The 65,088-nt window shown below is 47.2% G+C and overlaps 1 long non-coding RNA gene across 1 annotated transcript; it reads left to right on the top strand.

The window, feature by feature from the left end:
- The first annotated feature begins 25,253 nt into the window (after positions 1 to 25,253).
- Positions 25,254 to 57,267, top strand: LOC128324340 (uncharacterized). The gene is made up of 3 exons (XR_008306798.1): positions 25,254 to 25,376; positions 44,677 to 44,758; positions 56,296 to 57,267. It is a non-coding gene; the product is annotated as an uncharacterized LOC128324340 (long non-coding RNA).
- The last annotated feature ends 7,821 nt before the right edge of the window (positions 57,268 to 65,088 follow it).

The following is a 65,088-nucleotide window of genomic DNA, read 5'->3' on the forward strand; positions in this document are numbered from 1 at the left end:
CACAGCTACAATAAACCTACCATTCCAATTATTGCCTGGTCATTTCTGTGTCAAAGGGCAAACGGACAAAATCAGCAGGGGATCAAATACTTATTTCCCTCACTGTAAGCACCTTTAAAGCCATCCAAGCTAGCAGCCATCATCATATCCTGTGGCAGAGAATTCCATATATTAATTATGCACTGTGTGAAAAAGTACTTCCTTTTGTCGGCACTAAATTTCTTGGTTTTCTGTATGGGCTGAACCCTAGTGGTTCTAGTGTTGTGAGAGAGGGAGAAAAATGTCCACTCTTTCTTCTCGAGGCATAATTTTATACACTTTGGTCATGTCTCCCCATAGCCATCTCTTTTCCAAACTAAAAAGGCCCAGATGCTGTAGCCTTGCTTCATAAGGAAAGTGCTCCAGGCCCCTGATCATCTTGGTTTTCCTCTTCTGTACCTTTTTCCATTCCACAATGTCCTTCTTGTGACAGGATGACCACAACTGCACACGGTACTCAAAATGTGGCCACATCATAGTTTTGTATAAGGGCATTATAATATTAACATTTTTTATTTTCAGTCCCCTTCCTAATGATCCCTAGCATGCAAGTTGCCTTTTTCACAGCTGCCACACACCGAGTTGGCACTTTCAGTGAGCTATCCACCATGACCCCAAGATCTCTCTCCTGGTGGTCAGTCACTGAAATCTCAGACCACATCAGTGTATATGTGAAGTTGGGGTTTTCTGCCCTAATACGCATCACTTTACGTTTGCTTACACTGAACCGCATTTCCCATTTTGTCACCCACCAACTCAGTTTGAAGAGATCCTTTTGGAGCTCCTCACAATCTGTTGTGGATTTCACTACCTTGAATAGTTTAGTGTCATCTGCAAACATGGCCACTTTGCTGTTTATCTCAACTTCTAGATCATTTATGAAAAGGTTAAAGAGCACTGGTCCCAGTACCATTCCCTGGGGTACCTAAGGTACCATGCCTTACTTCCCTCCATAGTGAAAATTTTCCATTTATTCCTACCCTTTGTTTCCTGACTTTCAACCAGTTACTGATTCACACATGAACCTGTCCCCTTATCCCATGACTTCTAAGTTTACTCAAGAGCCTTTGGTGCAGAACTTTGTCAAAAGCTTTTGGAAGGCCAAGTATTCTATGTCAACCGGATCACCTTTGTCCACATGCCTGTTGACACTCTCAAAGAACTCCAAAAGGTTAGCGAGGCAAGAAGCCATGTTGTTTCCCTGCAATCTCCTTAAACTCATTAATAATCCCGTTCACACCCTCATCATCTAAGGGTCCACCCACCTCCTTGGCAGGTTTCCTGCTTCTAATATATTTAAATAAGTTTTTGTCCCCCACCCTTGACAATTCTAACTATATGCTCCTCAAACTCTCTTTTTTGCGTCTCTTATTGTCTGCTTGCATCTCCTTTGCCAGAGTTTATGTTCCTTTCTGTTCTTTTCATTTAGGCAAGACTTCCACTCTCTTAAGGATTTCTGCTTCCCTTTTATAGCTTCCCTGACTCTACTTGTTAGCCATGCTGGCATCCCCCTGAACTTGGTGGTACCTTTTCTCCTCCTTGGTACACATTCCAACCGAGCTTCTATTATTGTGGCTTTGAATAAGCTCCATGCTTTCTGGAGTGATTTGACCCTCCTGACTTCCCCTTTCAGCTTCCTTTAAAAAAGAAGAAGAAGAAAGAAATTTCCTCTTCTGAAGTCCAACTCATTTGTGTTGGACTTCCTTGGCAGTGCTCCACTCACATATAAGCTGAATTGGATCACTCTATGGTCACCATTCCCCATAGGTTCTACAACTCTGACATTTTGCACCAGGTCCTGGGCACCACTCAGGATTCCCTTTTACAAGCAGAGGAGGATTCCCTAAGGGCGGGGAGGTGGGAGAGATGGGAATTTACCTCCTGCGGTGGGGGGGACAGCAGCAGCAAGGGTTCCTCTAACTGCCTCCCTGCCAGCCTCCCCAATAGGAATTTAGGCTGGCAGCTCTGGCCTGGTTCTGGCCTCCATGCGGTAACCGCAGGGCACACAGTGGGCCTCCGGGCATGTACAGAGACCATTGGAATAGATATCCTGGTGCTTTTGCAGAAGAGAGCCCAGTGCTCTTAGAGCACTGGTTGCTCTTGTGTGAGAGCACCAGGATATTTATTCTAATGGTCTCTGCATGTATGTAGAGGTCCGCTGAACACTCTGCAGTTACCTCACAGAGGCTCAAACTGGGCCGCAGCCACTAGCCTGGGCTGTTATTGGGGAGGCTGGGGGGAGGGTAGAGGAGGCCCCTCCCCCCACTGTCCTACTGCTTTCCCAGCACCACTGGGAAGATAAGTTCCCTTCTCCCCTCTGCCCTTAGGGAATCCCCCTTTGCTTGGAAAGTGGAATCCATAGCAGATTGCCCTTTACAAGCATTGACCCAAACCAATCCATTAACCAGTTCGGCCTGGTATGGGCTCGGTATGGCTGGAACCGGACCAGGCCGGGTTGGTTTTATATCGGTTCAAATTCGAACCAAATTGGCCATATCGGTTCTGTTCACATCCCTAGTCCTGCTTCTTTGGGTCAGATTTTGAGTCACTGGTCCGGACTGGAATCGTGGCAATGTCTTAACATTGAGAAAACAAGTCTCTAGTTTTCTCCAAGTATAAAACCTTTTCTAAATCTAGTCAGTTGTCCCATCTACTTGCCTTTTCCTAATGCATTCTAGTACAAAATGTCTGCCTTTTAACTATTGAAATAAAAGAGTGCTAGCCCTTCTCATTTTAGCACACAATTCATCATAAAGCAAGGGTGTTGCTGTCTTTCGAGAACTCTGTATATTGGTTCAGCTTATATTCAGCCTACGCAAATAGAAATCTTACAATTTCCTCTCATTTAGGGATACTGTACTTAGATACAGCAATTACTGAGGAGATATTAGAAGTAATTTTCCTTCTAATCTTATGCCAAGTAGATAATAAAGAGGGCATTATTAGATTATTAGCAATATTCGTGGGCCTTGCTTTTGTCTTTAGCTATAGAAGTTAATCTTGAGAATTTTCCAGTTTCTTTTTGTCCCAAGAAGATCCACTATAACTTATGATATTTCCTGTTCTGTTAAAGATCAGTACAGTCTGAGCTGCTCTGTATTATACATAATTAGCTGAGATATTCCATCCCCTCCATCTTTAACCCTTTAAAAAATTGAATTATTATTATTATTATTATTATTATTACTATTATTATTGTTATTGTTATTATTAAAAACCTTTTCTAAAACATTTGCTCTTAAGCAGAAATTTCCTAGTTCCTCTCTTCTGTCCCCTACTAACTGAGCAAAGAGGCACCTTTTAAAATTGGTGATTCTCTATTTATCAGGGAGAAAGCAACTGGCCCTATCCACCCCTAGCATGGCATCCTTCCAGTGGCTGTTGCTGGTATATACCTTATGTATCTTTTTAAGGTTGTGAGCCCTTTGGGAGCAATTTTATTTATTTATTTCTATCTATGTAAACCGCTTTGGGAACTGAAAAGCAGTATATAAATATTCATTGTCGTATTCGTATTCTGGAGTTTGTCCATGTGGCTGATTGACTCTTCTTTGGACACCTTACCTATCCCTCACCAAATTAGGTTGTTTCTTATAGCTTTCTTCTCTATGGACAAAACACTGCAAGATGAAAATAGCTCCCTCGCCTCCATTGTTTTGCTGAACACTCATTGGCAGTAGGAAAAGAGGAGGCAGGCTCATCTAGCTTTCAGCCACTGGAGAGCTACGGATGGATTTCTGGGCATGAGTTCTTCTACTTTTTATTTTGTAGGAGATAGAAATATACAAAGCTTTTGATGCAGCAGAGATATCTGTCGTCACCTTGGATCCAGGAACTCCCAAATTTGCAGGGGTGGGGGGAGGCATGTCAGGGAATCAGACAGAATGGGAAGTCTCTATGGCCCAGACACCAAGTGACCCTGTACACCTCAGACTCCCCACGCCAGTAGAACTAGGGGATCCTTAGCCTGCACTACCACCAAACCCATGGACTCAGCCTTGCCTTCATCTTCTGATTCAGATGAGTTCCACGAGTTCCTGTCAGCCTTAATATAAGACCTCCAGTACCACCACAACCAGTGCCTAGAAAATTATGCAAGATCTATTTAAGTAACATAGCCTTCCTTGGGAGGGGCAGGGGCAATTTATTCTGCCTGAGCAGCAGCCATTGCAGCGGGGGGCGGGGGGAGCAGAAATTTACTCAAACAGCTGCTGGAGCAACATCCCTCTTGCACTGCTAGATGCAGCGCTTGCAGATTCCTACTTGGAACTAGCCAAGGTCCTGGCCCCTTTGCCCTTGAAGCTGTCTGAGATCTGTGTCCTTTCCAGATCCCTGCCTTGGCAGAGACCCCAGCTCAGCTTAGAACAGGATAGTTTTAAACTCCTTAGGCCCCAGTGAAATCCTCAGTCATGGGAGGTGGGCATGTTCATTTCAATGTACATGCAAAAGTACATCCCATTGAAATGCATGCAACGCACTTAGGCAACCTCTGCATTTGGATGTGCATGAAGATATAATCTCAATGAGTTCTGTGACATGTTAAATGCTAAGGCATTAGCTGGTCTGGTTCTGAGACATTTTGACACTTGATTTGGAAAGTCTAAATGTCCATTAATTTTCATAGGGTAATTTCTGAAACAAGCCCCACTGAAAGTCAGGGGGAAATCTGCCACAGGCCTCACTGAAATGTTCAGGAACTGTGCAGGACACTACCCAGAGCTCATTTCAAAGTTGCTTGTGCAAGAGCACTTCCCATTTCCTTGTGCCTGAGGGGTGAGATCTATCTCCCACTTTGCCAATCTCTGCTCGGCTGCCACATCACTCTGCCTCTTGGCTGGACTACTCAGGGCGTGAATTTTCACAGGCAAGGGTCTGCTTCACCAGATGTATCAAGGAGCTCTTCATAGGCAAGGTAAAAGGCATGCTTGACTTTGAAAACCCTGTGGGTGTGAATTTCCTTCCTTGCTCTCAGAAAGCTTAAACGATATATCTATATATATTTTCCACCTTCCCAAATGAAGTGAGAAATGCTATTTTCTCTTGCAAACTCAGCTAAAATAAATTTCCTAATCCTGTTTGAACAAGTGTGATTTCTATAATCTCAATGTTTGCCTTAACTGCATTGCAAAATGCCTGTACCCTCCCATTGGAGTGGGGGGGAGGTCATGGTTCAAATGCACTGAACAGCAATATAGAAGCATTATTTGCTTTTTTGATTAGGTTAACAGCTTTTCATTGAAACTGCTCACCAAATCTAAAACCAGTACATATGAATACAGTTCACAGACAGACACTCATTTGGGGTCTTTGAGAAACAGCCAGTGTCTGATTACCAAATGCATTTTGTTTTGTAATGGAAAAAATAATAAGAGGGATCCAAGACATCCAGGAAATGAAGTTTATCATTGTTAAAAAAATAAATAAAATTAAATAAGGGACTGCTGCAGAAAAGTTGCATTTGTGTATTAAATATTTAAAGGTTTTAATACAATAGATACATCCCTGGACAATTGTTGTGCAGCAGGGGCGTAGCAAAGTTGGAGGGGGCCCAGAGACAAGATTTTAAAATGGGCCCCTCCTGATATACACACACAAACACACTTCACAATATATTGTGCACTCACACTAACATCCCCATTATGAATACGGTGAATATCTAGTTCTATTGGATCTAGTTTTTTTACTCTCTGCTCCTGCCGATCTCCAAGAGACTCAACATAATTCATAAGGGGTGCAACATGGGCGGGTGGGGAGTCATGTGATGTGCCTCTGGGGGGCCCCTCGAGTCTGTGGGGCCCCAAGACGACTGCCTCCCCTTGCCTAAGGGTAGTTACGCCCCTGTAGTGCAGAGCACATTGTGTAGGCAACAAATTTGGACTGCAGGGGTGGCATATTCTGCCCTGTCCCTTGCTGCATCCTATATAATCCTACTTATCCTGAAGTTTTATATTTGCCTATTGCTGAGCTGAGTTTTATCTGTGGTGTGCTGTTTGTTGTTGTTTGTTGTTTTGTTTTGTTTTTTGGTAATTTGTTTTCTTTTGTATATTTCTGTAAAAAAAATAAGAATAAAACCCCACCATATTATCTTACTCAAATATATATGTTTTACATATACAGAGAGAGAGAGAGAGAGAGAGAGAGAGTGTGTGTGTGTGTGTGTGTGTGTGATACCAGGATTTAATACAGACTTCAGTGTTTCCTCCTCAGGAACAAGGATACAAATTTCATACCCATACAGAGTTTTTCAGTACAGTTTGCATCAAAAGAGTTACTTCAGTGAATTAGTTAATACTTTAACTATGAGTATCATCATGTTATATCACTGTGTGAGTTTTCAACACACACGCATATATATTTGCTTGTTTATGTATTTATGCCTCAACTTTTAAAAGAAGAGATTTGAAGAAAGCTTCCAAAATTACAAACATCAATTACAAACATTATCCCTGCTAACGTGGCAAAGAGACACCTTTTAACGTGGTGATTCTCTTTATTTAGCAGGAGGAGAGTAACTGGCCCTATCCACCCCCAGCACAGTACCGCCAGTTACTGTTGCTGGGGTTTATCTTGTGTTTCTTTTTAGATTGTGAGCCCTTTGGGGACAGGGATCTATCTTATTTATTTATTATTTCTCTGTGTAAACCGCCCTGATCCATTTTTGGAAGGGGGGTATAGAAACCGAATTATCATCATCACCATCACCATCACCATCACCATCATCATCATCATCACAATAATTATTAAAGTGCAAGAAACACAACATGGAATCAACATCAAATGTTAAGAGCTAACATAGATTAAAAATCAACATTAAAGATCTTTCAGAATAATGTAATCTTTACCCACCAGTTGAAGATGGAAGAAGAGGTGAGAGGTGAATTCAAAGTTCACAGCAATTAAGGTCACACACTGTTCTTTTTCTGAATGGGGGAGGGATTCATAGTCATTGCATTGAAACTGGCTAAAATCTTTTAAAAAATATTTTTAAAACCCATGAACCCTACTGTCTTGAGTGTCCCCGGGGGGGGGGTGTTGGGTTGGGGCACAATGTGCCTTGCCCCCAAACCCACTTTCCCACTTTGATGCCCAGGCACACACACACCCCCAAGGGGGCAGATGGGGCATCCTCAAATCCTCATTATTCCCGATGGGGGGAAAGCAAAACATTGAAAAATCTTCCAAAAAAAGATCAGTAAAAATTGTAGGAGTGTCAGATTGCTGTGGGGTTCAGGTGGTTGTTAGCACCCATGGGTGCCTACCACACCTATTCTGGTTTTGTGCCCCTAGGTGCTCTGCATAGGGAATAATGGGCCAGTTCATGTCCCCATTATTCCTTATGTAGAACCTTTTAGAACTGGCTCGAGTTGCCATGTGGTTCCATTGGTAGTTGTCACCCATGGGTGCCTACCACCCACCAGAGTTTTGTGCCCCTAGCAGGCCACAGTCCAACAGGCAGTGACACAACTAAAAAGACACCAAGCTGCAAACCAAAAAGCAACCACAGAGACAGACCTGCCAGGCAGTGCACAACTACCAAACCAAGGAAACCAAGCCAAAGACTGCTATGACAGCCACAAACAAACATCTCACAAGCCACACTACGGCGCAAGGCAGCAAAACCAACCTGACACACAAAATGCAAAGAAAGAAGGGGAGGCCAAAACACACCACATTGCATGAGAACTTAAAATAACGCACCTTGAGATGTTTTTCTGCTCTTCTCTTCGTGCATGTGGTGTGCCTACAAGGGAAACTTGCCTCAGAATGGCAGATCCTCCACATCTTTGCTGGAGGCCACACAGGACCCAGACATATGGTGGTACCAGACCACATAGTCATTGGTGCTGCATGTGTGTTTGGTGTGTGCATGTGCGTGCTAGAACTAAACTGGACTGGAGAGGGGAAAGAAGGGGGGCTATACATATTGTAAAAATACACCACACATACATATATACACAGCTAGTATATACACATTGTTCAAATACATTATATACAAGTATTACATACACACATCCAACTATACATTTATAATATATACACATATTATAGAAATACATTATTTACAAGTATATACACAAATCCATCTATACAGCTGTAGTATTTACACACCAACTATCTACATAAACCAAAGCTTCCAAAACACTATCTACACAAAAGAAAGAAACCTCTAGTCTACACACACACACACACACACACACCTCCACGCACATACTCACAGTACAGCAGCTAGTTGCATATTCAAGTATTTACACTTTTACACATTTGCAGATTTACATTTTTTTAAATCCACATTTTTACAATCCCCAACCATCGCTACCTCCCCCGCAAGACAAGTCACCTATGTACACATTCAAAAACCTACATATTTACATATGTACATATTTACAAATCTACACATTTATAATTATACACACTGGCACAACTGCCTAGTGTTTGTTTGTGCACTCACGAAATGCTGCTGGCCAGGTGGAACCAGGGGGATGTTCAGCATCACGGGTTATGCCAGTGGGTGGGTGTGTCCAATTGTCATGTCACAGCACTAGTGGCATGCTGCAACATGGCACAGCTGAAGAAAGATGGGGAGAGGGTTGGGATGAGTGGAAGCTGTTGCCGGGCAGGTGACCAACACCATGGGTCAACCATGAACTAATTACTTGCCCAGTTCAACTTCCAGCTTGGGGTAGCCCAGCAGTGGGAGGTAAACCTTGAGGAACACCAACTACTCCACCAAGCCAGGGTCCAACCAGGACAGAGCGGGTGTTACCACATCATGAGCACATGAAAACACCTGCTCGCTCTGGATGCTGGTTGTGGGGCAGGAGAGGAGGTGCACAGCAACCACCACCTGGTCTGGCCAGACTTGGCAGTGGGTTGCCCAGAACTGGTCTTCTCATCAGGCTCATCCACGGTCTTCTCATGTTCTTCTCCACAAGCTTCTCCATGTACTGGGCAATGCATTGTGTAGCACCCAAGGGCCTGTGAGGCTGAGCCTCCTGCAAATCAGGCAAGGCAACAAGGCACACCCGCTTAAACCACTGGGCTGATTTAGCAAGAGGAACTGCCTGTTGTGTTGGCACCACTGCCTGGGATGCTGCACTGCTAAACTAGGAAGAGGAAGGAGTGGGAGAGGAACGGTCACTTCCACCTAACTCTCTAACTCTATCAACCAGGAAGTCTCTCCACCTGGGCAAGTCATCCATACAAACGACATTGCCCTGGATGGTCAGGTCATTGAGACAATCCAGGACATACTCCTCTCTGTCACCCAACACACCATTCAGCCTGTCAACAACTCCGGTCCTCAGCTGTCCAGCCAGCATACACCCCTCTAGTGTGGTCAGAGAGGTCCAGAGTTCACCCATCACCTTTATAAGAGAATAGTCACAGACAGGGCCTGACTCAGAGGAGTGGCATCGGCACACAAGCTCTTTTTGGCAATCAGGAAGGGCTTGAGCGCCGACACCATCAAGGACATGAGCTTCCACTCCGAGTTGGGGAGGTCACATATGCCCAAGGCCTCGTTTCTCAACAGGTTGTTGAGGGCCACCTCCTGCTCCAACAGGCGCTGGAACAAGAGGAAGGTGGAGTGAGCAGTTAGAGCTAGGAAAGCAGTGTGCATTCCACACACTGTTGCAGAGATCAGTGAAATGCACACTGGTGAAATGCACACTGGTGCCAAGCAATGCTGCATGCAGTGAGGCTGACACAAGCTCCCTGCAGCTCACGTACAGGGAGGGAACCATGGTCCAGATGCACGTGGTTCTTGAGGGGATTCTGTAATCAGGTGTGAGCGTCTGGATAATCCAGTGGAAACCGGGGTTCTCAACCACCTGAAAAGGTTGGTTGTCAGTGGCCATCATCTCCCCCATGTGGCAGGTGGGGAGACATGGGTCCATGTGACTGAGGTGCTTCTTGCCCGATGACGGTGTCCACCGATTGACCGGCAACGTGCCGTGCTTCAGGGAAGCCTTCACACAGCCCCTGTCAGTGATTACACCCCAATGAATCAGAAGCCAGAATAGCTTGATTGGCAGCTATTCTGGGCAGTCCTGAAAGCCTACAGGAGCAAGCTACAGCAGCAAGGAGGACAGGCTGGAGCAAACTCCTTTTTCCTCCAAAGAAATTGAATTTCTCTTCTTCTCTCAACTGGGCAGGAGTGGGCTTCTGGGGACACAATCATAGCCACCACCATTGTTTATCATTGGGGGTGGAGCTATGCCCCTCTTTCCCTTACTTACTGGCTGCTGCCGCCGCCTGTATTCTTGCTTGTTCTAACTTTAATTGCAGCCTCAAGGGATCCTCATCAGGATGGGGGCTGCACCATTGCGGTTGTGTGAGTTAAACTCCTTCAGGCTGCTATTTTCTTCAGGAGGGAAGCTGATATAGGTGCCAAGGAGAGCAGCATGTTAGAGAAGGTAACATTTTGCTGCAGTTCCAGATAAGTATATGAGACTTTGTGTTTCCTTTCCAATTCTACCTGAGTGCATGCTTTTGCTGGCCAGGAATTACAGGGGTTGAAAAGAGACAGATGCAACTGGCAGGCAAGGCAGGAACTGGCTCTGGATCCCAGAAGGAGATCAATGAAGTCAGGCTCAAACCTTGTTTGGCATTCTCAAAACCACTGAAGGGTTTCCAGGAAAACACAGCTATTCACAGAACATAATCTGCATTGTCAGTTTGCCTACACTTTCAGGTTAATATGTTGAAATCTCCCTGGACTTATTAGGATAGTTAATTCCAGATTCCTGCTAGCTGGAACTTTAACCCCCAAACCCACTTCTATGATGTCTATGGCACAACTGGGGTTAATCTCAGAATACCAGTTAAAAAGGCCTAAGGCCTATCAGGTGCACCTTCTCTGTAAGGCATATTTGATTAATCTTTTTCAAAGAAAATTTCTGAGATGAAAAATATATAGAACATTTGAAGTTTAGCACGTAAAATTCTCTGCAACAGCCTTCTCCAGGGGAGTCATATCATTATGTATTTTCTTCTTTTTATAATCTCCTTCACCTAGGGAAACATATCTACACACGGTATTTTTAAAATGTATTTTATTTGTTTAATTGTAACTATAAAAGTGGGTATACCCACAGGAGATCTCTGAAAGCTTCACCTTTCAAACAATATGACATCATGTTTGAAACATGCCAGACTTCCCATAATAAAAGGCTCGTGAATGGAACGCATGAGGCCAGATTAAAATGACAGCTTTTTCATATTACTTTGTAATATGATGACCAGGATGCTTTGCAGGTTGTTGAAATAGTGATAGCATGATAGTAACAGAGTTAGCCAAAAACAGTTCATAGCATATGGCTAAAGAAGAATATAGTTTCATTTCTTCTTTCCATAGAAAAATGCTTTGCTGTTATGCTTGAAAGGGAAGTTTGCCATGGGGATGAACAAATTGGGGATGGGTTCATAGCTCAGTAGCAGAAAATCTGCTTTATATGCAGAAGGTCCCAGGTTCAATCCCTGGCATTTCCAGGTAGGACTGGGAAAGACTCTTGCTTGAAACCCTTTAAAGAGTACCATCAAGAGTACCATCAAGTTGATTTCGACTCCTGGTGACTACAGAGCCCTGTGGTTTTCTTTAGTAGAATAGAGGAGGGGTTTACCATTGCCATCTCCCATGCAGTATGAGATGATGACTTTCAGCATCTTCCTATATCGCTGCTGCCCGATATAGTGGTTTCCCATAGTCTGGGAAACATACCAGCGGGGATTCAAACCAGCAACCTTCTGCTTATTAGTCAAGCATTTCTCCGCTGCGCCACTTAAGGTGACCTTTCAGAAGGCTACTATATGTCCTCATTTCCCCTGGATATGCCCTCATTTACATGAAAAAGAGGAATGTCCTTCAGGAAAGGTAATCTGTCTGGCATTTGCCTGGCCCCATGTGCAAACTGCCTGGCAAACCTGGCCCCTTCAAGCCAGCAGCCAGGTCCACCAGTCTGAGAAAGAAAGCTGGCTGGTAGACCTGACTGTCTTTGAGCCAGTGGCCAGGACTACCCCAGTATGGTAGGACAGGTCTACCTGCTGCGTGCCAGAGGCCCTGGGTAGATCTGACCTCCAGTGCCAGGTCTGTTGGGCAGGTGGTGGACTGGGGTACTTCCCTGCTCAAAACAATCAGTGGACTGTGTGATGTCTCACCTTGAGGTTTTGAGACATTTTCAGTCACTGCCACCACAATCAAGCAAATTGAGGTAAATATCGATTCTCACCCTGAGCTCTCAGACATCTCTGTGTGCCACTGTGCACTTTGACACCACAATCCTTCTGAGCTCATGTGAGAACTGACAGAGAATGATGCTACTCTGGATAAACAACTAAGGATTTGTTATTGTTTGTAGATATATACAACTAGCTGGACCAGGCGCAGAGCATCTTTCTCTCTAGTTCGCTGCCGCTTTCTCCTCCCACCCCCACCGCTTTTTTGCCCATCCACCCTGCTGCCTTCTTCTTCCCCAGTCCACCCCTGCCCCCTTCTTCTTCCCCTGCCTGCCCGCCGGCTGTCTTCTTCCCCGTCTGCCCCTGCCCCCTTCTTCTTCCCCTGCCTGCCCGCCGGCTGTCTTCTTCCCCGTCTGCCCCTGCCTCCTTCTTCTTCCCTTGCCTGCCCACCAACCATGTTCTCTCCCACTGTTGTCGCTGTTGCTTTCTGCCCACCCGCCTGCCTGCCCACCACTTTCTTTGGCCAGCCACCCACCCACCACCCTTTGCCACCATTTTTTGCCCTCCAGCCAGCCAGCTGCAACCACCATTTTCTCCCCTGTCCCCGTCGCTATCCAGGAAGCTGCTCGCAAACTCTTGCAGAGCTGCTACATATGGGATTAGTGACGAGTACGCCAGAGAGAGAGAGAGAGAGAGAGAGAGAGAGAGAGAGATTCTCTCCTTATACAAAGCTACCAGAAAACCTGTTTTTCCATCCAGTAACTGTGACAATCAAGTGCCTTTGGCTGAATGGGGATTTGAATTTGGGTCTCCCCAGTCCTAGAGATGTGCAAACCCTGGTGGTGCAGTGGTAAAAAAAACTGCTGCCCTGTAACCAGAAGGTTACAAGTTCGATCCTGACCAGGGGCTCCAGGTTGACTCAGCCTTCCATCCTTCCGAGGTTTGTAAAATGAGTACCCAGAAATGTTGGGGGCAATATGCTAAATCATTGTAAACCGCTTAGAGAGCTCTGGCTATAGAGCGGTATATAAATGTAAGTGCTATTGCTATTGCTATTGCTAAACCGGCTCACCCTTGAGCCCACCCGACATCAAACTGGCCCAGATTGAGGGCTCACCCTCGAGCTGGACTGGGCCCAGTTCGGCTCAAAGTCAACCTGAACCCATTGGGCTGGTCCGGGGACAGTTTGGGATTTCTGTTTTGTTTTTTTGTTTTTTTAAGGAAAAAATATATGGACTTACTGCCATTGCAGAGCTCCAGGGGGTGCTGTTGCATCCATGGAGGTGTCCCCTGATGTCCCTCCTCCTCCACTGCCCCAGTCATTTTTGGCCCTTTACAGATCATTTTCAGGCCGTTTTAGGCTGTTTGGGGCCTGTTATGGGCCTGCTTGCGGTGGCGGTGGCCATTTTGGAACTCCTTTGGGCATGCATGCAGGGGTCCATTGGGCATGCATGGTGGCCTCCAAAATGGTCACTGCCACAGCAGGCAGGGCTGTAACAGGCTGAAAATGGCACAAAATGGGCCAAAAATGGCCCATAAGGTGCCGTAAATGACCAGGGGCAGCAGGGGGAGGGGGGAATATAAGGGGATCCCCCTGTGGCTGAGACAGCACCCCCCAGAGTCCAGAAATGGCAGTAAGTCCAACATTTCTCTTTTTTTCTTTTTAAAAAAATTCCTCCCCTGAGCTGGGCCCGAACCAGTTTAAACTAGAGCCAGACTGGGCCCGGATCTAGTGTTCATAGAACCAGACCAGACCTGGTTCATTTCAAGTATGGTTCTACTCAAACCGAACTGGGTTTTCCAGTTTTGTGCACACCTCTAGTCCTAGTCCAACACTCTAATCACTGCATACCATGCTGCCTCTATTTCCCCCCTTGAGCTATCTTTAGAGAAGATGCCCCAAACTGTTAATTAGGCAGATGATACTTTCCCCCTCAGAACCAGCCCATGTGAATACATGTTGTTCTAGTCAGAATTAATCAGCCTACTTTCCTTTCACTGTCTCTACATCTGGACTAAACTTGGTGCAAATTGAGGTCCACAAGTTAGATCTCTTGCACCTCAAATGTTCAAGTATCCACTGTCTTGGATCGGGGTAGATGTCATCATTACAAACTGCACTATTGATGTGTCCCTGAGTGTCACTCACTATAGTTGTTCCAAAATTTGGTTCAAATTGGTTAGTCCTCAATTTAGTGCACTTGCACCTTAAAAGTTTATGCATCCACCATCTTGGATGGGGTGGGTGACATCATCACCAACTACACCATTGGGGCATTCCTAAGTGTCAATTCAGCTGTAGCAAATTTGGTTCAAATGGGTTAGGTGGTTCACAAGTTAGCCCACTTGTGCCTCAAAAGTTTATGCGTACGCCATCTTGAATCAGGGTGTATGACATCATCACAAACTACACAACTGAGGTGTCCCTGTGTGTCACTCATTAGAACTGTACCTAATTTGATTTAAATTGGTTAGACAGTCCACAAATTAGCCCAGTTGTGCCTCAGATGTTCATGTGGTTGCCATTTTGAATTGGAGTGGATGACATCATCACACACCTCGTCATTAGGGCATCCCTATGTGTCCCTACAGCTGTAGCAAATTTGGTTCAAATTGGTTAGGCAGTTCACAAGTTAGCCCACTTGCACCTCAAAAGTTTACGTGTCATCATCTTGAATTGGTGTTGATGACATTATCACAAACTATGCCATTGAGGTGTCCCTGTGTGTCACTCAGTGCAACTGTACCTAATTTGGTTTCAATTGGTCCAGGCACTGAGAGGTTGATGGGGGACACACACGGATACACAGACACACACACAGAATGCCGAGTGCTCTCATAAACCTACTGGAAAGTAGGCTTAAAAAGGGGACACACTGAGAGCATGTCCATTGTGATATCTTCTGTGGGTGGCATGTTCCTTTATCACATGGGGGATGGATAGTCCAGACTGCTCTTCTACACATGTCCAAATACTCGTTTAAACTAGTATTTGGAGCACGTGTAGAAGGTTGGTTCAGATTATCTGCCCCCACACATGATAAACCAATGTTCCAGGAGGGTGCCAATTATCCATGCAAGACATCATAATACTATGAGCCACCCCACTTTTAATCACATGAGCCAGAAAAATGTCATCTGAACTGTCTCAAGAGCTTTCACATGGGAAGATATCAAAGGCTAAATTCTATTCCTCTCCCATCGTTTCCCCTCTGAAATGTTCTCATGTCTTAACTGCTTTTTGCACTTAAGGGAGTTCAAGGAACAGCATGGAGCGGAACGCTTTTGTCAAGGTAGCTAATGGGGGCGGGGGCTCATAAGGGGGTGGAATGATGAAGGTTCAAGACGTCTCTGAATTGTTTGAGTCCAACCACCAAACCAGCTCTCTGACAGCTTCCTAGAAGACTGAGCTGTTGGCCTGCTATCTGCTGTGTTTGAGCGCCACCAGTGCAGCTGGCCCAAAGGAGGTACTGCAGCTCCTGACTCAGCAATGGTTAGATGACACAGCTTGGCCAATGGGGTGCCATTGGGCCACATAAAGTCTTAGACTCTGCCCTGGTTCCTCAGCCTGAGCAACTTCTCTTTAGTTTATACCAATTTATACCAGACAGCCTGCCCTTGCTTGCCAACTCACCAGAGAACCTGCTTATATATTTTCCCAGCCAGTATCTGCCTTGCCTCACTTTAGTGACTACAGGCTTTCTGCCTACTCAGCTCTACTTTATCTTTCCACCCACTCTGCCAGTCCTGCCAGTGCATCCCTCCTTGCATTCTGGTCGTTACCTAAGGAGGCAGAGATAGCCACCATCAGGGAAGCTTGACCCCTCAAGTAGATGTTTTGATTGGGGCAATACATGGTGATCCAGTCAAGCCTTCAACCCGTATAGTCTGTGAGGAAAAATCTGCACCCATGTGCAGATTCCCCTAAGTATGTGAGGAGTTCCCCCTACCAAGCCTAATAAACCCATAACTCCAGTCCCCCAAATATATATATTTCTCCTCCAAGAATATCTTTCCTCTTCCCCAAAACAATTTAGGAGAGGGCTGGCTCATGAGCTTTCCCGCTCTCTGCACCCCCTGAATGCACAGAACAGAAGCAAGATACTCGTAGATAGGATTCTTGGGAGCTTGTTGGTAAGTTCATTTATTGTTGACTTGATCAAGGTTGCTTGTTTTTCCCAAGAAGGCCAAGGCTGCATTGCCTTGGGGAAGAGAAATCCCAAAAATCCCAAAAGCAGGGTGGACCCTGCTTAGCTAAGGGGACAAGTCATGCTTGCTACCACAAGACCGGCTCTTCTCTTGAAAGAAGCTGAAGGATTAAACTCAGGTTTTTCATTTCATGGTTTCACACTGTTTGTTTGTTTGTTTGTTTGTTTGTTTGACAAATTTCGATACTGCCCAAAATGCACGTCTCTGGGCGGTTTACAACAAAAATACCATTAAAACAAAATCAAAACATTAAAACAATCTACAATTTGAAATAGGTTAGAAGTTTAACTATTAAAATTGTAAATGTAATTAAATGCCTGGGTGTGAAGTAAAAGACTGTGTGTGAAGGTAGTCAGAGAGAGAGATCCCGGGGGGATCCCAGCAGTCTTGCCTCCTGTATCACTGGCTCTTTCCCACCACAAGCCTAGCGACTGAGCTCTGTCCCTTGAAGATGCCCTCTGGGCTGCAGAAGCAGCTTGCCTGATTATTTCATCAGCTGACCCCTAAGGACCAATCCCTACCCACCAAGGCCTATAAACAAGGATGGCCCATGGTATTGTAGTGCCTAAGGAGAGGCATCAAATTCTGCCTTTCCCGTGCCCCGGTAGCGGGGGGCAGCTTCCTTTCAAAACCAACCCTTGAAAGTGGGACAGAGGCCAGGGAGAAGGGAAGGCTGCCAGTAGCCTCTTCTTCTCTCCTTGTGCTTCTTGCAAGTTCTGCAAGGAGTGGTGGGGTGGAGATGGCACGGTTTGGAAAGTTTGCAAGGGCCAGATCGGTCCCAAAGAGCTGCTCTGATCACAATAATGAGGGGGATCTTGCTGGCGCCCCAATAATCCGCTGCCTGAGGCAACTGCCTCATCTCATAAAAGGGTCGCCCCTGCCTATATAGCTCTAGCCTCAGAGGTGGCTCCTCAGCAGTTGGTCTTGGGTGTGAGGACAGCTCCATTCCCTGGTTGCTGCCTTGGAGGTTGGAACTTGACCGTGCGTGGTTTTGACTATGCACTTGCTTCTGACTATCTCTCATTGTGTCTTGGTACTGGACCCTTGCCTATTTGGAACGTGTGCCCATTTAGACTGGCAGCTAGCTCCTCCTGGGTCCTGAAACTCAACCGCCTGGAGCGGTATCCTTGCCAAAGCCTGGGTTTTATTCTTTATGGTCCCTTTCTCCATCCCACCAGCACCAACATCTGATGATCACAAAGTACAGTGGTATAGCGATGTTGTGTCTAAATATTTTGGTGTGCCACCACGACCACCCCCACTGCCACTGCCACTGCCATCACTGCTGCTGCCACTCTCACCCGCCACTGGCTTCTGCTCACCTACCGCCACTGCCATCACCACCAGTTGCCTGCTGCTGGCCTATACTCACTGCCACAGCTGGCTTGCTTCCCTTTGCTGGCTGCGGCACAGCATAATGACATCATTGCCTGGTGTCTGTTCTCCCTGGGGTAAGAGGTGCTGGGCTATGATGTCATTATAGCATGCCATAGCTGGCAAAGGGAAGCAAGCCAGCAACGGCGTGGATAGTGGGTGACGTGGAGGCCAGCAATGGCAAGGGGCCCATGGCAGAGGCAGTGAATGGTAGGGTGAGTGGGCAGGGGGCAGCAGCCAAAGCAGTGAATGGGGGAGGGCTTCAGTGGCTGTCCTGGGCACCCTTCTAGTGGGGGCTCCGGTAAGCAGTGTAAAGAGCACACAGTCACTCAATGGGAAATCCAGAGTTGGCTGGATTGCAGGTGGTAGGAAAATGCCTCTGCCATCACAGGCTGGGGAGGCTACCCAACCAAGCCCATCATCACTGTTGGGGGCTGCCAAGGTAGAGAGGCCAAAATGGGAGGGCTGCCCAAGAGAAGACTAGCCACCCACGTCCTCCCTACACTACTCTTTCCCAGTCTGCCCACATGGCTTACCCACCCCTGCCTGTTGTCAGTGCTAGAAGCATCCACTCCTTCCCTTTCTCTATATCAGAACTAACCTCAACATTCACAAGAGCCACTGCCACGGGAGTCCGGCCACTGATTCTCTTGCCATTCATTTTCCTCCATTCTGAAAGTGGGTCTATGAGCGTTTAGTTGTATCCTGGATAGTTCAGTGCATGGACTTGTGCAAATGGCTTGGGTGTTAGGGATTACGTAAGTGCAAAGCAGTACTATTAATGCCCATACTGTATTTCATTGTCCCCATATAGGAACTCTGGAATGTAGGAAATGCAATTAAATTCCTCACAAACACTAGTTCAGATTTCATTAAAAGATAACACTTTGCAATGTTATTTTGTAAAAAAGAATAAGAGCCAAGGGAATGTAGCAAACCCAACAACTTCCAGTTCTCCAGATCACCACTTAAGGGGGTGTAAATGCCCATATAAAAAGCTATTTACAGGGCAGGTTGAATGAGAATAATCGCAGATGTGATGCTTTGAGCTTGTTCTTCTGTTTGTTCAAACAGTTCAGTGTGTTCCACAGGTCATGGAGGCTATAGAGTGCTCTGTGCTGCCTTGCATTATTGAGAGCCATTTGTGACTATGTTTGAAAGTTTTTCTTTGTTGAAAGCTATTTCTCTGTATCGGTATGTTTATTTATATGTGGGGGTTTTTAATAGACAGGAGGCCGGAGTTCAGATCAATAAATCAAAGAAGCTATGCACATGTAGTGGCAGGCAGACGGTGTCGGGGGGAGGCATGGTTTCACTTACCTTCCCGCCAGATGACTGTTGACTGTCTCTCTGGTATGCCAATGTGTGCCCACATGATCTGCGCTGCACGGAGCAGCATGGATCTCTGGAGGTTGGGACTCATCCCAGCCTCCAGGAATCCCACAATGCACCTCATGATGAGTGTGGTGTATTGAGGGATTCCCCCGGGAGCCCGGCGCTCTAGTTGCCTGACTTTGCAGGGAAGAGCCGCTCCTGCGAATGCAGCGCCAGCCTTTGTTTAGCTCCTGAAGGGGCCATGCAGCCCCCGCTTGGGAGCTAAACTAGCCTCCCTGCGTCTGATATCAGATGCGGGGGGCATGTCGGGGCCGCTCTTGCGGCCCCTGATTGGTCAGCGGCCCAGGTTCTTTGAACCCGTTGGCCCAATGGTGGCTCTGCCCCTGCGTACCACCACGTTCAGGAGGATGCCGGCGTGGCTAACAAATAGAGTCAGGGAATCTATAAAAAGGAAGAAGACTTCCTTCAGAAAATGGAAATCCTGCTCAGAGGAAGAGAACAGAAAGGAACATAAACTCTGGCAAAAGAAATGCAAGGGGACAATAAGGGATGCAAAAAGAGAGTTTGAGGAGCATATAGCTAGAAGTGTCAAGGGAGTTAACAAAAACTTATTTAACTACATCAGAAGCAGAAAACATGTCAGGTAGGCGGGTGGACCCTTAGACGATAAGGATGTGAAAGGGATTATTGAGTAGGAGATTGCAGAGAAACTGAATGAGTTCTTTGTTCCTGTCTTCACAGTGAAGGATACTGACCCTCTCCAGAACTGAGCTTCTCAGGCTTGGAGGCTGAAGAACTGGGCCAGTTTGAGGTGACAAGGGAAGATGTGCTAAACTGTCTTAAAAAACTAAAAATTAACAAATTGCCAGGGCCAGATGGCATCCACCTAAGAGTTCTGAAGGAACTCAAATGTGAAATTGCTGAGCTCCTAGCAAAAATACATAACCTGTCCCTACAATCAGGCTCTGTACCAGAGGACTGGAAAGTAGCCAATGTAAATCTGATTTTCAAAAAGGAATCCAGTGGGGATCCGGGAAATTACAGGCCGGTCAGCTTAACTTCGGTGCCAGGTATATTTTGTCCACACTTAAGGACACAATTATTAAACATATAGAAAAGCAGGCCTTGCTGAAGGAGAATCAGCATGGCTTCTGCAAGGGCAAGACTTGCCTCAATAACTGTTTGGAGTTCTTAGAGAGTGTCAGTTGACATTGTATACTTAGACTTTCAAAAGGCTTTTGAAAAAGTTGCCCACCAAAGGTTCTTGAGTAAACTTAGCAGTCATGGAATAAGGGGACAATTTCATGTGTGGATCGGGAACTGGTTGAAGGACAGGAAACAGAGAGTAGGAATAAATGGCAAATTTTCACAATGGAGGGAAGTAAGAACTGGGGTCCCCCAAGGAACTGTACTGGGACCAGTGCTCTTCAACTTGTTCATAGATGATCTAGAAGTAGGGGTAAGCAACAAAGTGGCCAAATTTGCAGATGACACTAAACTATTTAGGGTAGTGAAATCCACAACAGATTGTGAGGAGCTGCAAAAAGATCTCTCCAAACTGGGTGAATGTGCGACAAAATGGCAAATGTGGTTCAATGTAAGAAAGTGTGAAATGATGCATATTGGGGCAACCCACCCCCCAACTTTACATATACACTGATGGGGTCTAAGCTGCCAGTGACTGACTAGAAGAGAGATCTTGGGGTTGTGGTGGACAACTCATTGCAAGTGTCGACTCAGTGCACGGCAGCTGTGTGAAAGGCAAATCCCATGCTAGGAATCATTAGGAAAGGGATTGAAAATAAACATGTTAATATTATAATGGCCTTATACAAATCTATGATGCGGCCACATTTGGAGTACTGTGTGCAGTTCTGGCCACCGTATCTTAAGAAGGACATTTTAGAGCTGGAAAAGGTGCAGAAGAGGGAAACCAAGATGATCAGGGGCCTGGAGCACCTTCCTTATGAGGCAAGGCTACAGCATCTGGGGCTTTTTAGTTTGGAAAAGAGGTGACTACGGAGAGACATGATCGAGGTGTATACAATTATGCATGGAATAGAGAGAGTGGAAAGAGATAAATTTATCTCACACATACAACATTAGAATAGGGGTCATCCCATAAATCTGAAGGCCAGGAATTTTAGGAGTGACAAAAGGAAGTACTTTTTCCACACAGCACATAATTAATCAATGAAATTCGCTGCCCTGGGATGTGGTGATGGCTACTAGCTTGGATGGCTTTAAAAGGGGTTTAGGCAAATTCACGGAGGACAGGCCTATCAATGGCTACTAATCTGGTGGCTATAGGCCACCTCCAGCCTCAGAGGCACAATGCCTCTCAATACCAGTGGCAAGGGAGCAACAGCAGGAGAGAGGGCATACCTTCATCTCTTGCCTTTGGGCTTCCCAGAGGCATCTGGTGGGCCACTGTATGAAACAAGATGATGTACTGGATGGGCTTGGACCTGATTCAGCAGGGCTGTTCTTAAGTTCTTATCTTTGTACATAATTGTACCTAAGCAGGCCTTTTGTATTGGGAATTGCTGATTTAGATGTGCGCACTTGGAGCTATGTTTCCCATCCACATTGCAATGCTTGTCCAAGCCCCAATGAACTGAATGGATGTGCCTTTTGACATAAATGGGGATGCAGCAACCAATTGTGACTAGTTGCCCATGACTGTAGTGGGATCAGGGGGCCATTGTCATTTTTTGGTTAGTGGTGACAATTGAAACACTAAAAAAACCCCTTTGATTGGCTGAACAATGCTTTCTATTCGTAGGTCTAATGAGATAAAGCGGTGCTCAAAACAGCTGTTACCATTTGGAGGTAATCTTTTCACTTCATTAAGTAGCTTTAGAGAAGTTTGTGCTGCCCCTATTTCAATTTAAAATCAATCATACATGCGTTTGAGTGCACTGTGCGTGTGTGTGCATGTTGTGTACACACACACTCTCACAAGCATTCAATGTATAATAGGCTAAATATTAGGGTATCTTAAACTCTAATCCTTTAGATTGTAACATGTAATGGAAAACTACTCACAATAGCTTACGGACACTCAAACCTAGATTAATAGCTGCTACCAAACTGACTGTTTCCTGTATAAAGACAAGCGAACATGCATATTGGATCCCTGTAACAACTGAAAATAAAACAGCAAGACCTGGTCTTCCCATTTTGCTCTTCAAGAAAAGAAAAGGGATTCTAGAGATAGTAATACTTAGAGATTTATTTTGCAGGGGGTGGAGAGGAAGAATAAGATCTGTTAGAAAGCAAGAGACTGAGCTGTGACAGATGGTGTTATTCTGGAAAAGAAATTCAGTTTTAATTAAGGTTTTAATAGTGTGAACCAGATGTTCATCCTCTACTTTATCTTTGAAAAGAATTGGGAGAATGCCAAGAAGATACATGTGTGCATCACAGACCTTGCACCACAGATTTTGCCTGGCCTAGGAATCTCTCTGGAACTATCCTTTGTCATTTATATGAATGGAAAGAACATACCAGCAAAGTAAAGGATTAAGTTAGCTGGATGTCCAGATCCCCCACAGAAAGCATACTGGCTTAGGGTTATCTAACAATAGTCATCTGGTGTGAGTTAAATTCTCCTGTTGAATTCAGCTGAATCTCTCTTTAGTGCCCTAAAGCTACACAAAAGTTTCAGATAAAAACATGAGCAGGTCTTACAATGAGCTCCAAGTTGCTTTTGACAATGTCCCTACCTTCCTGTTCCTCAATTGCCCTTTGTCTCTGCTGCTTCCTGAATCAGGGCAAAAAGAAAGTAATCAATGTTAGCTGCACTACTAGGTGATGGGAAGTGGTTGGCTAGGGCACCATTTATTGTGACTGGGGATGATGGGAATTGTAGTTCAACAACATCTGGAGGGCCAAGTTTGCCCAGCCCTGTTCTAGGGGGTACACTTCTCCTCCTCCTCCTCCTTCCCCTTCCCCCCTCCTTCTTTTGCCTGTAATAACAAATAGAAGGACCGTACTCAAAGATGGCAAAGGTATGTGGAGGACTTGATGCCACAAGAACGCCAAGGAAATAACAGGGGGAAACAAGGGGATGTGCAAGAAGCCTAGTGCCCCTAGGCCCGGATAGGAAGCAAGCATGAATGAGCAGCAAGTGACAACCAGGACTTGAAGACTGGGAGGCAGGTGGTCAGACTCTTAATGGCATCTGAGGGACTTTTAGGTAGCATGCTTGGTTTAAAGTAGTTTAAAGTTCCCCTGTGACCATTTTTAGTGCTTTATTCTGTAAGCTGTATTTGGGCTTATGTGAAAAGCGGGGTCTACATTTCCCAAATAAATGTATTTGAAGTAATGAAGTGATGGAGAGGAGAGGGCCACCAGGGCTAGCCCTTCTCTGAGCCCTGGCAAGCCATCTCAGGTGATGGATTAGAAGTGAGGGGGCACCTACCCTGCTTCCTCCAGGTCATGGCAGAGCCCCCCACCTCCCCCAGTGTCGCCAGAGCAAAAGCCTGTCAAATTAGGCGAGGCCTGTTTGTTTGTTTGTTTGTTTGTTTGTTTGTAAAAGTATGTTTGTGCACCACCACAAACTCACATGTCTGGGCAGTTTACAACAAACATAAAACAAATTAAAACAGAAATTAAAGCATAAAACAATTTAAAACCACAATTCTAGTTAAAAGTTGGAGTGAATAAATGAGTCTTAAGAGTCTTTTTAAAAAGCTGTCAGAGACGGAGAGGTTCCTATTTCAGCATTCCAAAGCCTCAGGGTGGCAGCAGAGAAGGTCTGTCCCTCAGTGACCGCCAGAAAAACTAGTGGCAACTGCTGATGGGCCTGTCCAGATGATCTCAGTGGGCGGTGGGGATCATAAACACCAAGGCTTGCCTATGGAAGGGGCAGGACTGAGAGGCCCTACCTTAGCAGCAGTCTATAAAACCCAGCAGTCTTCTGAGAGACACTGTTGGAGCAACCTTCCATTTTTCCAGTACCCGGAGCCTGCAGTTCCCGGTTAGTTCTAGCCATGGATCTGATTGGTTGCCCTGAGAGCTCACCTAGGCCTGAGTTATCGCTGGTCCTTGCCATTGAGGAGATTGTGATGTAGCCCAGAGCACGATCAATGCATGCACAGTAGTAAACTTCCTATCAGTACTGTGCATTGGAGGGAGCCTCTGCCTACGTTTCAAATCAATGCACATACAATCATTCACACAAACGTGTACATATGTATATAGGAACATAGGAAGCTGCCATATACTGAGTCAGACCATTGGTCTATCTAGCTCAGTATTGTCTTCAGAGACTGGCAGCAGCTTCTCCAAGGTTGCAGGCAGGAATCTCTCTCAGCCAGCAATGGGACAAATTATGGAAATGGATGTTGGACGTAACCCACCCGATTACCTGATGTGCCTTGTAATCCCCCACCCCTGAGTTACAGTACTACCTGCATATACTTCATAACCTTGTGGGTTTCCAAATCCTTGTGTGTAAATCTTTGTAGATATATGATGTACAAACAACCACTTTGTATATAATTGTGCTTTGGCAACGTACTGTATGCTTTGGTAGTTTGATGGTTCAATACAAAAAAATCTTGTCCTATCTTGGAGAAGCCAGGGAGGGAACTTGAAACCTTCTGCTCTTCCCAGAGCGGCTCCACCCCCTGAGGGGAATATCTTAGAGTGCTCACACTTCTAGTCTCCCTTTCATATGCAACCAGGGCAGACCCTGCTTAGATAAGGGGACAAGTCATGCTTGCTACCACAATACCAGCTCTCCTCCTATACACTGGTATGCACACATAACATATGAACAGGGCTATAATCATATTGTAATCTGAGGTTTTATGTTAAAGACTAGTTTCGGTTAAATTGCAACAATTTATTTTTTTTAATTGTTAAATTTATATACCACCTTTCATTAAAAACAATCCCAAAGCGGATTTGTAGAATGGTTGAGGGGAACAGCTTACAAAGAGATGTATTCTCTCTGATGGAGGGAATACTTCTGTCTTATTTTTAAATGAAGGGCATAAGGCTGCAGTTAGCTATTGAAAAAAAATGAAGCTTTTACAAAGAAGCTGTTATTTTTCTTCTGAGATTTTAGAGTGGTTTCTTCTCTGTCCTTCAAGCATGTGAAGTGTTTCCTCCCCCACCCGCCCGCCAGTAGAACTGATACGTGGATAAAAACAAGCCATCTTTTCATCACCTTGAGGAAGCTGTCTTCAGAGGGAGCATCAGGGACCAAGGAACATCACAGATGCCAGTGCCGTGTGAGTCATGCTGAAGCTTCTGTCCTGCTATGTTTTTCCTTCTGAAAGCCAAAATCAATAGATTTAACATTTGTATTTCATTATACAAGGCTGGAAATGTCAGTGTTTCAAGCTAAGAGGATCCTTGCATCTTAGAATAGTTCATACCATACAGTTAGCTTTGGGGTTAGTGGGTGACGGACTGTAAATCTGGAGGGGGGGGGCAGGGCAGAGGATTAGTGGCCACTCTTCTCAGGTCTTTATCTGAGGCTTCAGTAGTGCTTTGAGAGGATTGGATGCTAACGTATTTAAAGACTACAGAACAGAGCATATATTTCCTTCAGATATTTTAAGGCTGCTTTTTCTATTTATTTTTTTAAAATTGCAAAATGGTATAAAATAAAAATAACAATAGCAAAGATAATGAGGCGGTTCCCACAATCAGTGGTAGCTGCCTGGAGAGGGTTAGCGGCTCTCCCAGCAGACGACCAAGCAGTCTGCTCCAGGCGGCCGAACTGGCCACCCACAGGACTGCCGACTCCATTACGGAGCAGCCAGGGGCTGGGGGGGGGATTGTGGGCCACGCATCCCCCGGAAGCTCCAGCATGCCCTGCTTGAGTGCGCAGGGTATGCTGGAGAGACCCCCGAGCTGGGAGGCTGCTTTTAAGCCTCCTGGTCGGAGGTCTACTTGTGAGTTGCCGCAGCACGGAGCCACACTGCAGCAACTCACAATCGTAGAGCCCAGGTTAGTGGACCGCCCACTCCGCTAACCTTGGCTTAGGGGAGGGTTATTTAAGCATGTTAACCGCTTGGAGGCCGCCGGGCTTGCCTGTGAGCCCGGTGGTTGTCACGGTCAGGCGAAATCGGGCTAGGCTCCCCTAGCCCAGTTTCACCTGATCGTGAGAATTGTCTCACCAAATAAAGCAAGATTAGACCCAGCAGATTAAAGCACTAACATGAGCCTTGGAGAATGAAAAAGTCTTCACTTCGTGCCTGAAAGACAGTTCATAAGAACATAAGAACAGCCCTGCTGGATCAGGCCCAAGGCCCATCTAGTCCAGCATCCTTTTTCGCACAGTGGCCCAACAGATGCCTCTGGAAGCCACAGGCAGGAGTTGAGGGCGTGCCCTCTCTCCTGCTGTTACTCCCCCACAACTGGTACTCAGAGGCATCCTGCCTTTGAGGCTGGAGGTGGCCAATAGTCCTCCAACTATTAGCCATTGACAGACCTCTCCTCCATGAAGTTATCCAAACCCCTCTTAAAGCCATCCAGGTTGTTGGCTGTCACCACATCCTGTGGCAGCGAGTTCCACAAGTGGATCACGCGTTGTGTGAAACAATACTTCCGTTTGTTGGTCCTAGACCTCCTGGCAATCAATTTCATGGAGTGACCCCTGGTTCGAGTGTTATGTGAGAGGGAAAAGAATTTCTCTCTCTCCACTTCCTCCACACCATGCATGATTTTATAAACCTCTATCATGTCTCTCCACAGTCGTCTCCCTGCAGTCGTAATGCAGGCACCAGGTGAGACTCCTTAAGAAGGGAATTCCACACCATATAGGCCCCACATATCTATGAATTGTATCACACCAATCCTTTACCAGCTCCATTGACTGCCATATGTTTCCATGATCAATTCAAAATGATGGTTTTAACTTTAAGGGCTTCTGTGGTGTGGGGCTGGGACTTATAAGATTTGCCAACTTGGACTGAAGCTATTCTAGAGATTTGTGGGACTCTTACGAGGGCAGGGGTGCAATCGCTGTCAGAAGAAGAGCTTGCATGGCATGGTTATGATTAAATACCCTTTCCCTGCGGAAGGTGGGGCAGACCATTCCAAAAAGGCACGATCACACTCGGCACGTCCACTTGAAGATCGTGGCCAATGGCTGCCACCCTGGAGACATCCTGACTTCGTTCTTGCCCACAGTCTTGAGCACTACACTGCAGAGGTTGTTGGGATGCAGCCTCGGCAGATCAGGAAGAGGAAGAGGCTCCCCTGCCCTGAATACAAAAATTGCCAGAATGCAGTTCGATGAACGTCTGCGATGCAATTCATGGTTAGAAAAATTAACCATGGGTTTGGCAACCTCTGGTTTCATGTTCCCTGTGAATGTGGTCACCCATTGGTTCACATTATGGGGAAGAGTTGTGGGCAGGGATGTAACAAGGTTGGAGTGGGCCCAGAGACAAGATTTTAAAATGCCCCCCCCTTTAAAAACCAGCTTAAAAGGTTTTGTAAACTGTGGACGATGCAAGTCATTTAATGGTGCTAGAGAAAGACATGCTGTTCTGGTAGCTCCAGGTCTTAAGACTCACATCAATTTCAGAGGATGAATAAAACTGAAGGAAGCCCTGGTGGGTGCATGGCTGGGGGAGTCAGTCATGTGACTTGCCTCTGGGGGCCCCCCAAGGCGGTGGGCCCCCAGACAACTGTATCCCCTTGCCCTATTATAGTTACGCCCCTGGTTGTGGGCAAACTAGTTCAGGATAACTTGTCCACCATTACTGGTCTTTTCACTGAGGGACCTCTGATAAATTTCTAAAGAAGTCCAGTAGATTCGTGAAACACAATCGGCAAATCCTGGCTTGGACAAGGCTTATCATCAAAAAGGCAAGGAAGAAAAGAAGCATGTCCCCTCCTCTTTCAAGTTTAATGGTGTATTTCTTACTGCATCCCCACAGCATGTTCTCTTCTTTTCCCACCACCAGAACTGGTGCTCTTTTCCCTCCTTACCCTCCCATTTCCTTCCGCAACTACAAAGCTCTCTAAAGATCAAAGTCCTTGTGACCCTGAGTTTATACAGGCTTTCTATTTTGCCACTGGATGGTGGCCAGCTGGAGCATGTTTAAAAAAAACACCAAAAAAAGAAAAAACCAACCAAAAAACACAACCCACAAAAAACACCAGTGGGACATGTTTAATTAATGCTCCAAATACAGAGTTTTAATAAAACACTGGAATAGACCTGATGTTGATTGGATGATACCCAATGATGGGACCTGAATGAAGCCATAGCTTTGATGTTAGCAGCTGTTTTATTTTTCTACATGAACATCCTTCCCCCTGCCTTCTCCTCCCCGGTCTGTTTTCAAGGATGCAGCAACCAACCCTTTGCCAGGGGACCTTTGAGGATTCTCTCAATTAGTTTATTAGCAGTTTATTATTGAAAGTCACATATGTTGTGTCATAAATTTGCATGGAGCTTTCAAAACACACAGCAAGGCACATCCTCTCCTCAAGACAATAAACCCATCTGATTTATACTTTTGCACTCCCTTCCATGTACTTCTAGTTGGAAAGTTGGAGTCCTTCACCAGACTGGGACACAGGCCATTAGTAAGTTTTGGGGGGGGGAATGGAGTTCCCAAAAGCCCAGACTGTATGCAAGTTCCAAAAGGCAGCCCCTGGGGAGGGATGATAGTAGCAGGTGATAACAAAAGAACATGCTGGCATGGCAGAGTAATGAATGAAGCCTGCTAGGAGTTATTGCCATTGTGCAAAAGGAGTAGGTAAGAGGTAACAGCAGGGCAGGGTCTGAAGACGTTGCTCACCATAAACTAGCTAGTGATACCGCTCAAATACAGCTCCATCAGCTCTAAAATTATGTAGCCACACTGGGCTTTGCTCCCTTCTCCCATAATTATTTCTGCAGATGCCCTTGAGAGTGGATAGGCTAATTCAATAAATAACTGTGCTGGCCTCAGCCATTGCTGGGTAAATTGTGCTGTCTGGAGATTGGAGGGAAACATGGTAAGCTCCAACACACATGCATTCACACCCTTGTGCGCGCGCACACACACACACACACACACACACACACACACACACACACACACACACACACAGCAGGTAGAAAAGCAAAGCAAACAAGCAATAAACCTGCTAGAAGCCCAGCAGGGGTGAGGAAGAATCCAGCTGTTTCCCCCTTCAGTGCTGCCTGGGGTGAGAGGCCAGGTGGATGCGACCGTCGGTTCATTCTGATGTGGCCGTTGGTTCCTTCTGCTGTTATGTGCCTGCTTCTGTGTGCCCTGTGGGGCTGTGGCCTGCTGCCTCTGTGTAACATCTGTAGGGAGTGAGTGGGGTGTGCGTGCAGGCCCGGGACCAGCTCCTGAGTGACTCAGCAGTTCCTGGAGTCACCTGTCCAGCTTTGGGCCTTTGCAGGAACACTACCTGTCGCCCCTTTGGGGGAGCCATTTTGGGGGACGAGGGTGAGGGCCAGGATGTTTGGCCCAAGGTCCTTCGTGGGTGTGTAAAGGTGGGTCAGTATTTTAACTCAGCTTCCTTTTGAAATATTGGTTGAGTTGAGTTGAGTTGAGTTAATGTGTCTGGGTCTTTCTGGAGATGGGGAGACAGAGAGTGTATCCACTGATTATGGGGCAGCTATTCCAGTGGTGGTAGGGAATAGAAGAAGTAGCATTGACAGGTCAGCAGGCTGTTGCAGAGGAAGGGAAACCAGAAACCTAATTGCTGTCTCCCCTTCTCACTGTCCTGACATCTCTTTGACCTTGGAAAGCAATGCTAACCACCCACAGAACCTTGTCTTGCTCCTTTTTAATGCCAGGTCAGTCCCAAATAAACCTGAAATCATCCATGATTTGATTCTGGATGAAGGGGCAGACCTGGTATGTATTATGGAGACTTGGTTGGGGAAGGCTGGTGGCCCAGTCTGGTCCCAGCTTCTCCCTCCAGAGTACTCTGTTGAGGAGCGGGGGAGGGGGAGTGGGCAGAGAGGTAGAGTGGCTTTGGTCTACAAGAACAATATCTCCCTTGCCAGGATCCCTGTTGAAGTGTCTGACCATATTGAATGTGTGTACCTAAGTTTGGGGACCAGGGATAGATTGGGACTTCTGTTGGTGTACCAATCACCCTGCTGCTCAATGGAGTCCCTAACTGAGCTGAAGGACTTGGTCTTGGGCTTAGTGTTGGAGTCTCCCAGGCTTGTGGTGCTGGGGGACTTCAATGTTCACTTTGGGACCAATTTGTCCAGGGCGGCTCAGGAGTTCATAGTGGCCATGACAACTATTGGCCTATCCCGAGTGGTCTTGGGACCAACACATATTGCTGGTCACATGCTTGATCTGGTCTTTCACTCTAAACAGGGTGGTGTTCCGTGGGTAGGGACCCCTGTGATTTCCCCATTGTCATGGATGGACCACCATCTGGTTAAGGGTCCAACCTCACGACCATGTCCCACCTCTACAGGGGTGAAGGGCCCGTTAGGATGGTCCTCCCAAGAAGGTTATTGGATCCAATAGGATTCTAATAAGCCTTGGAGGGACTTAGTGTTGGCTCTACTAGTGACCCTGTCGACACTGTGGTAGAGAATTGGAATAAACTACTCACCAGGGCAGTGGACACGATTGCTCCTAAGCGTCCTCTCCAACCTACTTCGAAACTGGCCCCTTGGTATACGGAAGAACTATGAGGGTTGAAGCAGTGAGGTCGACAACTAGAGCACAAGTGGAGGAAAACACCACTTGAATCCGACAAATTATTACATAGAAAGCATTTGAAGATCTATGCTGAGGTGATATGTGCAGCAAAGAAGCAACTCTTCCTCCCGTTGAGTCCGCAAAGTTCATGTCCAGCAGAGTTGTTCAGGGTTGAAGGGGCTAATGTGCCCCCTTGAATCAGAACTTAGAAAAAACAGTTATTCGCTGTGATGTTTTTAATGAGTTTTTTGTGGGCAAAATGTCTCGTGTTCGGGCTGACTTAGATTCAAACTCCACAATTGTTACAGAGTCTGATAGTGGGGTGTCCATTAGCTCCTCTTATGTGAGGATCAATTCCAGTTCGTGACTCCTGAGGATATGAACAAGTTGCTTGGAATGGTGAGGCCTACCACCTGCCCTCTTGATCCTTGCCCAATATGGCTTATACAATCTGGCAAGGAGGCTGTTGTAGAGGGCCTGGTAGAGATTATGAATGCTTCTCTGAGGGAGGGCAGGATGCCTCCTTTTCTTAAGGAGGCAATCATTAGACAGCTTCTGAAGAAGCCTGCCTTCTTCCCTCAGTTAAACAATTACAGGCCTGTCTCCAGCCTTCCATGGTTGGGCAAGGTGATTGAGAAGGTGGTGGCCTCCCAGCTCCAGGCGGTGTTGGAGGAAACTGATTATCTAGACTCATTTCAAACTGGCTTTTGGGCAGGCTATGGGGTGGAGACTGCCTTGATTGGCCTGATGGATGATCTCCAATTGGGAATTGACAGTGGGAGTGTGACTCTGTTGGTCTTTTTGATCTCTCAGCAGCTTACAATACTATTGACCATAGTATCATTTTGGAACGTCTGAGGGGATTTGGGGTGGGAGGCACTGCTTTTTAGTGGTTCTGCTCCTACCTCATGGGCAGATTCCAGATGGTGTCCCTTGGATGCTGTTGTTCTTCCAAATCTGAACTTTCCTATGGTGTCCCTCAGGGCTCCATATTGTCTCTGAAGTTGCTTAACATCTACATGAAACTGCAGGGAGAGACCATCAGGGGATTTGGTGCAGGGTGTTATCAATATGCTGATGACACGTAAATCTATCTCTCCATGTCAACATCATCAGAAGAAGGCATAACTTCCCTAAATACCTGCCTGGAGGCAGTAATGGGCTGGAGACTGTTGGAGACTGTTGTTCTCTTGCAGACTTTGTTCTTCCAAATCTGGATGAGTAATAGGCTGGATGAGGGATAACAAACTGAGGAATTATATGGTCTCTCCTAGATGACCCAGAGACCAACTTGGCCGCTACATTCTGGACCAACTGAAGTTTCCGGAGTTAGTACAAAGGCATCCCCACATAGAGCACATTGCAGTAATCCAGCCTAAAGGTTACCAGCATATGTACAGTACCAACGTTTTGAGGTCATTCATCTCAAGAAACAGACGCAGCTGGCGTATCAGCCAAAGTTGATAAAAAGAACCTCTGGCCACTGCCTCAACCTGGGAAACCAGGTAGAGGGTCACATCCAGAAGCACCCCCAGACTGAGTACCTGTTCCTTCCAGGGGAGCATGACCACATCCACAACTGGCAAATCAAAATCGTCTCCCGAGTTCCAACCCCATGCAACAAGTGCCATAATCTTATCTGGATTCAGCCTCAGTTTGTTATCCCTCATCCAGCCCATTACTGCCTCCAGTATTAAGGGAAGTTATGCCTTCTTCTGATGATGTTGACATGGAGAAATAGATTTGGGTGTCATCAGCATATTAATAACATCCTGTACCAAATCTCCTGATGATCTCTCCCAGTGGTTTCATGTAGATGTTAAACAACATTGAAGACAATATGGAGCCCTGAGGGACATAATACGGAAGTTCAGATTTGGAAGAACAGCAGTCTCCAAGAGACACCATCTGAAATCTGCCCATGAGGTAGGAGTGGAACCACTGCAATGCAGTGCCACCCACCCCCAATTCCCTCAGACGTTCCAGAAGTCTACTACGGTCAATAGTATTGAAAGCCTCCGAGAAATCCAAGAGGATCTTCATCTTAATGGTTTTAATGATCTTGGTTTTAGTGGTCTTGTGAAGTAGCCTACAGAGTGCATAAAGACTTGAAGAATTCTCTTTTGAGGCAAGGAGCAGGACCAGGAGCGGCCAGTGAGGGCAGCTCCAGGGGTGGCGGCGAGAGGCACCTTTAAGGAATAAGAAGCAGGTGCTTACCAGTGTGTAAGCAGCACCTGCAGCCTGTGGCACTCCACCCAGAATCCCACACGGGATCCCATCACTCTGCCTGGCGTCCAGGGAAGTAGTGACGTAGCCCTAGCCTCTGCGCATGCGTGGAGCCTTCACACACGCACAGAGACCAGAAGCATGCCACGGCCACGCCAGTTGCCGGGAGGAGTGCCGCCGCCCCGCGCAGGATTGCTGGCCGAACGCGGCAGTTTGCAGGTGCTGCTTAAACACTGGTAAGCACCTGGTTCTTATTCCTTAAAGGTGCCTCTCACCTCCACCTCCCCCGGCACTGCCCTCACTGGCTGCTCCTGAGCAGGATTAGGCTATCTTTTTGCCCTTCTGGGCCAGCAGCTCTATGGAGTCTTTTTGAAACTAATGCTCCTGTTTTCATCAAAGAAACATGGCTGGTTCTGCTCTGCCCTGATTGGTTTGCGTTTCTCTGGCTTTCTTGCCCAGAGAAATCCAACTGTCATTTAATATCACCAGCCATTTATCTCCCCTTTCCTATTTGTCTATTTGCATTTGCAAATTTGGAGCTAATTCCTTATATGACAGCTTGCTTAATGAGTTTGTCTCCTGGACTTGGAATAGCATTTTAAATCCTTTTCATGGAGTTCTAAATCCTTTCCAGCCATTAATGTCTTATCAGTGAGTGTCTCATTGAACAACAAGTATAATTCTCAGTTCATGCTGTGTTAACACCAGTTGAATTTAGCACAGTTGCTTCTGATATACTAAACACAAGAGGAGCTGTGACTGTTCTGTATTCTGTTGCCATAGAATATTATGCTTGGAACAATTTTTTTCTTGTTAAATTAAGATCTTTTGCTTGTAGGGAATTTTATTTTATTTTTTATTTAACATTTACATTTTTACTCACAAATCTTAGTGATGTCTATTGTACTGTCATCGTCGTCATCAGTTTGGAACTACCAGACGTTTATTAATCAAAGATCCAATTCTCATCACAAACCTGGCATAAAGAAAGACCACCCCTGTTTGACTCACCACAATAAGTAGGGTCAAACCCATGTGCCTTGCTCACATTGGAGCTGATGGACAAAGTTAGTGCAGCAGCTAAAAGGTTCAGATTCCACCTCTGTCACAAACTCCGTTCTCCCAGCCTTTCCCACTGCATCTGCAACATGGGGATAACAATGCTGGCCTATCTCAGTGATTGCCTGCTGCTATGATTGCACAATTCCTGATAACATTTACATTTCACATTCCCGTTTCTTTTTCTGGGCCCGTTCCTTTACTCTTGTGTTTTTAATTTACTTAGATCATGAACTTTCAGGGGCTTTAATAAATTCTATGCAAAATACTGTATGTATGTATGTATGTATGTATGTATGTATGTATGTAGATCTAATTTAATTAAAAGGACAGGAGAGCTGGTCTTGTGGTAGCAAGCATGACTTGTCCCCTTAGCTAAGCAGGGTCCACCCTGGTTGCATCTGAATGGGAGACCACATGTGAGCACTGTAAGATATTACCCTCAGGGGATGGAGCCACTCTGGGAAGAGCAGAAGGCTTCAAGTTCCCTCCCTGGCTTCTCCACGATAGGGCTGAGAGAGTTTCCTGCCAATCTGTGTAGACAATACTGAGCTAGATGGACCAATGTGTATATGGCAGCTTCCTAGGTTCCTAATATACTGCCTGACTCCAAGGCTCTAGTTCTTTATCTTAAGAACTAATGCATAATAGTTAAGAGTGGCATGAGACTTTTAAAGAGGGCAGCCCGAAATGCAAATTGCCCCTGCTTCAACAGCCTGGCCCTATTTTGAGTTGGGTCCTTCAAACTGAGCCCAACTCAAAATGAAGTTGTGCTGTGCTGCTGCTGCAATCCTGCCCTCCTTGCTAGTTCTTCCCCTTTCCCCCTAACAAAATTGCATTTTCCTCTTGGAGAAGGGGTAAAAGCATCAGGGGGGTCATTTCCTCCCCAGAGAGGCCTTGCAAAACCTTTTCTTAGCAGGAACTGATATGCAGAGTGTCACTTTCTGTTGGGGATCATGGGGCTTTCTCATTACACATCCCAGGGCAGACTCCAGGTTTCAGCCAGCCACCGGCAAAATGCTCTCTGTGGGCCCACTCCTGTTTGGGGAGGGGAGTCCTTCTGGATTGCAATAACCTGCGCAATGTGAAAAACCCATGCACAAGTTTCAAGCGCATGCACGTTTACTCACCCTCCACATACTTCCGCAGGCTTGTCTTCCTCCACAGCATGAATTCATTATCTGTCCAGATGCCAAGCAAGGTCCTCATATGATTTGTGTAGTGCCATCCATTGCTCAGCTAGTTACTGGTTCTTCTTGAAAAGCAAAGTATTGGTTCTTCTTGGGAAATAGTTATTGGTTTGTCTTGGAAAGCAAGAGTTGGCCAGCAGGTGGCATGGCAAAAATCATATGAGAACTCTGCTGGATGTCTGTGCATAGTGTGAATTTACACTGGGAAGGAAGACAGGAACCTGCAGGAGTGGCGATGGATGAGTAAACTTGTGTTTGGAACTTGCTCTCAAGCTTCTCACATCATAAAGCTTATTTCCATCTGGAAGGACCCTAGGTGGGCCATGAGAGAGTCATCACACCACCACACAAAGGGGATGGGCACAGAGGTTATCTCAGAGGTGAGCAATGGGCCATTCTGAGGTGATGCCAACCTCTGCTGCAAAACATCAAATCAGCATAGAAGATTTTGTGTTGGCAGGTCAGCAGGATGTTACAGGGTAGGGCAGATCAGAAATTTAATAGCTGTTTCCCCTTCAGTTGGTCCAAAATGCAGTGGCTAGATTGGTCATATGAGAGAGAGAGAGAGAGAGAGAGAGAGAGAGAGAGAGAGAGAGAGAGAGAGAGAGCACATATTGTACCTGTTTTAAAACAACTGCTTTGGTTACCAATAGGTTTCCAGGTAAAATAAAAAGTGCTGGTAATTGCCTTTAAAGCCCTCAACAGCTTAGGACTGGGTTACCTGGGAGAGAGTCTTCTTCTGCATGATCCCCACCACACATTAAGATCATTGAGGGAGGTCCATCCCTGAATGCCATCAGCCTGTCTGGCAGTGACTCGGAAGGTATACGAGTCACTCCTCTGAAGTTGCTCCTGAGCTGTGGAATGCTCTCCCTATAGGTATTCATGGTTTAACATCTTTACCAGCCTTCAAAAGAATCCTTAAGACACATTTTTTAGCCTGGTTTTAGTGATCTTGGAATGTTTTAAATTGTTGTTTTAACAGTTTGTGTTTTATTTTGTCTTTATTGAGTTTATTTTTGTGAACCACCTAGAGCCTTTGGAGTCAGGTGGTATATAAATTAAATTTAACAACAACAACAGCAACAACATTGATAACAAAATTCTGGCATCCCAGGTTCTTGGGAAGGACTTGATGTCTGGATAAAACAAACCAGTCAATAACACCTGTTTGTCTGTGCAAACAAGAAATGATGATGATGATGATGATGATGATGATGATGATAAGAATGGCAACTTGAAGAAAGAAACAGAGGGTCTAATATTGGCTGCACAAGAACAGGCACTAAGAACAAATGCAATGAGAGCAAAAGTTGAAAAATCAACAACAGCAAGTGCCACCTTTGTAAAGAAGCAGATGAAATTGTGGACCACCTAATCAGCTGCTGTAAAAAGATTGCACAGACTGACTACAAACAAAGGCATGACAAGGTAGCAGGGATGATACACTGGAACATCTGCAAAAAATACAAGCTACCTGTAGCCAAAGATTGGTGGGACCATACAACTGAAAAAGTGGTAGAAAACGAAGATGCAAAAATATTATGGGACTTCCGACCACAAACAGACAAACATCTGCCACACGATACACCAGATATACAGTAACTGTAGTCGAGAAGAAAGGAAAACAAGTCAAAATAATCGACATAGCAATACCAGGGGATAGCAGAATAGAAGAATAAGAAATAGAAAAAATCACAAAATACAAAGATCTACAAATTGAAATTGAAAGGCGGTGGCAGAAAAAGACCAAAATAATCCCAGTGGTAATTGGCACCCTAGGTGCAGTTCCAAAAGACCTTGAAGAGCACCTCAACACCATAGGGGCCATAGAAATCACCATCGGCCAATTACAAAAAGCAACTTTACTGGGAACAGCCTATATTCTGCGACGATATCTATAATAATAACAGCAACAACATTGACAATAAAATTCAGCCATCCCAGGTCCTTGGGAAGGACTCGATGTCTGGATAAAACAAACCAGTCAATAACACCTGTCTGACTGTGTAAACAACAACAACAATAAATAATTTCCAGCTATGGAGAGGCTGTGGGGCCTCTTGTCTGTGGAAGTGAGCCCTCCACTGCCTTTTACTCACCCCCCTTCCTCAAGTTAAGAATATTTTTGCTTGGGGAAAGCAAGCGGAAGACTGGCAGGAGCCTGTAGTTTAATCAAGTGGGCTCCCCCCCCCCCATGTTTCTAAACTAAATGCTTCATGCTTAAATAATCCCTCCAAATTTTTCTGACATTCAATGGGAACACTAGAAAAGCACAATGGTGATGGGGAGCGGGCAGAATGTAGGAGGCTCACACATCACAAATAATAATCACTCAGAGAGTGTATGTGAAGCACTTTGAACACTCAAAAGCACTACTTTTTTAATACACAAAGGGAATCCTTGATATATTAATCACACCTGTGGTTCTGTCCCTCTGGTTATTGGGTAAAGAGATGGGGCCTGACAAGATGTATAAACTGGGCTCCTTTGTACCACAGGGAATGCATCTTTCTGGGAAAGACCTCTGCCTTAGCCTTCTCAGACTTCTTCCCAAGGCTAAGCTTACAGAGACTAAAGCAGCCTGTTGGGAATTCTCCTATGCTGACAGCCTCCCTTGTTTTGTGTGTTTTGCCGAGATATACTGCCCAAACCCAACATTAGTGTTGTAGGAGCTATAGTTTCAGCCCTTGTCTTGCAAAAGCTATGGGCCTCTTCCGGGCCAGGTGTGTCAGAATGGCTCCAAAGTCTTGTGCCTCCAAGGACTTCAATGAGGCTGAAGCCAGCACAACTGGCTGTGAATGAAGATGGCCAACCTGGCTCTGTTGCTTTCTTAATGGAGCCATATTCCTGGCATCTGAATGACCAGTCCACTTATCCAAATAGATTCAACAAGGACTACGTACGTGGTGCTGGCTAGCTAGTGGTGTGCATGGAACTGGCAATTGCCAGTTCGAAGGATGGGGGAGGGGCTAGCATTCAGCTTTAAGGACCGGGGAGGGTTCTCCCCCCCTGCCCCCGCATTTCCCTCACCAGCGCTGTATCTACAAACAGTCCCACAAGGCAGCAGCGTACCTTCTTGCTGCCCTGGTGTTACATTAGACCGGAAGTGCCCGGTGCTGGAAGTAACCAGAAGTTGTGATGCATGCACGCATACTGGGCACTTCCATGTACTTCCAGTCCGACAGACACCGGGGCAGCAAGGAGGTACGCTGCTGCCCTGCAGGACCATTTTTAGACACAGTGCTTGTGGAGGAAATGGGGGGGGGCTAAGAGCACGCTCCCCGGTCCTTAAAGTGACCCCCCCTTCGAACCAGCTGAACCACTGGACTTTTGAACTAGCACTAGCACTAGCACTTATATTTCTATACCGCTTTATAGCCGGAGCTCTCTAAGCGGTTTACAATGATTTAGCATATTGCCCCCAACATTCTGGGTACTCATTTTACCGACCTCGGAAGGATGGAAGGCTGAGTCAACCTTGAGTCAACCTTGAGCCCCTGGTCAGGATCAAACTTGCAACCTTCTGGTTACAGGGCGGCAGTTTTTACCACTGCGCCACCAGGGGCTCTTCCATAAAAGGGCCTCCGAACCGGTTTGTGCACATTCCTGGTGCTGGCTGTGTATTTTCTGTAGTCTCCCCGCTATTCCTAGGAAAGGAAAAACACCAGTGAAAGAGTTCCATTCATACTCAGCTTGGAGTATGCTGGTCAGGATAAGTGAAAGTGGGGAATGAATCGGACTTTTGCTTCTTTCCTCTACCCAAGATTGGCCTGCTAGTCTGCCCAACTGCTGGCCACTGTAGTAAAGTCATCACAAGGTGACTTCCCCCATTGTATGCATGATGAACCTATTTTTCCCGAATGCACCCTCATAGGGTGAGACCTGGCAACTGCCTCAAGAAGTCACATCAAACTGTAGAGGAGGAATGGTTATGGGAGAACGATATCAAATGAATTATCTGTATTCCTTTAAGGGGAGAGTCTGTACAAATTACAGGACAGGACAGGTAGTGTCTGCTTCCCTCACATCTAAACATACCAATCTATCTCTCACATTTTTATACTGCCTAGTATGTGGATCTCTAGGTGGTGTACAAAGTTAAAAGCACAATGGTGGCATTGTTCCTAAGAGAACAGGTTGAGGTTCTTCCTGGAAGCAAACAGAGAAGGAGGCATATTCCAAAGCCATTTATCATTTATCAGACGATAATGGTTGAGATGCCAGTTTTGGGGAGCGGGTATATTACATTTTTTTTGTTCATATCTGCTCATGATCAATTTTTGGAAAGATGGAATGTTAAATATTAAGGAAGGGATAAGTTGTGATCTAACTTTAACTTAGGATCCAAAGGCACTTCTTTTTGGATATAGAAAGGAGGAAGTTCTGAAAGAGGATTTAGAGATGATTGCTTATCTCTTAATTGCAGCAAGGATTTGTAGAGCAAAAATGTGCCAAACAAATATGCTGGGGGAAAGTGGTGCGCCAACAAGGCTGGATTAATTTAAAACATATTTGGAAAATCATATTTATGATCAAACTTACATAATACAAGAAATCTAAAGAGAAAGATACTATAGACACATTTGTACACATTGTTTATTCAATACTGAAATGAAAAAAGTACAAGATTCTGTACATCCATATGAGATACTTTCTGGGATATAACAATTCTGGAAATATGGTATGTTTGCAAATAATATTATTAATAACAAAAATAATTTTTAAAAAAGAAGTGAACTTGAAGTCAACATTATTTTTCCCTGTTAAGTCTTGTGGTGGCAAGCATGAATTGTCTCCTTTGATAAGCATGATCTACCCTGGTTTGTATGTGAATGGGAGACTCCATGTGTGAACACTGTCAAATATTCCCCTTAGGAGATGCGGCCACTCTGGGAAGAGCACCTGCAGGCTTGCATGCAGAAGGTTCCAAGTTCCCTCTCAAGATAGGGCTGAGAGAGATTCCTGCCTGCAACCTTGGAGAAGCTGCTGCCCATCTGGGTAGGCAATACTGAGCTAGATGGACCAGTGGTCTGACTTAGTATAAGGCAGCTTCCTACATCCCTATGTTCCAGTCCCCATCACATGAGGGCATATTCTACTGCACACTTCAGCAACAAAAAAGGAATGTTCAGCCTATGGTGATTTCGCTCCATGTCAAAAAATGAATATAAGAATTAGGCCTTCCCCCTCCATGGATGATTATTCTTTGCACATTCCCCTGTTTTATTTGTATCCTTGCCTAGATGGCTTCACTCCTATTCAAAGTACTATGAGTATGGATGGAACTGGTTTTGCCAGTTCAGTTTGAATCTGGACCGGATTCGAACTGGCCCGGTTTGGTCTCAGGCTCGTCTGAACTGGGCCTGATCCAGTTTGGCCATCGAACTGGGCTGAACCAGTTCAAAGGCCGGTTCAGGGGAATACTTGTAAAGGGGGATCTGGCAAGGAAACATACCAGCGGGAATTCGAACTAGCAACCTCTTGCTCCCTAGGCAAGTTACTTTCCCGCTGCACCATTAGGCAGGTATTTACACACCTCTACAAAGGACTATTTTAGAACAGCAAACACATACATTAACATACACTAAGTGAGCAGCAACTGGCTTTTCTGCCTAGAAGAAATGTCGCCCCTAATTCTTTTCTTCACTGTGTGTCAGCTGCTTCGTCCTCTAACAGTTTTGCAAGACTATTACATAACGTCTGAAAAGAGAAAATTAGCTTAACAATGGAAGTGAAGATGCCACTTTAAAAAGCAATGAAGGCAGACAAGCTCATGACAGCGCACTGAACCATAGCTCAAACTTTTTGATTACACATAGGATGAACAATCTGAGAGTAATAAAAATGCATAAAGCTACATCGCTGGCATATTTATTTATATACATGTGCACACAGAGGAGGCAGAAGCAATGCAAATGGATACACAAATAAAAAGCTGGAAACCTTGAAAGAGACTTCTAGTCCCTTGATGTTGCAGAACATGGTTCAGAGTAGAAGGATTTCATTGAATAATATATTTAAAAATATGAAAACACCCCATCCACAAAGTATGGTTATTGTGATGCAAATAATGCTTATATAGATGGGATCATACTGCAATTTCTTATTTGGATAAAATGCACCAAAATCATCCCTGGGTCTATTGGAGTTATGCTATGAAGGAAGATTTTCTGAATCTGACCACTAAAGTTCTATGAACAGTGACATACTCCATGTTGTTTTGGCGACATTAGCACATTTTATTTCATGATTAGTTAGCAATTTATACTCTGTTTCTCAGTTTGATGGTAATGCAAACCAATAGTTAAACAGACACCATTTATCTTGCTTTTACTGGAAAGGGTGTTTCAGTGCATTTTATTTCTGCAGAACAGACTAGGATCTTCACTCCATGATGAACAGCAGAGTCCACCTTGGTTTGCATCTGCAAACCAAATTCAATTGTTGATGGCGGTCTTGTCCCCCATGCTGTTTAACATCTACATGAAACCCCTGGGAGAGGTCATCCATGGACTTGGACTGAATTGTCAGCAATATGCAGATGATACTCAGCTCTATCTGTCCTTGTCACCTGATCCTAGGGAGGCAGTGGATGTCCTGAATCAGGGGCTGGAGGCCATAATGGGTTGGATGTGGGCTAATAAACTGAGATTGAATCTGGACAAGATGGAGGTAATGTTGGTCAGTAGGAGAGCCAATCGATGAGGAGATTCTACTGGTTCTGGAGGGGGTTGCACTCCCCTTGAAGGAGCAAGTATGCAGCTTGGGGGTATTGCTGGACCCAGCTCTGTTTCTGGAAGCTCAGGTGCAGGTGGTGGCAGGTGTGCCTTTGCATGGCTTCGGCTAGTGCACCAGCTGCATTCCTTTCTCGTGAAGGCAGATTTGGCCACAGTTACCCATGCCTTAGTCACGTCATGGCTGGATTACTGTAGTGCTTTCTATGTGGGGATGCCCTTGAATGATATTAGGAAACTGCAGCTAGTGCAAAATGAAGCAGCTAGGATTTTATCTAGAGCTGCCCACTGGGATCACATCACACCCATTTTGAAAGAGTTGCACTGGCTGCCAATTTATTTCTGGGTCCAACTCAAGGTGCTTGTTTTGACCTTTAAAGCCCTTAACGGTTTGGGCCCAGGATATCTGAGGGACCGCCTGCTCCCAAGGGTTGCTGCCCGCTTGATGAGGTCATCTGAGGGAACTCTGCTCTGGGTGCCATCAATGAGGGAGACTCACCTGTTGTGCATCCGGGACAGGGCCCCTGAAGGGCAGCGGCCTGGGTTCTTTGAACTCATTCACACAATGGTGGCTCTGCCCCTGGCTTAACTACAATTCCCATAATCCCCAGCCACAATAAACTGTAGCTGGGGATGATGGGAGTTGTAGTTCAGCAACATCTGGAGTACCACGGGTTGGGAACCCCTGGTCTACATGGACTGGCAGCGACTCTCCAAGGTTTCTGGCAGGGGTCTCTCCCAGCCCTACATGGAGATGGGAAGTGAACCTGGGACCTTCTGCATACTTGTGTGCAGATACTCTTGGCTCCATCCCCTAACGGGAATATCTTATAGCTCTCACATGTTGTCTCTCATCCAAATGCAAACCTTAGATGACCTTAACGTGTGGTGACCTTAAGATGGCCTTTACGTGCGGTGGGGATCATACAGAAGAAGGCTCTCTCCAAGGTAACCTGGACCTAAGCTGTTCCGGGTTTGGCCAACACTTTGTATTTTGCCCAGAAACATATTGGCAGCCAGTGCAACTATTTCAAAACCGGCATAATATGGTGTCTCCAAGTTGCTCCAGAGACCAGTCTGGCTGCCACATTTTGGACTAACTGAAGTTTCCGAACTGCGTACAAAGGCAGCCCCACGTAGAGCGCATTGCAGTAGTCAAGCCTGGAAATTAACATCTGGTGCACCACTGTTCTGCGGTCGTCCTCTTCAAGGAATGGACTCAACTGTCGAATCAGTCGAAGCTGATAGAAAGCACTCCTGGCCATGGCCTCCACCTGAGATACCAGGGTGAGGCCTGGGTCCAGTAGCACTCCCAAGCTGTATACCTGCTCCTTCTGGGGTAGTGTAACCCCATCCAGCACAGGGAGATCTAACTCATCCTCAGATTCTGAGCCCTTACAATGAGAACCTTTATCTTGCTTGGATTCAGCTTCAATTTGTTATCCCTCATCCAGCCCATTACTGCCTGTAGACAGGCATTTAGGGAATGAACACCATTTCCTGATGATGCAGATGAAAAGGAGAAGTAGATTTGGGTGTCATCAGCATACTGAGAACACCCAGCACCAAATCTCCTGATGACCTCACCCAGCGGTTTCATGTAGATGTTAAAAAGAATTGGTGACAGAATGGAGCCCTGGGGGACTCCATATAACAGCTCCTGTTTTGAGGAGCAGCTGTTGCCAGGCTCCACCATCTGGGATCTACCCGAGAGATAGGAGCAGAACCACTGCAAAGCAGTGCCTTCTATCCCCAGTTCCCCCAGACAACCCAGAAGGATACCATGGTCAATGGTATCGAATGCTGCCGAGAGGTCCAAGAGAACCAACAGAGTCAAACTCCCTCTGTCGATTCCCCAGTAAAGGTCATCCATCAGGCCAACCAAGGCTGTCTCAACCCCATAGCCAGCTCTAAAGCCAGTTTGAAATGGGTCTAGATAATCAGTTTCTTCCAAGACCGCCTGTCACCAAAAGATGAGTAAACCAAATACAATGAACAGGCATTCCATCAAATAAGCTCCAGAAGAGATATGACTTCCTTACAGGCATGATTAAACTTTCTCAAGTGTACCAGGCTCAGCACTTGTTATAATCTTAGCTAACTCCAAATTGCCTGCAACAAAATAAACGAAGGAAGCCACTATTCAGAGCAATCCCATGAGATACTTTGTCTTCTTCCGTTTATCCTTTCTTCCCACACCTGCTAATTCAATTTTAAATGCTTGCGTTAAAAAAAGAAAAACCAAAATAATACTGCTGTTCTAGAATATTTTGAGAGTTACACATTTGCTTACAAAAGACAGATGGTAGTTATAGTGTTGCCTTACAAATGTTCTAATAATTAGGGGACATTCTAACCATTTTCCTAATGTATAGCTCCAGTTTCATTTCACTAAGAAACACACACAGAATTAGGGGCATTCGGTCATGATCATCATCATCATCATCCACCACTTTGTTGCTTCCCTCATATTCTTTGCAGAAATTATGAAGGAGAACTCACAGCTTCTTAAATACTTTTTATGTGGTTCCAAATCCAGCTTTTCCCCATTCTCAATGGAAGGAAAATCACTGGTGGCTTATACAACAAATGTTGACGAGTGTCAAGTACATTTGCTCTGCCTCTTTTATTGCTGTTGCAAGGCATTCAGATCCGCTCTTTACACTTCTCCAGATGCTGCAGGCCAAGAAAGCTCAAAGCTTGTTCGTGGGTTGAAAGAGGAATGGCTTCATTTGACATTTTGTTTCCTGTTTAGGTATGTATGCCCCGCCTCATCTTTCCCTTTTGTTGTCCAGTCAGTTTTCAGCATATAACTCTGGGGGCTTCAGTGGGGCTATGCACAAGATTTCAACCTTATTGTGTTATAGTACCCATGGCAATTACGAAGGTCTTTTATGTAACGGCTTGGACCCATGGTATTTAAGAAAGCGCCTCTAGGGATGTGCATAAAACCGGTTCTCCCGGTTCGGTTCGGGTCCGAACCGGGTCCGGACCGGACCGGGGTGGTTCGGTTTTGGTTTTGCCAGACCACCCCCCGGTCCGGTTCGGTTTCGAACCGGTTCGGATCCGAACCGAACCGGTTCGGATCACAAAAAGTGGCTGGTTTTGAAGGGGACATTGTGTTCTACCTGCCACCCAAATTTCAAGTCGATTGGACCTTCCTCTGATTTTTTACAATTTTTTTTCAAAAAATAAATTTTTGCCCATAACTCACAATGTGGAGCCCTTAGGGGCAAAAAAGCTGGGGTGGGTGGTAGCCACCCATGGGTGTCCTCCACCCCAAAAATCCCAAGGCAATTGGTGGCTCCTAGTATTATTGGTGAATTTCTGAAGAAAAATTTTTTTTCCATTGGCTAGAATGGGGGTTCGGGTCTGCCCCAGACCCACCTCTGTGGGGTGGCAGCACCCCCAAAGTGGGTCCGGGGCCATGGCAAAAATGCCCTCAGTCCCTCCCAGCAATCCCCGTAGAGATAGGAGTGATGGTTCTGTTGTTTTTCTGAGGTATTCTGAGTGTAGATTCTATGATAGCTTATGAGATTTCCAATGAGACACCATGAATCCACTCTCATTTGCTATCACAGAATCCACACTCACTCAGAACACCTCAGAAAAACAACAGAACCATCACTCCTATCTCTACGGGGATTGCTGGGAGGGACTGAGGGCATTTTTGCCATGGCCCCGGACCCACTTTGGGGGTGCTGCCACCCCACAGAGGCGGGTCTGGGGCAGCCCCGAACCCCCATTCTAGCCAATGGAAAAAAAATTTTTCTTCAGAAATTCACCAATAATACTAGGAGCAACCCAACAATTGCCACCCCATCTTTTTGGCGCCTCTCTCTGGGCGCCCTAACACGTAACACCTAGTCAGTCCATCTTAATGCCTACCTACTACCACCACTCCTATCCAAGCAAGTAAGAGGAGGACACTCAGAGAGACAACACCCACTCTCTGATCTAACAAAAAGGCCACAGCTGTGCTGCCTGCCAGCACAGCAGCAGCAGCGGAGCAGCACACTAAGCACAAGAGCAGCACACACAGAGAAGAAGCAGGAGGCGGAGCAGCAGAGCAGCAGACCTGCTGCTCCGCATGATGGGTGACGTGATGCCCAAAGGAACCACCGCCTCACTCAGTGCCTGCCACTGACTAGGCCCGACAGACAGAAGCCAGCCAACCTGCTCTGCTCTGCTCTGATGCTCCCCATGGATGATGCACACACACCCTACATCTGCATCCCAATGACCAGACCAGACCAGACCAAGTGCGCAGAGTCAGCACAGGCCAGCAGCCACCAGCCCAGCAACAACAACAGCTACTACTGCTACCACCACAGCCAGTGTTGCCGCTACAATAACATTCCCAGTCCAGTCACGCGCGCCACAGCCTGAGCCTAGCACACAGCCAACAGCTGCTGCCAGCCAGTGCCTGGCAAGCCCAGCCAACATGAGGAGGAGAGAGCTAACAAGTAGACGGCGCACGCACATCACCAACCCATCACGACGGCGCAACTGCAAGGGGAGAGGGCACAATTACAGGCAGGAGGAGGAGGAGGAGGAGGAGGAGGCGGGCGAGGCAATCCTAGCACAGATTTGAAAGTTTAAAATCCACCAGGACATCTTCTAGAATCTAGACTTCTGTTTTTTCTACCACCAGCTGTAGTGTCTAGTTAGTCAGTGTGCTGTGCAGCTGAGCTGAGCTGAGCTGAGCTGCATGTGAGGAAGGGTGACTGTAGCTAGTTCTTTAGTTTCAGCAGACTGAGCATTGAGCATGGGCAGTGGCCTTGGGAAGCAACACAATTACACGACACTCACCTGCTGCTGCTGGTTCTAGAAGTTGCCTCTTCTCGTCTTCACCTCTTCGTGTGTGTGTGTGTGTGTGTGTGTGTGCAGTGAGTGCATGCCTTTTGCCTTGCTGGAAAGAAATGCTTCTCTGGTCCACCACCACATATCTGCTCAAGGACACAGAGGCCCAAGGCAGAGGTGGTGGCACCAGTGTGAGTGCATGTGTGCTGGTGGTGTTTGCCACCACAGGTGTTTTGTGTGTGTATGTGTGCGCTGCTAGCTAGGAGGGGGGAGGGAGGCAGGGAGGGAGGCTGGGAGGCAGGGGGGAGGAAAGGGGAGGGGGAGAGGGATGTAGAGGGGATTGAAGGGGGGAGGGTCCGGCTCAGAGTTGGTCAGCCACATATTTGTGCACACACGTGCTCACGTGTGTGCTTCGGTGGGAGAGACCAGACTCTCATCATCTGCCAGACCGGGGTTGGGGGCAGTTGAGGCGGTGGTGGGCTGGAAGGGAGGGAGGATGGAAGGTGGTGAAGAGGAAGGGGAGAGGATGAGAGGGGAAGGATGGAGGGAGTTGGAGGGGGGAGGAAAAAAACATGTAGACAGACACACACCACACTACACACAGAAAGCATCCACACACAGAGACAGTGCTAGGCATCCATTCACACAGACAGACAGACAGACAGACACACAACAGGAAGAGACAGACTGAGCCTGCACCACACACACACACACACACAGACCCAATTCCCCCCCTGCACAGTTATCAATCAATATGTTGTGTTGGCAGCCAGTTCATTGCTATTCTGATGGTTTTGGGTTTTTTGCCATCAGCCAACATCAACAGTGACCACAATCAAGATGAACATAAGATGATAATAATTCATTCGTTTCATTTCAAAAAATCACCCAATCATTTTCTCCATGTAAACCAAGCCCCCCACACATGATTTCTGGTGACATTTTCAATAAAATCAATTCATTTGGCATTCATCATTTTGTTCTCCCTTTGTCACCTTTTTTTCTTTCTTTTGCATAATTTTGAGGCTTGATTTTGACATGGGGTTTTTAAAGAAAAAATTATTTACATGTTTATTTACATACAGTATTTACATATCTACACTGCATTTTTGAACGTATACCCGCCGCTGCCGCTAAGTCTAGTACTCCGTGGGCTGTGCTACTTTGGGGGGGTGTGCCGTGCCCACGCCAGGTCCCCAAATGCTGACAGGTGGATAGATAAAGGGCCTGTGCTGGTCAGCATTGGGTTTCTTTTTAGGTGGGCGTGGGCATTGTAAACATCTGGCCAGTCGCAGCACTACAACTACTACTACAACTGCATCTCTGTGTGGGCACACTACACGCTGCGACTGGCTGGCACGGCTCAGCATCTGTCACGTCAGCTCAGCTAGAGGTGGAAGGGGGGAGGGTAGGGATAAGCAGAGGTCGAGCCAGGCAGGTGACCAACCATGGGGCAACCCACGGTAATCACTCGCCCGTCTCAAACTCAAGCTTGGGGTAGCCCAACAAGGGGAGGTTCACCTTAAGGAAGACCAGCTGCTCCACCAGACCAGGGTCCAAGCGGGAGCGAGAGGGTGTCACCACGTCCCCGGCACGTGAAAACACCCGCTCGCTCTGGACACTGGTTGGGGGGCAGGAGAGGAGGCGCACAGCCACCACCGCCAGGTCCGGCCAGACTTGGCGGCGGCTCGCCCAGAACTGTGCGCAGTCCACGCCGTCTCCCTCCACAGGCTCCTCCAAGTACTGCGCAACGCATTGCTCAGCACTGGAGGGGGGCCTGGCAGGTCGAGCCTCCCGCATACCAGGCATGGCGCCATAGCAGAACCGCTGAAACCACTGGGCGGATCTCGAGTCGGTAGCAAATGGCTGCTGCGATGGCGCCGCCTGGGATGCCGCGCTGCTGGACTGGGAAGAGGGAGGGGAAGGGGAAGCTGACGCCGGCTGGCCGCCCATGCTGCTGCTGGGTGCGGGTTGGGCCGCGAGGGCTGCCCCCGCACCACTACCAACACCCTGGTCTCTGCGGGCCCTAGCGGCCTCCTCCTCCCTAACCTTCTCGACCAGGATGCCCTTCCACCTGGGCAAGTCGTCGGCACTCACGGCATTGCCCTTGAGGGCTGGGTGACAGAGACAAGCGAGGACATACTCCTCCCTGTCTCCCAGCACATCAACGAGCCGCTTGTCAACCCCAGACCTCAGCCTCCCAGCCAGAGCACGACCCTCTGGCGTGGTCAGAGAGATATGGAGTCCACCCATCAGCTTCTCGAGACCAACAGCTGTGGGCAGCGCCTGGCTCAAGGGAGTGGTGTCGCCACACAAGCCCTTCGTGGCAAGCTGGAAGGGCTCGAGTGCCGACACCGCCTCGGACATCTGCTTCCACTCTGCGTTCGAGAAGTCGCAGACATCCAAGGACTCGTCCCTCGCCAGGGCGACAAGGGCTCTCTCCTGCTCCAACAGGCGCTGGAACAGGAGGAAGGTGGAGTTCCACCGCGTCTCCACATCCGTAGGGATGAGATGGCGAGGAAGGCCAAGGTCATCCTGCTTCTGGCGAAGCAGTCTCCTGGACTTCTCGCTGCGGTGGAAGTGGGCGGCCAGCTTGCGGGACTTATCCACAAGCGTGGCCGTGGCAGCAACAGCACCTGCGATGGGGCGGGCCCCCTTCTCCTGGGACGCCCTCAGCTCCTTAAGGCCAAGGGCGTCCCTGACGGTCAGATGGAGCGTGTGTGCCATACACCGTATGTTCACACAGTCCATGACTGTCTCGACAGCGGCGGTAACGTTGGCTCCATTGTCGGTGACAATGAAGCCGCGGGAGAGGTGTGGACACCCGCCAATCCACTCCTCTATCTGGCGGTCGAGTACGGCCGCCACCTCCTCCGCGGTGTGCCTCGTGTCCATCGTCTCCACGTGCAGGACGGCCCACCTGTGCCGTAGTGCATCGGGAGCCGCGCCGGACCCGGAAGCATCGCCCGCGGAGGTCCCCTCACTCTCCGGTCCCCACCAGTGGGCAGTGAGGGCCAGGAAAGAAGCGTGCATCCCACTGACACTGGTCCAGAGGTCAGTCGTGAAATGCACGCTTGTCCCGGCCGGAGCTGCACGCAGCTCGGCCGACACGAGCTCCCTGCACCGGCGGTACAGGGAGGGGACCACGTTCCGGCTGAACGTCGTCCTTGAGGGGATGACGTATTCGGGAGCCAGGTATTGGAGAATACGGCGGAAGCCGTTGTTCTCGACCACCTGAAACGGCTGGTCATCGGTGGAAATCATCTCCCCTATGAGGCGGGTGAGGTGATGATGGTCCACGCGAACAATACGCTGGCTGCCCGAGGACTGCGTCCACCGCTGGACGGGCAGTGTAGCCTGCCTGCTGGCTGGCACACTGCCGCTGCCCGCCCTAGTGGCAGATGCACAAGGCGCACTAGCGCTGCCAGCCTGTCCCCTGAGACCTGGGTGGTGACGCTCTAGGTGTCTCCACATAGGCGTCGTACCCAGGTGCGCAGGGTCCCTTCCACGGCTGACAAGCATCCTGCAGTGGACACAGCGGGCGTGGAATGGGTCATCTTGAGGAACCTCAAAATGCACCCATGCACCACTGCCCTTGGCCTCCTGCGCCCTGGGCGCCGTCCTAGGCCGTTTCTCGCAGGGTGGCTGCAGTCCTAGGGGGGGGGCGGCCGCCGCTGCCTGCCCACTGCTGCCACCCAACCCGCCCCTTCCGCCCTCCACAGCGGAGGAAGGGCCCGGCTGAACTGGCATCGGAGAGGCAGGCCTCTCCTCCACCACCTCGCCAGACCGCTCCCCACCAGAGTGTCGGGCTTCACGAGGGGGGGGCCCCACTGAGCGGCGAAAGGATAGGGGGAAGGGGCCCCAGAGGGAGGGAGAACCTGGCTGCATCGCTGCCAGCCGCACGGTCCTCACCGCCCTCTACCTGCTCTTCCAACTCCACAGTCTCCTCCACCTCAACAACTGGCGGTAGCTCAGCAGCACCTGGTGCCGCCGGCGAGGAGGGACCCGCCACAGCCCTAACAGTGCCTCTGCCTCTGCCGCGATTGGCGGCAGCAGGCGTGGGGAACTGAATCCTGCGCACCAAAGATGGGGCCGGAGCAAAGAATTCTCCAATGGGGAGAACTGGGGTGTCCTCAGGCTCCCCGCGTCCTCTCCCTCCCCGTGCCGCAGGCGCACCCCGCACCTGGCCTCTCCCACCTCTGCCTGCCAGCCTTGAGCGAGCCCTGCCCGCCACACGGCGCTCAGACATGCTGCTAGGTCAGAAGGAGGGAGACTTTAGGAGGAAGGCCAGACAGGGTCAAAAAAATAATTTGGAGGGGCTTAGGGGCCAAAAAAAAGGCAGCTGATTTGGAGGCGGCGGGGGGGAAGTTTGTTTTGAAAAAAGGAAGCCAATGGGGGGGAAAGGAAGACTTTTTGATATGGGGGGGGAAGCCAATCGAAGTGAGGGGGAGGGTGTCCTTTTTAATTTGGGAGTCAACCACCAAGCCAATTGGGGAGATGGGTCTGGGAGGGGTTTTTTTTAGAAAAATAGGGGGTTAAAGGGTGGAACCCCGGTGTGGGAGGGTGGCACGGGCAGTTGGGTGGAGTAGTTGTGGTGTGGGTGGCAAGTTTTTAGCTTTTTTGGGGGGGGGAGTGGATGGGGGGAGGGCACAGCACCTACCGGGGGTGGGGGAGGGATGCAGTCAACGCTTGGGAACCTGCAGATCAAAGGAGGAAACCCTTATTTAGTGAACTGGAACACAAAGTGTGGGTTCTGGGGGGTGGTTCAAACTCAATGCAGCCTATTTAGTGACTCTAAATTGCACACAACCAAAACCAGAACCCAGTCACACCAACACAGAGGTTGAACCCACCCACTCTGTGACTCTGCCTGCCCAATGCCATGGCAAGCAAGCAGCAGCAAACACTTGATGGCAGCCTCATGGATTGAACATCATGATCATCATCATGCGTGTGTATTGGCCCAGCATGTAGTGGCAGCATCAGAGCCCAGCCAGGACCCCACTCAGACTGCCCCAGAGGCAAGGAAGCACTCTGGCATGGCATGGGCCCAGCATGTAGTGGCAGCATCAGAGACCAGCCAGGACCCCACTCAGACTGCCCCAGAGGCAAGGAAGCACTCTGGCATGGCATGGGCCCAGCAGTGGCAGCATCGCATCAGAACCCTGGACCCCACTCAGACTGCCCCAGAGGCAAGGAAGCACTCTGGAAGGCACCTGTTCAAAAACCACCTGCAAGACGCATGCAATGCAACGCAACACACAGCAGCAATTTCTTTACTGGGCATGGGCATGAAGACACAAGTTTTACAACAGTACATCTCCTCTCCAAGGTTCCCTCCCTCCTCCCCACACCCAAATGCATTTCAGAATAGGGGTGTCCCTATTTAAAACCGCCAGCTAGGGAGAGAAAGGGGCAACAAAAGGTGCACAATCGCACACGCACTAACCCCTCTTCTTCCGGTCCTTCTCCTGCCGCTCACTGCTGGTCACGGATTCGCCGCCGCCAGCCAGCCACCCTGGGCTGAGACACAGCAGGGCGGCCGCACGAGGCACACAGGCAACCGGGGTAGTTCAACAACGATGGAGGGGCAGAAGTGAGGAGACAACACTGTTTGTGTCGCTCAACTCACCCCCAAGCAGAGACAAAATCAACCAAAAACTATAAAAAGAAAAAAAAACCGATGGCAGCCGCCAGGTGGGTAGGCTACTGTGTGTGGCTGCAGCTGTGGGAGAGGAGGTGGAAAGTGAAGGGGAGCAGAGAGAGAAAAGACTAAGAGAGAGAGAAAAGAGAGGGGGGGCAGGGACAAAGAGAAAGAGAGGAGAGAGAGAGAAAAGAAAGAGAGAGAGAGGAGAAAGAGAGATGATAGAGAGAAAGAGGAGAGAGGAGAAGCGCAGCGCAGCAGGGAGGGGGGATTCAGGTGTGGGGGGAGGACACAGCAGTAGCAGCGGTCCAAAGAGGTGGGGGGAGCAGAGAGGGTGTGTGTGGTTGGGGCTAGTGTGTGGCAGGGGGCCTGGGGTAAGTGGAGAGAGTCGGGGGCAAGGAGGAAAAGAGGTGGGGTGGGGGGAGCAGAGAGGGTGTGTGTGGTTGGGGCTAGTGTGTGGCAGGGGGCCTGGGGTAAGTGGAGAGAGTCGGGGGCAAGGAGGAAAAGAGGTGGGGTGGGGGGAGCAGAGAGGGTGTGTGTGGTTGGGGCTAGTGTGTGGCAGGGGGCCTGGGGTAAGTGGAGAGAGTCGGGGGCAAGGAGAAAAAGAGGTGGGGTGGGGGGAGCAGAGAGGGTGTGTGTGGTTGGGGGCTAGTGTGTGGTAGGGGGCCTGGGGTAAGTGGAGAGAGTCAGGGGCAAGGAGGAAAAGAGGTGGGGTGGGGGGAGCAGAGAGGGTGTGTGTGGTTGGGGGCTAGTGTGTGGCAGGGGGCCTGGGGTAAGTGGAGAGAGTCGGGGGCAAGGAGGAAAAGAGGTGGGGTGGGGGGAGCAGAGAGGGTGTGTGTGGTTGGGGGCTAGTGTGTGGCAGGGGGCCTGGGGTAAGTGGAGAGAGTCGGGGGCAAGGAGGAAAAGAGGTGGGGTGGGGGGAGCAGAGAGGGTGTGTGTGGTTGGGGGCTAGTGTGTGGCAGGGGGCCTGGGGTAAGTGGAGAGAGTCGGGGGCAAGGAGGAAAAGAGGTGGGGTGGGGGAGCAGAGAGGGTGTGTGTGGTTGGGGCTAGTGTGTGGCAGGGGGCCTGGGGTGAGTGGAGAGAGTCGGGGGCAAGGAGGAAAAGAGGTGGGGTGGGGGGAGCAGAGAGGGTGTGTGTGGTTGGGGGCTAGTCTGTGGCAGGGGGCCTGGGGTAAAAAAAAAAAACAACACCTGGGAACAATGGGCAGAAAGTCTGGGGGGGGGGGGAGAGGAACCAACAACAACCAGCAGGGAGGAATGGGACACACACACAGCAAAACCAGAACCAAAAGAAGCTAATTGATTTCACACAAAAACCCAAAGTAACTAAGACAGGACTCAACAGGCAGCAGCAGCAGCACCAGGGAGGATGGGGAACAACACTCAGTCTGGGTGGGAGGGGGCAGGCAGGGCAGGAGTGGAGGAGGAGGTGGCAGTGGGGGGAGTGGGTTTCTGGAGGGGAGGGAGGGGGGAAGCTAGGAGCAGGACCACAGGGGAACAATCAAATTTGAATCCAAACAATCTATACACAAAGTAAAAAAAAGGAAACCAAAGGGCAGCCAGAAAGTCTCAGGGCGGGGGGGGGGGTTTACAACTACCAGGGGGAGGGACTGGGGGAGTGGGTGACACACACAGGGAGCAAAACCAAAACCAGAACCTAATTCCACAAAGAAATCCAAAGAATGCAAGGCTCAACAGGCAGCAGCACAGGAGGGAAACAATCTTATCTGGGTGGGAGGGAGGGAGGGAGGGGGGAAGCTAGGAGCAGGGCCAGAGGGGAACAAATTAACAATCAAAATCAGAACACAAGGAATCAAATTGCAGCAATAATATAAACTAAATCCTCAGAAACACAACTCAGACAGGCAGCCAGCAATAACAATAGCTATTAATTAAAAACCAAAATCAGCAAATATATAAATTTACACAGAAGCAATAATTGAATGCAACTCAAAAAGTGGAACAAAAGTCAGGCAAGGCACAAAAACAGGAAAGCAATGCAGAAGAGGGGGGTGGGGGGGGGGGGAAGGAGGGAAAGCCAAAACTTTGGAAGAAGGGTTGAGAGAGAAAGGGTGAAGAGAACAGAAAACACACAACAGGAAAAGTTGGAAAAAGTTGAGGGGAAAGTATTAAAGAGGTTTGGACAGAGACAGACAGAGGGCAGATGGACAAGGTGGCACACAACAACACACACAGAGAGCAGAGAGACAGACACACACTAATGTGACACACAGTCAGCAGGGACTCACAGCAGACACCAGCAGCAAAAGAGCAAGCAAGGTCTCAGAGATGATCCCACAACTGCAGCCAAGAGAAGTTTCCAGAGAAGAGGCTTGGGTTTATATAGGTTTGAAATTCCCTCCTTTGGGAGCCCCCACCTTTGCACTCCCCCACGGCCAACAGGGTGCCAGCTCTCAACAGTGCAACAGCCAAGCAGCCTACCAGACCAAAGGACTCATTCTGGCCAATCAAAGGATCAATAGCGCAGCCAATACAATGCCTGAAAATAGCATCACAAAATGGATGCTAGGAGCAAAAGTTTCAGGAATGAGCCACAAAATGGAGGACACACTTCAAACTTTAAAGGGACACTCCAGAGACTCAATTGAACTCCCGAACCGGTTCGGGAAACCCGAGCCGGTTCGGAGCCGAACCGACTCGGATTCGGTCCGGATCGGTCCCAGAAGGGCCCGATTCGGTCCGGGATCGAACCGCCGGATCCGGACCGGTTCGGGACGAACCGATCCGGATCCGGACCGAACCGCACATCACTAAGCGCCTCCTTCCGCATGGACCCTGTGCCTTCTGAGATCAAGATAGGTTCGGTTGCACTTGCCACTGGCTCATTCGCTGGTGACTCAGAACCTGGCTTTCTTTATAGCCACCCTGGGACTTAGGAACATACTCCCTGTCAGATTAACAGCTAGCTTCCCCATCTCTTGCTGTCTTCAAGAAAGCTCTTAAGACACACACCTGTTTTTTCAGGCTTTTAGTAATTTTTAAAAAATTGTTTTCAGTAGTTTAAATAGTTGCAATTGTTTTGTTGGGTTTCTTTGAAATTTTATGTAAACTGCCTGGAGATGATCAGAGGGTTTAAAAACCCAGTAAGTAAATACATATGTGAAAAACCAGTAGCTTACATCCAGACCAGCACCTCACTGATGCAGTAGCATCATTTTTCATATGGTGGGGGGATGATTTTTGGTAAACCCCTTTCCTTTTTCAGTCATTTTGGCTTCCTGAAAATATGTCCCGCAGGGTTTGGAAACTCTGCATAGGCAGCTATAGAGGAAAGGGGGAGCTGCTGAAAAATGCACCCCCACCCCCCCACCACCCTCCACACACGTGAAATAAAATGCTGTTCTGCCAGCATGGTGTTAGTTTGGATGTCGACCAATATTAGTAAAGTTTTTTTAGAGACAGTTAAGCTGTTTTTAATTTTCAGACCATACACAATATTTCTTTTTTCTTTTTTTAACTTATCCCATCTTTCACTCCAGGTGGTCATTCAGTATGGCTAATACAAACTGTAAAATATTGATTTGCAGTACAACCACCAAAATACTCTCATCAAAATGAGCTCAGATTAAATAATACAACATGACTGAACTCTGAATAATTTCCAAAGCTTTACTGTTTGGTAAAAATAAATATAATACCTTAACATTACAAACATGGTTTGAGATCATTAAAGTATCATGTGGGATGATACTTTAGAGCTGGTCTTGTGGTAGCAAGCATGAACTGTCCCCTTTGCTAAGCAGGGTCTGCCCTGGTTTGTATTTGAATGGGAGACATGTGTGATCACTGTAAGATATTTTATTTTATTTTATTTTATTTTTGCAGGTTCCAAGTTCCCTCCCTGGCATCTCCAAGACAGGGCTGAAAGAGACTCCTGCCTGCAACCTTGGAGAAGCCACAGCCAGTCTGTGTAGACAATACTGAGCTAGATGGACCAGTGGTCCAGGGGTGTAGCTATAACTGAGCTGATGGGCTCAAAGAACCTGGGGCCCCCAGCTCCTGAGGGCCCCCCAGCTCCACCCCTCCCTATTTTCTTCATTTCTTCAGAGTGAGTGAGATACCCTCACTCTGAGGTGCCACTGGGGAGAGGGGCGAGCAGGGCCCCCCTCTCCCCTAGCTATGCCCCTGCAATGGTCTGACTCAGTGTAAGGCAGCTTCCTATGTTCCTATGGTCCAGCGATACACAGGTACACTTTGGACTGATTTCCACAATTGTGGCTGCACCTTTTGGAAGTATTTCAGTGGGTGACAGTATATATGACTATTTGAAGAACTATATAATGCTAGTTCATATGGCCTATTTCTCCATACAGTCACATAATTGAATGTAACTTGTATGAAGAGAAAATAAACAGACCCTGTCCTACCCTTTTCTATATATGACAGGTAGTATGTATGTCAGGAAACGCCTGGGTTGTGGCTGAGAGGCAAACTCTTTAGACAGCTGTCCTGTGTGGCAAGATGCTGAACTGCCCCACAAGAACATAGAGTACTCCAGGTTAACCACTGGATCCTTCTAGAAGGAGGAGGATATGAAGACTTCCTGTCTGGGCTTTGCCTCAGTTTCAGGGTCTCCTTGATCTTGGATTTTAGTTTTGGCTCTGAATTTTGGATTGTCTTCTGTGCCAGGAACACTCCTGGTTCCTGTTTGTCTGCTTGGCTTGACCACTGGCTTTGGCTCTGACTTTTGACATACCTTCCACTTTGAGTTTCTGTTGTTCATCAGGCCTTGACCCTTAGCTTCAGTGTTGACTCCTAGCTTGCTTCTTGATCCCAGTTCCTGGCTCTCTCTCTCTCTGTCTCTCTCCCCACCCCAAAAAAACTTATGTCTCTGGGCAGTGTACAATAAAACAGTACAAAGTAATACAAAATTAAAACATTAAAACAATTTAAAATTTAACACAAAGTTAAATCTGTTAGTCTAATTAAAATGCTGGGTGAACAAATGTTTCTTAACTGCCTTCTTAAAAGTTATCAGAGATGGAGAGGCTCTTATTTCAACAGGGGGAGCATTCCAAAGCCTCAGAGCAGCAATGATGAAGGCGTGTCCCTAACTAGCCACGAACTGGTGGCAACTGCAGACGAACTTTTCCAGATGATCTCAATGGGCAGTGGGGCTCATGGCGAAGAAGACGTTCTCTTAAATACCCAGGGCCCATCAATTTCCATGTAATTTGTAAATTAGACCACTCTAATGAGGCCATAACTAGGGGTGTGCAGAACCGGTTTGATAGAAAACTGGACCACCTCAAACTGGGCCTATTTGAGTGGTTCGATCATGAACTGCTTTGAACAGGTTTGAACTAGTTTGTCAAACTTGTTGTAAACCGCCCAGAGACGTGAGTTTTGGGCGGTATAAAAATATGTCAAACAAACAAACAAACAAACTGACCAGCCCAGCTGATTGGTTCGAAGGAACTGGTTCACAAACCCGTGGTTTGGTCTGAATTTTGGTTCGAATTTGGACTGAACTGCACCAAACCATCCGTGCACATTAGGGATGTGCACAGAACCAGCTAGCCTTCTTGGCTCAAATCCGGACCGGAAGTGAGCTGCCCCCGGGCAGCTAGGCTTGGCTCAAACAAGCCCAGGCCTGGTCCAGTCCAAGCACTGAGGCAGCTTGAGGGCTCAGTGGCCATACTTGTAAAGAGGAATCCAGCAAGGACTCCCCTTTACAAGTAAAGGCCTGCGGGGTGGGGGGGAGGGGAAAGTTAAGTCTTTTACCTTGAAAAAAGCACCACTGCATGGAGGGATGCGGTGGTGGCGGCCACAGCAGCCTCGGGGAAGGCAGTAGGGGCTCCTTCCCCCTCCCCTTCTGCCTCCCAAATGACAGCGCAGGCTGGTTTGCGGCCCGTATCGGGCCTCCCTGTGCACACATGTGGGTGTGCTCTCTAAGAAACAAAAGACGGAATGGCTGGTCGAAAGGTGTTGTGGAGTACTGGGTGGGTGAACTCAAAAGCTTTATCTGAGACCAGGTGGTCTCTTCCTGGGAGAGCAATAGGTTTTCTTTTCTGTTAACGATCCTAACTCAGGGTCCTTGCCAGCTCATTAATGTTGTGATAGGAGACTGGGGGTGTGCCAGGCTTATCATCATCAATTTTTATTACCAGCAGAGCCAGGCTTATCTAGATAGTTGTAGGAGCGATTAGTGAGGCTAATCCCATTGCTAAGGGAGTTACCTATTTTGCATGTTAAGGTCTCTTTGACCCAGGTCTGCTTGCTAGCTTCCTCCATTTTTGCAAGAGAGGCCATGGGTGGGGAGGCGAGGTTTCTCCAGTCACTTGTTATTCTGACCTTGGGCAGCGTTGCCCCATGTTGACTTGAGCCAAACAACCAAATTGCATAGTTTGCCAACCATGGGCATGTGCAGAGTCCACAATCCTGTGAGCTCAGGTATCCAAGATGGAGGTTGCAAGCCTGCAACTCCAAATCACATAGAGGGGTGCCGTTTGCAGCCCCAAGACAAGCTGTTTTGCTAACATCAGTGAGACAGAGACAGACTGAGGAATGAAGGAACATTTTTATATTTAATGTGTGCAAGGGTGGCACATAGTGATTAATGGCTGAGTGTTTGGGTCACAAATGTCCCAGGCAGGCCTCCCATTTTATTGGGGTAACCTTGCTGCATCACCTGTCTCTGATTACGCTGCCAATGTCACTCATATTTCACACTTCCCCTGGATGAAAAATCCTTTGTTTCTGCTTCATGCTGTGGCTTCCTCATGCCTCCCAGCCCTCTAAAGCCACAGCAACAACAGGGGCAGGTGCTTGCAACAATTTTTTGTGATAATATAGTACAGCTGTTGTGCAACACATTTTCTTTGGCAATATGAAGCCCTAATCAGAGGCATGCTTGTAGGCAGAAAGACGGGCGCAAGATCCTATCAAATAGCTCCTCTAGTCAGAAAATGTCATTTTAATGAAGTAATACTTGTATTATTAAATATTTATTAAATTGTTGAATTTTATTAAATAATGCCATTATAACATTTTCGTTTTAATGAAATAATGATGGCAATGATGCTTCACATATATTATCTCAGTCATACTGTACGGTAGGGGAGTATTATTATCTTCACAAAGCAATCCGGGTAGCGAAGGCTGAGACAATATTCCATTCTTCTACAGCTGACAGACTTGACTTTCCTTCATTAATTATTCCAGTTAAGCTCTATAGCCAGAAACAAATTAGGAACCAGAAGAATAACCACAGGATTCATTAGTAAAATTATATCTGTCATTTTCTTGATTTTGCTAATTAGCATTATACCAGATTTCTGAATCTTATTTCTTCAGTTCCACTGAAGGTAAGAATTATCTGATGAGAGTTTCAAGTTTGAAGGGTTTTCTGGAAGGTATCCAGTGCCTGATGCCACTTAAACAGCCGCGTTATGGATTCTCCTTACATATACACACACTGAAAGAGAACATCGGGGTTTGAAAATGAAACTCCATTTATGTTCAGTTATATTAAAGCACCTTTGAATCTTCCAAATCCTGCAAAATTGAATACTACTTTGAGAGTAATCCTTTAATTCTAATAAATTTTGAGGTGAGTCATTTTCCTACACACAGATTAATGTCATCCATTTGTTGAGATAAGCTGTGTCCTAAGTGGAAGTATTGGAAGAAAGAAGGATCAAATTTCCCTTTTAAATGCACATTTCTGAATAAATAAGAGTCAAGCTATATATCCAGAAGAATCATGATACTGCCCTTCTGGGATTGTACCATTTCACAATGCAAGTGGGAAATCACATGATCAAATGGTTCCTTAAGTTTTTGTTTTGTGTTGTTGTTGTTGTTGTTGTGTTTTAATCCTTGAATGCTAACTTGGCAAAGAGGCACCTTTTAACGTGGTGATTATCTTTATTTAGCAGGGGGAGAGTAACTGGCCCTATCCACCCCCAGCACAGTATCCTTGCAGTGACTGTTGCTGGTGTCTGCCTTATAATATTATGATCATGAGCCCTTTGGAGACAGGGATCCATCCATCTATCTTCTTATTTCTCTATGTAAATCACTTTGGGAACATTATTGAATCTCCTAGAGATATAAGTTTGGGGTGGTATACAAATTTGATAAATAAATATTCATAGTAGTAATTCTATGATTCTATGGGTTGCTTCTCACAACCAAAATCAGTGACTGTTGTTGGTGTCTATCTTATGTTTCTTTTTAGATTGTGAGCCCTTTGGGGACAGGGATCCATTTTGTTTATCTTATTTATTTATTATTTCTCTGTGTAAACTGCCCTGAGCCATTTTTGGAAGGGCGGTATAGAAATCGAATGAATGAATGAATGAATGAATGAATGAATGAATGAAAGGCACTGTAGGTCTCCCCTCTCTACCTACATCTTCTCACCATGAATAGACGATCTACTACTACTATGTCGTGCACACGGCTTGTATCTCAACCTAGCTCATAGAATGGGAGAGAAGGCCAACTGGGCATAGAGGCACCTTTTTAACATGGCGATTCTCTTTATTTAGCTGGTGCAGAGTAACTGGCCCTATCCATCCCCAGCACACACAGTACATCCAGTGACTGTTGCTGGTGTCTATCTTATGTTTCTTTTTAGATTGTGAGCCCTTTGGGGACAGGGATCCATCTTATTTATTTATATTTCTCTATGTAAACTGCCCCGAGCCACTTTTGGAAGGGTGGTATAGAAATCAAATGAATGAATGAATGAATGAATGCTGAGGAGTAAAGAGACATATTAAGGAGAAGTCTAGGATATGGCCATTCTACCTGAGAGGAAAAAAGGTTGTGTGTGTTTTCTATGACAGAGAACCCACTAATGACAGGGAACTGTGTGTTTTCTCACACATGCCCTTGAAGCAATACAGACCTGGAAGATCATAGCAAAAGATAGTCACAAATATCACAAAACATCATCATCAAATCAGCAGTTAACACAACTTAAAAAGCCAGGGAGAATAGAAGGATCTTTGGTGCCAAACAACAGGATAGGTACCAGGTGAGCTTCCCTGAGGAGAGAATGCCACAATCAGGTGCCAGAACCAAGAAGGTCCAGTTCCCAGTCACCACCCACCTCACTTCAGATGGTGTGGACTCCCATGGAGGGCCCTCAATGAAGACCTCAGTGCATGGATAGATTGATGTGGAAGATGCTGCTTCTTCGGGTGCACAAGAACATAAGAACAGCCCTGCTGGATCAGGCCCAAGGCCTATCTAGTCCAGCATCCTGTTTCACACACTGGCCCACCAGATGCCTCTGAGAAGCCCACAGGCAAGTGATGAAGGCATATTCCCTCTCCTTATGTTGCTCCCTTGTAACTGGTATTTAGAGACACATCCTGCCACTGAGACCGGAGGTAGCCTATAGCCAGCCATCAAGACTAGTAGCCATTGATAGACCTGTCATCCATGAATTTGTCTAAGCCTCTTTTAAAGCCATCCAAGCTGGTGACCATCACCACATCCTATGGCAGAAAATTCCATAACTATGTGCTATGTGAAAAAGTACCTTTTGTCAGTCCTAAATTCCCTGGCAATCAGTCTCATGGGATGACTCCTGGCTCTAGGGGGTCAGTGTGAGAAAGGGAGAAAAGGGTTGTGAGAACAGGAGAAAGATTTATCTCTCTCTACTCCCTCCACACCATGCATAATTTTATAGACCTCTACTATGTCTCCTCATAAATTGTATAGACCTCTACCATGTCTCCAAAATAAAAGCCCCAGATCTTGTCGCCTTGCCTCATAAGGAAAGTGCTCCATGACCCTGATCATCTTGGTTACTGTCTTCTTCAGCTTCCCCACACAGGATGGCTTTAGCAGAGGCACACAACTCAAATGCCCCAGTGGGCCAGAACCAACCATGACTTGGCTTGCAGGGGCCGAGGTCAATTGCCAGTGCATTATGACATTAAAATTATTAAAAACATCAAGGGAAGCAACTATTAGTTACTTATGGATCTTTCCCCCATCAAGTGACCCAGAGTGCCCATAAAATAGGCCCTGTCACTGCTCAGTCAGTGGGGCACGTGGAGTGCATGCCAGCCCCAAATAAATACCAAGTCATCTCTTCCTCTTCCTCAATCACAGTTGCTTTTAAGCTCCAATTCTAGGCATGCAGTCCTAGAGCTCTTCATGGATCCTGGTGTTCATGGTTCCTTACTGCAGCATACTCCTACCTTGGGGCCAGCAAAAAAGTTCCTGCTCTTTAATCACATAAGCTCTTTAAGAAATGCAACCCATCATCCTGATGAAGTGTCCTACAATGTGTGTACCTCAACAACTGAACTGCAATTACTGCATACATGCATGTGTAAGGCACTGTCCTCAGTATACTTACAGCAGCATCACAGCCTGTGACCAGACCCTGGAAATATGAGTGGAGAACTGGGCTTGTGGTAGCAAGCGTGCATTGTCTCCTTTGCTAAGCAGGGCCTGCCCTGGTTTGCATTTGAATGGGAGAGAGACTCTTCCCTGCAACCTCGGAGAAGCCGCTGCCAGTCTGTGGAGACAATACTGAGCTAGGATAAAGCAATCTGTTACAAAATAGCTGGTGGAAGGATGTGTGTGCCTGCTTATCATTCTGTGCAACTGTTTTCAAATGATGCATTAGCTAATTATAAACAAGAGCACTCCGTGTGAAAAATATTAATGCTCATGATTTCTGACGTCTTTCATTTTCGTTTTATTGAAATCTGTCTACATCTACACCAGTTCTAAAATCTTCTCAGAATAATTGCCATCACTGGGCTGCATTCTAAATCATACATCTGACATATATTTTTACCAGCCACACTTATTCTACCCAGCTCCCAGGAGCCTCCTTGGAGGCTTGGAGACTGCACTTTGTATATGCTCAGGAGCTGCACCGCAATGTCACACCCAGGAAGAACCATCAGTAACAATGCATTCCACGCAGGTCCAGCTGGACAATTCTAGACAGCAAAGTGTGACAGTAGGAATGTGCCCCCAAAGCACATTTGGGGATATAAGTATCCCCAGTTCCATGACCCAGTGGGCTTTCCTGTGCTCTACACTGGAGACTCCAACAAGAACCCCAGCAAGCATTCTTGGTGCTCCCCTGTTCCTCTCACTCAGGACTCCAACCAACACTACAGGTGCTCCTTTGGTCTTGCCGCCTGGGACTCCATTGCAACAAGCACTCCCTTCTGCTTCACTTGGGATCCCATCCAGCACCTCGTATGTTTTATTTATTTTTATTTATTTATTCAATTTCTATACCGCTCTCCCAAAAATGGCTCAGGGTGGTTTACACAGAGAAATAATAAATAAGTAAGATGGATCCCTGTCCCCAAAGGGCTCACAATCTAAAAAGAAACATAATTTAGACACCAGCAACAGTCACTGGAGGGATGCTGTGCGGGGGATGGATAGGGCCAGTTACTCTCCCCCTGCTAAATAAAGAGAATCACAACGTTAAAAGGTGCCTCTTTGCCAAGTTATACTTGGGACCCCACTGAGCATTCCATATGCTCTCTTGCAACCTACAAAGAGCTTAAAATCACTATCTGGATCAGTCCTTGTGCCAATCCATCCAGCTTGTCTTGTACCTATAGGAAGCTGGACCGACAGAGAAATCACTATCTGGATCAGTCCTTGTGCCAATCCATCCAGCTTGTCTTGTACCTATAGGAAGCTGGACTGACAGAGAAGCCATTCTCGTGGGCATCCCTCCTTATATTAATCCTTGCACCCCTCCTGCTTTCCACCACACTGAAGAGCAAGATTCTGCAGCCCAGAAATCTTGTCATCTAGATCAGGGGAATATGAGCCCTTGCCCCTTCTTGGGCTCTGAAACTATCTCTGCTCCCCTTTCTTAAACCCAATCCCTTCTACATCTCTCTCTCTCTCTCTCTCTCTCTCTCTCTCTCTCTCTCTCTCTCTCTCTCTCTCTCTCTCTCTCTCTCTCAAACCTCTTTTCACTTGCCCACCTGGGCCTTTTATACACATGGCTTTTAGCGTGAATCTCCTCTGGAATGGAGGGTGCGAGTTCACATTTTAGCTGGATTTACCCCAAAGTCACAGCGGGCTATCAGGGACCAGTTCACACAGGATTCTGATTCTGATTCATAGGCTTCTGCTATCCCCTGACACATCTCTGTGATGTGTGGAGGTGCCATTGCCAATAATTTTTTAATTCCCCCCCCAAAACTTTTTTTCAAAACTCACACTTTCATGTTTGTTTGGTTTTTTTTAATTCACTGGGTGAACTTGTAGAACGCCAAGTGTCAGCAGAGAGCACTGCTTGGCAATTTGTCTTAACTGATCTTCCGCAATGCTGAAATTAAAGCAAGAGCTAATGGGAACTTGTCAAACTAACAACAAAAAATGGTCTCGCGCACAGAGGTGATCTTTCTTTTGATTTTAAGGAAAACATATTTGTTGGGAGGGGAATTTGTTTGTGTGAACTGGTGCAGGCTCCTCTCCATGCCCCCACAGCTGCTGTGCTCCTAGGGCACTGGGCTTGAGGGGTTGGATCCACGCAGGGCACTGGGCTTGAGGGGTTGGATCCAGTGCACGAGAAGCATCTTCCCAGTGTCTGCCTGCCTCCCTGACTGGGCAAGCAAAACCAAAAGGCTGCACAGCAGCCTGCTGACTTGCTCGAGCTGGTGC

This window comes from Hemicordylus capensis, chromosome 4, assembly GCF_027244095.1.
Source record: "Hemicordylus capensis ecotype Gifberg chromosome 4, rHemCap1.1.pri, whole genome shotgun sequence".
Classification (NCBI taxonomy): Eukaryota; Metazoa; Chordata; class Lepidosauria; order Squamata; family Cordylidae; genus Hemicordylus; species Hemicordylus capensis.